Source organism: Panicum hallii, chromosome 7 (genome assembly GCF_002211085.1).
Source record: "Panicum hallii strain FIL2 chromosome 7, PHallii_v3.1, whole genome shotgun sequence".
In the NCBI taxonomy this organism is placed as follows: Eukaryota; Viridiplantae; Streptophyta; class Magnoliopsida; order Poales; family Poaceae; genus Panicum; species Panicum hallii.
The window spans coordinates 37,470,241-37,528,165 of record NC_038048.1 but is presented as its reverse complement, the minus strand read 5'-3'; the positions used below and the strand labels follow the sequence as shown (position 1 = coordinate 37,528,165).

The 57,925-nt window shown below is 48.2% G+C and overlaps 8 protein-coding genes and 1 pseudogene across 8 annotated transcripts; 5 read left to right on the top strand and 4 right to left on the bottom strand.

Moving 5' to 3' along the window:
• Positions 1-2,771: 2,771 nt before the first annotated feature.
• Positions 2,772-4,104, bottom strand: LOC112900738. The gene is made up of 2 exons (XM_025969550.1): positions 3,831-4,104; positions 2,772-3,787 (listed from the first exon to the last, which is right to left on the bottom strand). Exons 1-2 carry the CDS (start codon positions 4,102-4,104, stop codon positions 3,018-3,020), a joined length of 1,044 nt encoding a protein of 347 aa, XP_025825335.1. The 3' UTR covers positions 2,772-3,017.
• A 4,688-nt stretch (positions 4,105-8,792) lies between these two features.
• Positions 8,793-10,722, top strand: LOC112901466. The gene has a single exon (XM_025970392.1). The coding sequence runs from the start codon at positions 8,803-8,805 to the stop codon at positions 10,390-10,392; it is 1,590 nt and encodes a 529-aa protein (XP_025826177.1). The 5' UTR covers positions 8,793-8,802; the 3' UTR covers positions 10,393-10,722.
• A 94-nt stretch (positions 10,723-10,816) lies between these two features.
• On the bottom strand, positions 10,817-13,929 carry LOC112901464 (probably inactive leucine-rich repeat receptor-like protein kinase At5g06940). The gene is made up of 2 exons (XM_025970388.1): positions 11,558-13,929; positions 10,817-11,347 (listed from the first exon to the last, which is right to left on the bottom strand). Exons 1-2 carry the CDS (start codon positions 13,794-13,796, stop codon positions 10,983-10,985), a joined length of 2,604 nt encoding a protein of 867 aa, XP_025826173.1. The 5' UTR covers positions 13,797-13,929; the 3' UTR covers positions 10,817-10,982.
• A 1,512-nt stretch (positions 13,930-15,441) lies between these two features.
• LOC112901465 lies at positions 15,442-22,231 on the bottom strand. The gene is made up of 9 exons (XM_025970389.1): positions 21,864-22,231; positions 21,220-21,320; positions 20,722-21,121; positions 18,267-19,094; positions 17,709-17,760; positions 16,823-16,890; positions 16,636-16,742; positions 16,455-16,542; positions 15,442-16,111 (listed from the first exon to the last, which is right to left on the bottom strand). Exons 1-9 carry the CDS (start codon positions 21,990-21,992, stop codon positions 15,794-15,796), a joined length of 2,091 nt encoding a protein of 696 aa, XP_025826174.1. The 5' UTR covers positions 21,993-22,231; the 3' UTR covers positions 15,442-15,793.
• A 3,547-nt stretch (positions 22,232-25,778) lies between these two features.
• LOC112898943 lies at positions 25,779-26,254 on the top strand (annotated as a pseudogene).
• Positions 26,255-30,670: 4,416 nt separating this feature from the next.
• LOC112900999 (ricin B-like lectin R40C1) lies at positions 30,671-31,891 on the top strand. Its single transcript, XM_025969797.1, has 3 exons — positions 30,671-30,897; positions 31,058-31,195; positions 31,297-31,891. Exons 1-3 carry the CDS (start codon positions 30,790-30,792, stop codon positions 31,537-31,539), a joined length of 489 nt encoding a protein of 162 aa, XP_025825582.1. The 5' UTR covers positions 30,671-30,789; the 3' UTR covers positions 31,540-31,891.
• Positions 31,892-34,443: 2,552 nt separating this feature from the next.
• LOC112901321 (glycerophosphodiester phosphodiesterase GDPDL3-like) lies at positions 34,444-39,913 on the bottom strand. Its single transcript, XM_025970209.1, has 9 exons — positions 39,525-39,913; positions 38,696-38,989; positions 38,349-38,464; positions 37,760-38,258; positions 36,713-36,751; positions 36,339-36,626; positions 35,956-36,095; positions 35,241-35,724; positions 34,444-35,117 (listed from the first exon to the last, which is right to left on the bottom strand). The coding sequence occupies exons 1-9, from the start codon at positions 39,622-39,624 to the stop codon at positions 34,831-34,833; spliced, it is 2,247 nt and encodes a 748-aa protein (XP_025825994.1). The 5' UTR covers positions 39,625-39,913; the 3' UTR covers positions 34,444-34,830.
• A 6,029-nt stretch (positions 39,914-45,942) lies between these two features.
• LOC112899037 (fasciclin-like arabinogalactan protein 7) lies at positions 45,943-46,819 on the top strand. The gene has a single exon (XM_025967365.1). It carries the CDS (start codon positions 45,943-45,945, stop codon positions 46,711-46,713), a length of 771 nt encoding a protein of 256 aa, XP_025823150.1. The 3' UTR covers positions 46,714-46,819.
• A 209-nt stretch (positions 46,820-47,028) lies between these two features.
• On the top strand, positions 47,029-47,969 carry LOC112900736 (fasciclin-like arabinogalactan protein 7). Its single transcript, XM_025969549.1, has 2 exons — positions 47,029-47,352; positions 47,457-47,969. The coding sequence occupies exons 1-2, from the start codon at positions 47,029-47,031 to the stop codon at positions 47,967-47,969; spliced, it is 837 nt and encodes a 278-aa protein (XP_025825334.1).
• Positions 47,970-57,925: the final 9,956 nt, after the last annotated feature.

The following is a 57,925-nucleotide window of genomic DNA, read 5'->3' as shown; positions in this document are numbered from 1 at the left end:
TAGATATTGTTATATTTTTTTAATAAACTTGGTCCGAGTTAGAGGAATTTTAATTAGGTCAAAACTATTGTTTTGTGTTTTGAAGGAGACAAAACATTATTCAACCTTATGTTATATTGTTCGAGATGTAAAAAAATAGAGAAAATTGCACTAACCATGCAACAACTTGCATGGTTATACCACTTTGATCCAACAAATTGTAAAAAATGCAAATGGACTTATGAACCTGTTAAATGTGTGCGTGTGTAAAAAGTAGTGCCTAAAGCTAAAATAGTAATGTGAATACTCATGCTATATTTGAACAGATATGTGATGTTTAGGACAAAGTAGTTGTTAAAATAGAAGAAATATTTTATAGTGTTTTCGTCAAACCATTTGATCTTTGACCAATAGTCATTCCCTCTAATCCAAATTATTAGTTGTTTTATTTTTATCCTAAATCAATTTTTTTGTAACTTTGGCAAAGTTTATAGAAAATATATAAATTTTCTCAATACAAATTAAATGCAGTACCAGTACATAATTTATGGTGGATTTAATGAAACATTTGATGTTGTAGATGTTAGTACTTATTCATATAAACTTTGGTCAAAGTAATACTACTTAGAACAAAGCTAAAGTAACCAGTAATTTTTAATGGAGGGGGTAGTAATTTTTCATGTGATGCAAATTTTATGGTATTGTGATATTGTATATAAGAGTCAAAATGTGACAATAAATTATTCCATGTCAAAACGCGCATTATGAAAAAAAGAAAAGGAGCAAGTAGTAAATTGCATAATTCTTTTCACGGAGTGTTAATGGCATAAATTTTTACTGTCATTTGCATATGACTCATTAGAAAATATCTTTCATGATTGCTAAACTATAAATATGTGTACTCATTGCTTACAAGGTAAAGGCTCGGCTGGTATCAAATCCTGTACATCTCGAACGTTTGACAAAACATATTTAGTAGAGATTTTACATCAGATAATGTTGTTTTTGCTAGTTGTCGGTTAAAACTTAGTTTCCGTAGGCTCTTTTTTTAAGCAGACGCAGTGTAATTTATTGTGGCAGTGTGTAGCATTCCACCTTTTTTTTTCCTCTCACCAGGTCCAACTTCGGCACATAAGAACAAGATGTATGTGCAATCCCTAAACTCCCTAAATGAGGCCGTAAACCCTGTGCACATGCTGACTGAAAACACATCTGATTGAGCAAAGAGAAGAAAACTTATACAATATATGATTAGGAGTGGTCTGGAATCAGAAGCATAAAGACAGCATCGATCCTCCAACCCAGTGCCACTTTTTGACTACGCATCGCACTAACATTTTGTACATTATTTAATAATTACTAGTAGGATGTGGATCTTGCCTTTGAGGAAAGTTTACAAAACTACACCAAGATTCCAGGCAACGTCGGGTCACACAACTCACGATGAAGCCAAGAAGGGTAGTGACAGCAAAAGGTCAGGTCGACTGTTCCCATGGCAAGCCCCTTGCCCCCTTTAGTACTGTTCAAAGTCGCGATACGTGCATGCGATCAGGAGGCAGGACACAGAGTTGAACTCGGAATTGTGGAATTGGAATTAGGTCAGGCCAAATGTGGCTGTTGGGGCGCTCCTGGAATCAGAATGGAATTCAACCTCGTTTCCAGCAGCTGAATTGGGTTACACCTGGGAGGCTGGGAGATGGCCTCCACGATCCAGACCCACGGTCCTCTGACTTGGAACACACGATTCAACCTAGCCAGCTGAGAGTTCGTGAATCGTGACCAACGTCGGACTTTGCCGTCAACCGTCGCCGGTGCCGGACTCCAACGGCGAGGGTAGGAACGGCCGTGCTCAAGCAATTGCTGCTCCCTGCTAGCATTTTCACAGTCCCACATGGTCATGTCGCCTCCTGATGCTTCTCATTGTTGAATTTCCATTTCCTGAAGTTGGCAACCAAACAGTGCAAAGGAAAACGAGTTGACGTGATCTCATTTCCATTACCGCAATTCTTTTGTTAGCCAAACAAAATAATTGAATTAGAACGCATTTTCTGTTTCCATCTGAATCTGATTTGGTTCTTTTCCATTACCACTTATCCTTTTTCTCGAAGCTCTCTGAGTCTTCTTTCGATAACACATGGAAAAAAACGCAATAGCAAATTGCAAAAAACGATCGGAAAGCTCACACCTTGATCCAAACTCCCAAAGCTCCCCTGAGGAGTGGTCAAGCATCCTTGGTCAGTGAAACGAAAGTCCGGGGTCTCCATGAACGCGTAAACGAAGACCATAAATGCCTCTTGACTTCATGCTCTTCGACATTGAAGTTCTTGCTACATACTAAACCCACAACACGAGCAGCGCTATCTGGTCTGACACATAATTCAATGGTTGCAAATTTGTTCAGGAAGCTGACCTGCAAGCTGCAGCACAAAAAAAATGTGAAACTGTGTAAGATGCAACTGTAAACACATCATAAGATGCTACTAGCTCATAAATCTAGCCCAACACTTATCTGCTGGAAAATTCCTTCACTTTGAGTCACACACACCTCCGACTGATCATCATTGACAAAACCTAGGGAGTGGTTCTTCCCTGTCCCTGGAAGCAGTGCTAGCTTGCTTTGGCCGGGTTTGTGTGTGTTCGGATGGTTTGTGCTACTACCTATCATGTGAACGAGACGTGCATTGCGTGCATGAGTGCGGTGTGTGTTCAAAGTATGTGTCTTCAACGTACTTAAAAAAAGAGTGCGACAGAACAAACACGCAAAACAAACTTTCCTCCATTCACATGTATTTTGATATTATCAGCTGGTGGAAATGCTAGATTGACTCACTCTTAATAAAATACATGCTCAAGCACCGTTGCAAAAAAAATACTAGATTGAAGTTGCATAGGAACCAAAATATGCCGATAGACATTTAATTTGCTTAATTTATAAGCTCATCCTATGTCCCGGTTGCACGAAAAATGTCGAGTTCTTCGGTGGATGGCAGAATCAGAACAACTTAGTATTAGCACCATGATTTAAAGTACTAGTGCCCTCAATGGCTGATCTTGTCGTTCAAGAAGAACCAGCAGAGTGGTCGTCGTGCTGGACCCGGTGCTTCGGCGTCGAAGGGATGCGGCGTCGATGTTATGGTGGCCATGTCGAACACCATAGGCTGAAACCTCGACCGCTCGTCGATCCAGTACACGCAGTTGGGCCTCACCCCCGAGGCGTCCTCTGGTCGCAGCACCACGGGGTTGTTCTTGCCGACGAACACGGAGCGGCCTCCCAGATCGGCCAACGCGTCCCAGCATGGCCGGCGCTCGGGGTCGTACTTGAGGACGACGATCTCGTCCTTCGCCATGCTGAACCGGCCGCCTCCCGGCGTCATCGAAGAAAACGCGATGGTGGTGTTCCGCCACGCCTGGTGCAGGCTGCCGCCGGAGAGGAAGATGCTCTTGGCGCCTGTGAGCTTGGACGCGGTGTCGTAGGGCGGGGCGAAGAGGCCACCGGCGCGGTTGGCGTGTAAGGGCGCGACCCTGGGCCTCCGCCGCCGGCAGCCGGGGACGTGGAACACGTGCACGTCTCCGTGCGCGGTGACGCAGTAGACCTTGCCGCCGCCGGCGTCGTAGACCAGGTCGGCGAGCTTGTCGCGCTGCTCCGCCATGGCGACGTCCATGACCGTCCACCTCATGTCCCGCGTAGGCGAGCAGGCGCGGGGCGCAGATCGCCACGGCGGTGTAGTCGTCGGCCGTGGGTTCGGCGCGAACACGACCTTGAGCACCGGCTCATCGTCGTCGTTCCTCAGCGGGAAGAGATCGAACCCTGCCTTCCCCAGAGGTAGGGTTCAGGAGGAAGATCCCCGGACAGATGGGGTCGACGGCTATCCAGCCGTTGCTCGATCCGACGAATTCGCCGCCCGTGGGGAGCTCGGAGAGGTGGAACGAGCGGCCCGCCATGAGGAACGAGGCGGACACGAGCTGGCCGGGCTGGATCTGGCGATGGCGAGGAGCGTCGGGACCAGAAACGGTGAGGAGCAAAGGGGCTGCCGCCGGGAGGGCGGAGCGCCACGCGGTGCAGACGCCGCGGATGAACCGGAGGAGATCCGGGGGAACACCCACCCAAGGCCCGAGCGACGCCATGGCGGCGATAACCTTGGACTCGCGAGGAGGCGGGCATCTACGTGCTTTGAGCTTATCCCGATCATAACCCACCTCTCCCTCTCCCTTTCCCTTTCCCTTTCCCTTTCCCATAGTCAATGGGAAATAAGGTCCACATTTCCCTTTCCCATGAATCAAACGACAGATAAGATTTCCATATCTTCCCATTTCCCATTCCCGCTCTCCATATCCTACAAACCCAACGCCACCTGATAAATGCATAAAACTGGCACACATGGTTTAAGTTGCAGTAGCATATATACATCAGGCTTCGCAATTACTCCATAAAACTCCTCTAATACCACTCAGACTTTTTTAATGGTGATCAGATATGATATTCCCTCCGTACTTGAATGAACTTATGTTCTACTACCTGGCTCCGACTCTTCAAGCCTTGCCCACAATTATCCTCTCCACTTATGCGTCGTTTCCTTCCATTGTCCTCGACACTCGTGATCTTGTCATCCAAGAAGTACCAGCAGACTGGTCTGCATGAGGGACTCCCTCGGAGCGTCTGTTTCCGGTTCGAAAATGCTTGGCTGCTGAACCGTCAGTTCCCTCTGGTGGTGCAGGTGGCCCTCAACCAACCTGTGATCGATCACACTGCCAAATCCTTCATGCTGCGCTTGAAACATTGCCGGAGCGCATGCAGGTCTTGGTCTCGCTGTCAATTGCCACTGGATCAACGGGAAAAGGACACAAAAATCGTAATCAACGCCCTTGATCTCCTAGAAGAAACGCGACCTCTCCAGACAAATGAAGCGACGCTCCGCCGGCTAGCTTTGCAAGGGGTACAAGACATCCACTCTGCAAAACTTGAGTTTTGGCGCCAGCGTTTCAACATTCGCATTGCCCCGGAATGGGATGAAAACTCACGTTTTTTCCATGCTGCTGCCTCCGGCAGGAGATGAAAAAATGCCATTGCGTGCCTTGAAACGGATGGAGTAACTACCGCTGCTCATGATGCCAAAAGCACCATTCTGTATAACTTTTATTTGGCCTTGCTTGGTCGGGCACGTGAAACGGAATGGCGCTAAGATCTCCTTGATATCTACCCTCTGATGGATGTTGCCTCGCAGGCCCTCTCTGAACCTTTCTCTGCCACCAAAATCACAGAAGCTCTCTTTGCAATGGACACCCGTGCAAGTCCTGGCCCAGACGGATTTGGCCCTTCATTCTATAGAAAGTTTTGGCCTACCATGTGCGTGGAAGTGCAACAACTTTTTTGATGAATTTTATGCCGGAACGCTAGACTTGGATGGCCTGAATCGAGCTCTTCTTGTTCTCCTACCTAAAAAGGAAGGGGTCCGAACTGCCGACGGCTTCCGCCCAATCTCGCTACAGAACTTCCCTATGAAACTCTTTGCCAAAGTACTGGTAAACCGACTCAAACCATCCATCCCGCTGATTGTAGATGCAGATCAAACTGGCTTCGTTCATGGGAGGAGCATTGCCGAGAATTTCGTTTACGCAGCTGACCTCTTAAGTTGCTTCTACAAACATAAAGCACCAACTGCGGTTCTCAAGTTGGACTTCAAGAAAGCGTTCGACTCGGTCGAATGGTCCAGCCTGGACGCTATCCTCCGTGCATGAGGTTTTGATGGTCGATGGAGGGGATGGATCTCAAGCATCCTAACCAGCGGCAAAACTGCAGTAATGCTGAATGGAGTGCGCAGCCGATGGATCACGTGTCGCCGTGGGCTTCGTCAGGGAGACCCTCTCTCCCCGTACCTATTCATCATCGTCGCCGACGTGCTTCAACGGCTTCTTCAGCGGGCCTCTAGGAACGACGAGCTTTGTCATCCTGTGGATGCATCTTTCCCCTGTTCCGTGCTTCAGTACGCGGATGATACTTTGATCCTCACCAAAGGAGACGTTGCATTCATGCATGTTCTCAAGAACATTCTGGAGGATTTCTCCCTCGCAACCGAACTCACCATCAACTTCCACAAATCAACCTTTGTGCCGATGAACGTGGATGACGAAACCGCCTCTGCAATGGCCAACGTCCTTGGCTGTGCCCTCTCGGCCTTCCCGCAAACTTACCTCGGCCTCCCACTGTCACCTCCGAAATTGAAACCAACTGACTTCCAACTTCTCGTCACCTCCTTTGACGACAAGTACTTAGCTAGCTGGAAGGCACGCTTGATGAGATCAGGGGGCGGATCGTTCTCGTCAATGATGTCCTCGGGAGCACTACCAGTCTACTATATGTCCTCCGATCCACCTTGCTCCCGAAAGGAGTGCGCGAGCTGCTAGATGCCAAACGACGCGCTTTCCTCTGGACAGGTGAAGAGAAGTGTCATGGGCCAACTGCCTCATTGCTTGGGAACGTGTCTGTCAATGAGAACTTGGTGGGCTGGGTGTAAAGGACATGGAAAATATGAATCACTGCCTGCTCATGAAATTTGTTCATAAGCTCCATAAACCCGGCCGGTTCCCTTGGAAAACTTGGTTTCTGTCTCATGCGGGTCAAGCTTCTCCGGTACGCCCGGCTCGTACCTGAGCGCGCTGGTGAAAGAAGAATTCCCGCGTTACCGTTCCCTGACGACGGTTCAGATCGGCGATGGCGAAAGTGCGTCCTTTTGGCATGATCATTGGCTCCTTGATACTACTCTGGCTGAAACCTTTCCGGCGCTTTTCTCACATTGTGTGCAAGATACCAGCACCGTTCGCGCAGTATTGACAGCGGGTTTGCCGGAGTTTCTGCGGCCACGGCTCACGCGTGCGGCAAATGAGAAATTCCAGATGCTGTCTGACTATCTGACGCACATCGCTCTCCAAGGCGGCCCCGATGCTCGCCTCCTTGCGACGAGCAAGAGGGAGCCTTTCACGTCAAGTGGCGCATACCAGGCCCTCCAAGGATCAGCTCCGGCCTCTGATGTGACCCGGGTTTGGGCCATTAAGCTTCCCACCAAAATCAAATTCTTTGCATGGCTCCTCTATCATGGCAGGCTGAACACTTGTGCCCACCTTTATCACGGACATATCAAACCTCTGGACAGAGTCATGGTGCCTGCTGCCACAGGGTGCTAGAAACTGATGAGCATGTCTTCAATGGATGCAACACTGCCTTGGGAGCAAGGTTTTAAAAGGACAGCCGCTATAGCATTTAGCCCGCTAAAGCTGGCTATAGCCCGCTAAATACCGTAACAGCAGCCCTACCGCTAAACGGCTTAGCCGGCGATTTAAAACCATGCTCGGGAGTCTGGAGGTGCCTACACATCTGCATCCATGGTGACAGTTTCAGAAGGCCTTGGGAAATTGTTATGGCAACTGCTCTTCCGAAGGCTGTCCATGTTGATATGATTCTCCTGATTCTATGGCACATCTGGAAAGCCAGGACTGGTCTTATCTTTGAACACCAAGATCTCTCCCCAGTTGATGTCCTACGCAAGACTCTCAAAGATCTTGGAGCTGCCGCTACAAGAAGCTACGAGCGGAGGTGCAAGCCTGGCGTGAGTGGCTAGAAAACTGTATTTCCTGATTTCTTCCCTTTCTCTCTTTCTAAAACCTCCCATGTAATCTCTCACCCTCGGAATGCCAAGGAAATGCTTGTACCAAAAACCTGCAAGTTTCAGTTTCAATGAATAGTAGGTGGGGATCTTCCCCGATACCGTTCGAAAAAAAATAACTTGGAAGGAATGAGGCTGCATAAGCATGCTCTTTACTGATGCTGTAATGGCTAAGAGATCATACTACATCATATGAGTATAGTGTGCTAGACTGCTAGTGATATAATTGCAGTTACCTTAATTTTCGTCGTATGTTTGTGCAGGATACTCGTAGACATTGGCTTGTCTGTGGAGCCATATGAATGGTATTTGGACCTCCGCCGGTTTGGCTCTGCAAGGCACAGTGGATTTGGCCTGGGCTACGACAGGTTGGTCCTCTTTCGCCACCGGTCTTGAGAACATCAGGGACGTCATTCCGTTCCCAATATGCCCTGGGAGGGCTGATCTTTAACATGTCGATGTCTGTCTGAAACGGAAGTAGGACTGATCAGAAATCTGAAACCTTGAACACTTGCACTCGTTGGGGTTTCGCCTGAAGAGATTGGACACTATCCCTGCTTAGAACAGAGTGTCCTTCAATTAAGGAACCCGAGCAACTGCTACTAAGCGATGAAATCGTTAAGTTATTCCATTACAATTTTACTACACAATTTATAACAGTCATAATGCTTCCGATATGTACCTCCAAATTTTCGCAAAAAAGAAAACCCTCAACCCTCCAAAAGGCCGAAACCCACGCGGAAACGGCCCAAAAGCAGAGGAACAACTGGCACGCGGAGGGAAGCAGCAGGCCTAGGCCCGAGGCCGAGACAAATGTCGGAGCCCACCAGCCGGCAGCCCGCGCGACTGCGCGCGCGCGTGTCCGCCTTCTTGGTCTTGTCCAGCTTCGGCGTCATCGCGCGGAAAAGCCGCGAGTCCGGCGGGGCCGCGCTAGCCGTTTCCCACGCGTCGTCTGCAAACGTCACGCGACGCCCACCACACTGCGGCTGGCTGCCTCACGCAGTCACTCACACCGGGTGGCCTGCGCAGGCAGCCCGCAGCCCTGCTCACGCGGGCGGCGACGACGCCGGCCGCGGCATCGGCCCGGGGACGTGGACCGTTTCGGGAAGGCATCGTAATCCTGAGGGGCTCCCCCGTAAAATCAACCCCCTACCCGGAGAAGAGAATGGATCATAAAATTCCCCACCGGGGGGATCGCCCGCATCCGCCCCCCTCCTCCTCCTTCCCCCCAAACCCTAGCGGCCCGAATCCGGCCGTCGCCATGGCGCCGTTCCGGCGCTGGGCGGACCTGCCGCCGGATCTCCTCTGCCGCATCGGCGACCGCCTCGACCTTAAGTGGTACGCCAGCGCGCGGGGCGCCTGCACGGCCTGGCGCTGCGCGCTCGCCCCGCCGGCCCCCGCGCTCCTCGTCGTCGCCGACGACGCCCGCTGGTGCCCCCACGCCGCCTCTCTGCCCACGCGGAGGTCCTTCGAGCTCACCGCCATCGTCTCGGGCAGCCGCTGCGTCGGCTCCAGCAACGGCTGGCTCGCGCTCTCCGTCGCCCTCTTCACCGGCCAGACCGTCTTCGTGCTACTCAACCCCATCGCCGCCGTCGAGATCCTTCTCCCGCCCCTGATCTACGAGAGCCGCTGGGTCTCCAAGGTCGTCTTCACCCCGAGACCCGCCAAGGACGACTTCGCCGCAGCCGCCATCTGCGACATCGACAGGATCGCCTACGTCACCGCCGGGGCCAGGAGGTGGGCCGTCATGGAACCCGTCCGCCTCACCAGCGGCGACCAGCTCACCGACGTCGTCTACACCGACAAAGGTAAGGTCTACTGCCTCACCAAGTGCGGGGACGTACACGTGCTCCGCCTCCCCGAGCGCCGCCGCCGCAAGCCCGCCAACGCCGACGAGGCGGGCCCCTCCGAGCCGGAGTTCTCTGTGCTCCAACCGCCCGCCGAACGCACCATCAATTTCCGCCCCCTGCGGTGCCAACAGCAGCGCAACTTTCGCATGATGCGCTACGAACAGGGTCGAATATGCAATCAGCTGGAACCCATCCCACTGAGGCTGACGCTCTGTGCGCAGGCATTCATCCCGTATAAGAGAGTTCCACCTGAATCTCAAGGCCCGCACCTCAACGCGCCGGCCACAGTTGAGCCCCTCCTGTCCGAGGCCAACCTCCCGTTCAACCCTGCCACTGTCTTTGCACCGCCTTATGACACCGTGTCCGCGTTCACCAGTGCCAAGAACTTGGTGTTCTGTGAGGGTAATCTGTACCAAGTCTGGAGGAACGCGAGCTGCACTGTTACTCTGCAGCTTCCTGCAGGGGGTCAGCGCCGAGTCGCGGAAAATGAGATATTGGTTCTGAGGTACTATCCCCGGCGCCAGCCTTGCTGGGATGTGGTGAAGGACTTGGGAGGTTACTCACTCTTTGTGGGAAGGAACAATGCAGTTTCGATGTATGCAGAGGGTGTGCCAGGACTAAGGGGCAACTGTGTATACTGGATTGGTGGGCGTGGCAGGGATCAGGGCATGGTCTTTGACATGGAATCCGGGAGGTCCGCTCCATGCCGGGCTCCTCAGGTTGGCTTTTTACCTGGCCATCCTCATAGCACTATCTGCTGGTACTTCTTGAGCGATGTAGTGAGCAACAACAGCAGCTGCATCAGCAGTAGCAGTAGCAGCAGCACCTCCACCAATGGAGGAAGAAAGGTTTATCAGACCCGAGCAAGAGCCCGGGCAGATCTTGCACAAGACGTGGAAGATTGAAGCGTTGCCACACTGATTGGCAACATAGTGAGCACCACCAAGCACCTTGGTGGGAATCGAGTTTATTGCCGGGCTCTGCAAACCGCTTGCGGTCTTGAGAGGCAGAGCTCCATCTCAACGTGAAGCAAAATCTGGCAGAGAAGCGATGAGGACCAACATCGTGTGTAGCTGTTAGTACATTTTAATTCCTGTTTCCTATAATAATGTTCAGTTTGTTTGCTCTGTAGCCTCTGCGATATTTGTATGTTCATGTCATGTAACCGAATAATTATTGCCTTCTTTGTATGCATGATGTTATGTTGAAATAATTCAAAATGGGATTGTGTAGTATATCTGGGTGTTGGTAATGTTCTGAATTGTAGTATCAGTTTCCGTGATGCCTGTTTTTTCCTTCTGGTCTAAATCTGGGTTAGAGGCTACAGAATAAGCTTGGCGATCGCGCTGATCGCTTATTTCTCTTTATTCTGTTTGGCATGCTATATACAAATACCACGAGCAAGGGCTATGCAGTTATACATACTCTGAACTTTTGAGCTACCATGGGCAGAAGCAGAAGCAGGCGACCTCAAGCCCTCAACGTGCTTCTCCATTCAGGGCTCCAGAACGATTTCAGTGGGCTGCGGCGGCGTCTGCGGATGAACGCTGAAGCACAGCTGCTGGAGCGACCGGACGACCTCATCCATGGCCGGTCTCTGGTTGGGCATCACCGATGTGCAGCGCAGGGCGAGCTCGAGGGCAGCCTGCATCCCCTGCTGCGCCGTGCGGGAGATGCTGGGGTCGAGTATCTGCGATGCTCCGTCAGCCACGTTGATTCGCCGGCGCACCCACCTGACGATGTCGACGGAGTCGTCGGACGCCGGCTGCTCCGCCGGCTTCCCGGTGACCAGCTCCAGGAGGATGACCCCGAAGCTGTGCACGTCCATGAGGTGCGTCGGATTCTTGGCGCGGCTTTGCTCTGGTTTCAGAAACAACAAGAAGAACAGCGTCAGTGAAATCTATTTACCATTAGTTATCTTTGGTACTGATATTCAGACAAACGCAAAAGAATGAGATGAAACACACAAGAGAGAGAGATTATGCCTACTGCGCAGAATGCCTCTGATACCTGAACTGCAGATGCAAAGATTTGCAATCTGGGTGCATTCTGAACTGCAAAAATGCTTACCTGGCGCGACATAGCACTTGTAGTTCAGATCCGAAGCCATGGAAGTCTGGTATGCCATTTCCCCGACAACACGATCGACCCCAAATCCGGCAATCCTGGGCTCAAATTCGTCATCAAGTAGCACGTTGCTCGCCTTCAGATCTCTGTGCAGCACCTGGGGAGTATGGTCATGGTGAAGGTGCGCCAACCCCAGGGCCACACCCATGGCGATCCTCACCCGGTCCTTCCACGCCATGGTGAATTTCTGATGAGCGCAGATCAGATCCTGCATGCTTCCCATCTGCAGGTAGTCGTACATGATGCTGACCTCGCCGTCGGAGTAGCAGAAACCCAGCATCTTGGCGATGTTCTTGTGCCGGACCTTCGCCAGCGCCTTCATCTCATTCTTCACTGCTCTGAATGGTAGCTTGCCTGAATTCACCAGCCTCTTCACCGCAATGTTCTGCCCGTCTTGGAGCTCGATCAGGTAGACTTTCCCGAACGCACCCCTGCCGATGATGCTCTTGTCGTGAAATCCGGCGAGCAGCTCCTCTCCGGTGATCTTGACAGGGTGAAAGAGCACGAGCTTCCATGGGGAGGGCTCGCTGCCGTGTAGCCTCCTGCAAACTGCAAATGCTCCCACGGCGAGCAGCGCCACGCCGGTGAGGAACGATGCCACGGTCGCGGCCAGCGCTAGTGCCTGATGCTTCCTCAATGGCGCGTCGCAATCGTTCGGCAACCCGGGGCCGCATAGCCCGGGGTTCCCTTGGAGGAACACGGCTGGAAGCTCGGAGATCAGAGACGGCGGCACGCGGCCGGAGAGGTTGTTGTACGAGACGTTCAGCAGCGCTAGCTTCAGGTTCTGGAGCTCTGCCGGAACGCCGCCGGTGAGGTCGTTGCTGGACATGTCGATGTACGTCAGCACCGGCAAGTCCCCGAGGGACGCCGGTATCGGCCCGGTGAAGCCGTTGCCGGCCAGGTACAGCGACACCAGCCTCCTGCAGCTCCTGAACTCCGGGATCGTGCCGGAGAGCGAGTTGCGGGAGATGTTGATGATGCTCATCTCCGGGGAGTCGCAGATGTTCTCCGGCAAGCTGCCGTTGAGCTCGTTGAGGGAGGCAGAGAACCGGTACAGGGTGCGGACCTGGCCGATACTCTGAGGTATCCCGCCGGAGAAGCTGTTGTTGTCAAGCTGAACCTGCTCGAGCCGAGACTGGCCGCTGGGGAACTCGGGTAACCGGCCGGTGAACCTGTTGTTCTGGGCCCGGATCACGCGCAAGTCCGGCAGCGACCAGAGCCCGCCGGGGAGCTCCCCGGTGAAGGCGTTGTCGTGCACCTCGAACCTCTGGAGCATCGAACACTTACCAATCTCCTCCGGGAACGGCCCGGAGAGTCCGTTCTGCGACAAATCCAGGGCCATCAGCTTCTGAAGCTTGAGGCCGAACCCGGGAGGCACGGCTCCGGTCAGGCTGTTCATGGACAGATCAAGAACCTGCAGCTGCTCCAGCCCGAGGAAGGACTCAGGGATCGCGCCGGTGAACCCTGACCCCTGCAGGTACAGCCACCTGAGGCTGCTCATCCTGCCGATCTCCGGTGGCAGCTCGGACTCCAGGAACTGGTTCCCGGACAGGTCCAGCAGGTGCAGGCTGGTGAGGTTGCGGAACAGCGCCGGGTGGAGCACGCCGGAGAGGCGGTTGCCCCCAAGGTCGAGCACCTCGAGGCTCCCCAGCGCGGCGAGCTCGGCGGGCACCTGCCCCTCGAAGCTGTTGCCGCTGAGGTCGAGCGACACGAGCGCGGGGAGCGCGGCGAGCTGCTCTGGGAGCGGGCCCCAGAAGGCGCCGGCGCTGAGGTTGAGGGACGCGAGCGAGGCGCACCGCGCGAGGTCCAGCGGGATAGTCTGGTTGAACCCGTTGGACGCGAGGCTGAGCGCGACGAGGCCGGGGACGCGGCAGAGCGAGGCGGCCGAGAGCTCGCCGGAGAGGCCCAGGCCCTGGAGCGAGAGCGAGACGGAGACCGCGGCGTTGGCGGCGGCGGCGGCGCTGGTGCAGGCGACGTGCGGCCAGTTGCAGTAGGGCGCGGAGCGCGACCAGCCGGAGAGCGCGCCCGACGGGTCCCGCAGGGACGCCTTGAAGTCGAGCAGGAGCTCTTGCGGCGCCTGCGCCTCCGCCGCCGAAGACGGCGAGGCTGAGGCGGCGATCAACGTTGAGACGAGGAGGAGGAAGAGAGGGAGGCTAGTGCCTACTGCGGCGGCGGATGCCATGGACGACGGAGCTGGTGAGTGGTGGCGCACGGAGAGCCGGAGTTGGGACTAGACTAGTGGAGTGTCAACTACCGAGTGCGCGCGGCTGCTGCAGGACTGATCGTGTCATTGGCCAGGGCGTGACTAGTCTGTGCCCTGTCATCGATCATTCGTTCACTAATCGCCAGCGGCTCGTCTGGTCTAATCCTCTCCAAAAAGGATAGCTCGTCTGGTCATTACTGTACGAGTAGGCTGTGCTATCTACTCCTAGGTGATTAGGTAGTGGTGCAGTAACATATCGCCTGCAGGATGGCAGTACATTCTGCCGGCCGAGCCATGCCGGGCGCCCTCGCCTTTTGCATTGTTTCGTTTGGACTCTGGGATGGTGACGCACTGGCACTGGCACTGGCACTTTTGGACTTGGAGTGGCGCCTTTGTTCTGCGCGACGGACGCGATGTGACGTTCAGAGAGTACTGGTGCTGGCCACCGTGGCAATGGCATGGGCTCAGCTCATCCAGAGCTCTGCGATCGGCAGAAGGCGACACTACCCAGCAGTAGTGTTTTTAAGCCTTGATGGCTTGGTAGGTAGAGAGCGATCGGATCGTTGTCCCTCCTTCCTTGCTATCATCTGATGATCTAAAGATTAAAGGTTGTATGGATTGAGGTGACTAAATTTTAGCCCCATCAAATATAGACTAATTAGAAAATCATAATTTACAAAATAAATCTATTAAGCCTAATTAATCCATTATTAGCATATGTTTACTGTAGCACAACATTATCGACTCAATGGATTCATCTTGTAAATTAGCCTCCATATATACAATTAGTTTTATAATTAGTCTATATTTAATACTGTATATGATAGGGACTAAAATTTAAAGTTTAGTTGGGATGATCCAACCAGCCCCTAAGAATCCTAACTCCACCGCAACCTATGCCGTTAAGGTGAAAATAACCTGATTGTAATGGGAAAATCGGGTAACTTTTAATCTCGAGTAGCTGTCAGTTAAATAAAACAGGTCGCCTTCAATCATGGATTCGGATTAGTGGAAAGTGCAAGAACAACCAGTGAAACAACTGCTCTGATATTTTATTCCTTGGCAGCGCACGTCACGGGCGTTGCACCACCTACAAATCCAAACAAAACTATAGTAGTAGAGAAATACTCGAGGCAGCAGCTTGAGGGAGACAGTAATTTTTCTTTGAAAGGAGGGAGACAGTAATTAGAGGGTCACGACAAAGGTAGTTGTCCCATCCAACCTGACTTTCATGATTCGGTGGTCAATACGAACAGACCTTGGATTCAGCTACCCGTGAGTTTCGCTGATACCAAGATAAAATGCACTCTTCACTGACGAAACATGTACAGCAGACGCCCAGATTTTAGTCATGCTGCAGACTGACTGACAGAGCTACTATGTGCAAAAATACTGATAGACTAGGAAAGGAAAGACAATGGAGTTGAAATACGTATGAACATGTACAGTTGGCAACCAGATCTCATAGGCACCCCATGGATTAAGATGAAAAGATGAAGGTTTACTGAAACTATACGTATATGTATTTACAAAAACTGACACAAGAAAGCTGAAAAGAAAACATATCATCCTGTAGAAATAAGATGGACATTTACTGAACCTACAGGTTTGGACATGATCAACATTCGACATGGAAACCATGGAGGCTTAATAATCTAGCAATAGTAACAATTCGTTCCAGCGTTCCTGTCACATTCGTCTTTTCCTTTTAACAAATTTTTATATAGATTTTACTCCCCACAAACTCCACAGCCAGCCAGCACAACGTGTGCCGATGGGAAAAAATCATGGAACGCCGCTCACAGAATATGGCTCAAAGTTTTGACGTGCACAAAAAAAAACAGCCTGCTACAAACTAAGATCTGCAGCTACTTAAATATGTACCAAAAGTGGCTGAATGAACTACAAAACAGCCATCAATCAAGAGCTCTTTCTGCGAGGTTCATCAGGGACAGTGGCATGCTGCGTCTTGCCAGTCATGCCATCGCACCGTCATTTGGTTTCGGCTCAGTGCGCGTGTAGGTGAAGCTTCGTGTGGTTGGGGTGACCAACTGATTCCCAGGAGCTGCAGGAGTAGTTTGACTATGTTTCCCGGCATCGACGGAATCAGATGCACCACGCTTCCACTGCAAACTCCGGGCACCACCTCTGAGTGGCAGTCGCCCGCGGGTGGCACCAGGGAAGGTCGGCCTTGGGTACGCAGTTCTAATGAGCCTTGAAGCAAAGGGGGATCCCCGAGAGGCACGGGGTAGGCCAGGCAATTGGGTTGCTTCAGTGGAGGACTTTCGAACAACCTGCAGCGCAATATGATTTGAGTTACTTCTAAGACCTTGATGCTGGGAATAGTTTCGCAAGAATGCTCAAAGCATAATATCAACTGCAACAGCTGGAGTATAACTTCTCGTCATAAATTACCAATATAGAAAACGCTAATAAAGCTACTGACAAAAGTTATGGCATATATTGTGCTACCCTTGCATGGATAATGAAAAATACAACCTGAAACTAAATGTATATGCACAAGGAGAATTACACTAGCAAATCTTACTAAAGCAGCTAGAGGTCATGTAGCAATCCATATAGTCACTAGAAAAACTTACTGTACAAGTAAACATGGAGTTAGGTCGAGGTTTTTACCTTCAAAATGCGTGACATAAAAGATGTGCCATTCAGGGTTAATGCCTGCTCTGCCGATTCTTTATGCAAAAACTCAATATACGCTGAGCTGATAAGTCAAAAGGAGAAAAAGAAAACGACTAAGGATACTGCCTAACAAAACTGATTTTTCAGAATTACATATAAGACTTAGAATTCATACCCAGTTGGCTGACCAGTGATGCCATCAGTCACCATAAGGGTCTTTAGGACAGCCCCAAACTTATTGAAGTGTCGAGTAAGAGCATCTTTCGATGCACCAAAATGTACCTAAAAAGAAACAAAACAACTAGTAATGAGTGCAAGTCTTCAGCTACATGAACATAGGGAAAAAGCAGTGTAATACTTACATTGTTAACAAAGACAGTTCTAGAATCAGGGCCACCTTCAGGTTGACCTGTAGTATTTGACCCAACAGCTGAAGGGGGGAAGAACAGAAACTTTAAGTCACCAAGGCAAGGGGAATTGGAAAAACAAAGAAATAACATGAAAAATGTACTGCCTACAATCACCAATATAAGCAGTTTTAGGACCTGGACACGGTCTACAAAGTGACGTTGACTATCAATTTCAATAAAAATATATTGTTTCAAAAAGAAAAGGTTTTATCTTATGAAATTACTGTTCATGATTAATCTAATAGCCTCAAGCTTATATTGCGAAACTATTTGGATTTTTAACTATTGATTGTTAAAGTTGAAAAAGAGTTAGACTTAGGACAAACCTCAAACTACTTATATTTGCGATCAGAGGGAGTAGTAATTTAACAGGGTTAAAAAAGATCAATGGGCAAACAGAAGTTAATATTAAGTGATGGTACAATCAAGGTCTTTTTAAGAAAAAGTTAAATCGGTGCTCGTATCAAAGCTTAATACACCACAAAAGTAAGCAGATGTCAAATCCATGCAAATTTTGTTTTAATCTAGTATTAAAAAAAGATTGTTTATGAAAAAGCAGCTCCCTATTCAAATCAATTGCAGGTTAGTTTGGACTTCAGAGATAAGAACAATAAGTCAAGTCAATAGCAGTCCTAGTGATATCATAACTCGTAACTAACCTTTCCAAATCCCTAATCGAACAGTTCTTTGTTTACTTGATATCAATCACAACAGGAAATGCCAATTAAAGCATAGCTCCAATAGGATTAAAAGAATGCTTTTCACAGAAACATCTCCCTAAAGTTACCAATTAAAGCACTGCAGTTGTCGCTTAAAAAAAGCGAGCAGCTGTACATACCAGGTGATGAAGCCTTCTGCGCCTCCAGCATAGAACCCGAATGTACAAAATCCTGGAATATATTTTAAGAAATTAGAATAGAATGAGGCATCACAAATGATCCAGAAAATACAATGTGTCATGAATCGTCACAAAATGAACATGTAGGCAGGAAATATGAAAGAAAACAAATGAGAAACAGATAAACAATAGTTGAAAATCTACTGTATTCCTTGCCACATGTATGGGTATTGCACTTAACGAACTTATGAGAATTGCTGGCCTCAACATATTTTTTAAACAGACTTATCGAGCTACATGAGTTTTATTTGGACTCTCTCTTCACTGAGTACACTCCAAGGTCTTTTGATGATTTTTGTGTCAAATAGCATGGCATGGTTTGCCTTAAGGATATGCGGAAGCATCCTGCTCTGAATGCTTTGACTTGAAACATTAAATTTAGAGAAGATTATACCTCTAAACCTCAAAGCACCAACATGCGAGGAACTCAAATGTTGGTTAACTTTATGGTAAATCACATATATAATTTAAGGGGAAAAAAGACAGACAAAAACTTACTTTGGACTTATCAGTCATGGCCGTATCATTAACATGTGCAATTTTCACATTTGACTTCCTTGCATCAGCAACCTTCTTCTCCATTGGCACTTGAGGGTCAAATACAACAGCATCCCTGGTTTCATGAGATGGAAGCTTCCGCATACTAGTGTTAGGAGAAATATTTAAGTTCTTTTCAGATGGCCTTGGTCCTGAACGAGCATGTGTGCCCTGAGCTATCAATCTTCTGCTTCTTACTTCAGCAGCTCCCCTTACATACCCTAATACTAATGACTCTTTGCCACCACTAGAAGGGAAAGTACTTCGGCGAGAACCCAATCCATTATACCTATCATACTCATCAATATTAGGAGCAGAACCTGTAGCTTCCTCTGATTCCTGGTCATGCATGTAAGCATCACTGCCACCATACTGATTTCTTTCATAAACTTCAACTTGATTTTCTGCTCTTATGTTATCTATATTCTCATATTCTTCACCTTCTGGATCCTGATCTCTAAGAGTTTCGGTATGATTTATTGTGGGCATCCTCCCCAATCTATTAAAAACACTCCCCGCAAAGCTACCCTTGATAGCATCCTCAGCCGCCTCAGCTGCAGCCCTTAGTGCTGCTGTGGCACCTGGTATTCTCACATCTGAATTTGTTCTCTGTAACCTAATATGAGTAATATCAAGTGTGGAATCTGATGCCAATGTAGACACCACAGAGCGAAGTCGCTTGGAAGCTGATTCTGATCTAGGAGTCACTGGCTGCACAGTTCTGACAGCATCACGAACAGCAAACTGAAGAAGTCGGCGTGGTGCACCAATAACTGGGTGGGATGCCCTCTGGAAAGATGTTAAAAGTATTATCACAAACAACAAATTGCGGGGGATGGGGTAGTTTACAGCAGTTCATAAATCATATTAGTATTGGTATAATAAACAAGAAAACAAGATAAAGCACACAAACATATTATGAGCACTCCAGGGCATCAATTCAAGTTGGGCACTATAGGTTCTTTTGTAGATCTATTTTATCTTTGCTCCTACCAAAACAGGAAAATATTTACATTGTCCATATTATACTCACATCCTATGAACACCTCACCCCCACATGACTGCGTACCAACATGGAATAAGTTTTCAAAATGAGGTTATGTGACTACAAATCTAGAATACCATTTGTGTAACCATCAGGGTTGCCATTAATCCAGATTCAAACGTCTACATCAGCTTGCATAGTTTACAGGGTTCCAAAATACACGCCATAAAATAGAGCTGAGGATATACACTTCTGGTCGCTGCAATTAAGACAAGATAATAACCAGAGGTTCCCACAATGCAAATCCTATAACAGGATTAAACATGGGCAGGGTTATACACTACTTATACAACTGTAAAGAAAACAGTTTGCCCATCCTGATGCCCTATTAAAGGAGGGAAAAAGTCTATATAACCCCTTGAAGTATTGGGGTTCGTCTACTTAACCCCCTAAATTATAAAACCGAGTATTGAGCACCTTAAACTATTCAAAACCGTCTAAATAGCCCCCTAAGCGGTTTTGAAGGGTGGTTTTGATGAAGTGGCGCCTTACATGGACGCTGACATGGCAGTGACTTGATGAATGACATGTGGGTCATCCACATCAGACAAAGAGAGTCTTTGAAAGTAGAAGGCACAAATATTTAGCTTCAAAGTATTTTGTTATGCCATGTAGACAAATTTATGCATGTCGGTATGCCACGTATGCAAGTTTATCCATATCAACATGCCACCTAAGCAAAACCACCTTTCAAAACAGCCTAGGGGGTTATTTAGACGGTTTCGAATAGTTTAGGGTGTTCAATATCCAGTTTAATAGTTTAGGGGGTTAAGCAGATGAACCCCAATACTTCAGGGGGTTATGTAGACTTTTTCCATTAAAGGAGGTACACAATCAGATTTCAATGTTCAAATTACAAGCCTAGGCCCAACAAAAAAGAAGTCATGTTTTGTAGAATTTTATACAGAGCAACAAAACAAACCAGGGGAACATTCAAATTATCATGGGACCGACACAGAAAAGGGGAAGTGCAGATAGTGCTACCTTCAATTAACAAAATGCAAATGACTTACCTAGTTTGCCCCAGGGTTTACTTATGCTTTCACCAGGGGTCCAAGACAATAGTGATGTTCTAGTTATAAAAATTGAAACTGACTACATGTAGTGTAAACTGGGAAAGGCACTCTGTTCTACCATCTAGGCAGTAATACCAAGAAAGAAAATAAAACACTGCTATACTATTAGCACTTTCATTTAGCAGATTTTGAAGACTATAAGAAGCATATACCTAACATATTCATCTATTTCATATGAGACTATCTGTTATGACATCATAAATTAGCAAAATCGTATGAAAAAAGAAATATAAGATGTTGTCAATGTTGCTAAGCTTTGCAAAACAACAAGCATAAATTGAAGAGGATTAGAAACCTTGGTAGATCGTGCATCTGCATCTCTGCTCCTCTTTCTGTGGTTATGCATGTCAGGAGAACGGGTTCGTCTTCCAGCATGTGATTTATGAAAATCCCTTTCATCTGCATGTGATTCATGAAAATCGTTTTCTTCTGCATGAGAAACATTGGCTACAACACTTCGAAGAGGAACTGCTTCTGACTGTTCTCGAATAATTCTTCCCCAATCTCTTCTCTGATGAGTTCTCGTTGTCTTCGGGGTTTCAGCTTTGGGTTCACAGTTAATTTGTACGCTGCTAGTCAAACTGTGAACAGGCAATCCTTTACCAGCACTGCGAGTGCTTTTAGGTTCATCACTAGAAGTGGCACCTTTAGGTTGAACATAGAGGTGTAAATTTGAGGAGAGATGATCCCATAACCTGCACAATCATAGACAGATTCCATGGTGTTGTCAGAGGAAATGCATGGTAAATGAAAAGAAAATGAATTAAGAAAGTTTCGGGTGAAAGAAGATAACCAGGATACAAATGCATCATTGTCATCGCCCAAAAAAACCTGCAGCTCCTTTGCAGCCTCATCCTTGCGCCTCCCATTCCTTAGTAATACTACAACATACTCCTGAGCAACAATGAGAAGAAATTGATTGATCAGCAATCTTAATGGATTATGGATTTGCTTCTTTGAGAGAAGCACACACTTAATATCAATCATATAAATTGTCCACTACATAATGTTCAGCAACAAAACTGAAAGAGCTCAGCCATGCGCTTTAACCTCCTCCACTCCACCAGACACGCTGGAGTTTGTTCTTCAAAACATAATGTATAACTGAATGACTGATTCCATATTCAGCTAAATGTCATGTATTCCACAACAAAATCCTTTCTAAAACGCGGGGAGGTAATCGTACGCTACCAATCCTCAAAAGCACACGAACCACACTAAAACCCAAATGCGGGTAACTAAAACGCCAAAGCGCACGGCCCTACTTAGGGAACCAATCAGATAGCCGCGATTCCGCGAAATCCAAACAGCCGCGCGCCGCCCGCTACGGAGCCGCACTCCGCAGAACGGCACGCGCAACGCTAGGGTTTAAGCAGCGGATCGGGGGATCGCGCCGCGGCGCGGCGCTGGAGGGAAGTGGGGGTAAGGGCCGCTCACCGCGAGAGTGTCGTCGGAGTAGTCGCCCATGAGCTCCCTGAGCTTCTCCTTGACGCGGTCCTGTAGCATCTTCACCCCCTCGCCGGTGAAGTTCGCCTTGAACGTCCGGCCCTCCTCGCGGCCGTCCATGGAGGGGAACCCTAGCCGGCTCGGTGCCGCCGCCCCTCCCGCCCCGGCCGCTGCCCCCCCCCCCCCGGAAGTTCGGGCGGCCTACGCAGCCGCGTCCTACGGTATGGCACAAGGTGGGGTACGGTGGCGAAGGCGGCGGGGATGGGGCGGCACCCGAACGCGAGCGGCGTCGGGGTTGGAGTCTGGACCGTCGCGGGGGACGGACGCTTTGCGTGCGGGGCGTGGAGGACCAGGAGGCGAGAGGTGGGGTAGGGTAGGTTGCTTTCCTTGGGGGTTCTCGCGTGTTTTGGGCCCAAGGACGAACTGCCTGCAGGTTGCGCACGCGCGCGTTACACGAGCTGGTGCGGTCGGATTGGGTTGGGTCGGGTCGCGTGGGCCAGAAGGGCATCACCGGTGGTTTTTGCGTTGGGCTGTAGCAAACGAGATTCTCCGGCCCAGTTTAGCGGTTCCGGAGTTGGGTTTTGCTTAGCTTAGTGGGCCGTTAAGAAAACGGTTGACAAGGCCACGAGCAGTTTGGTTGGGTTTGCTTCCAGAAACTGCTCCGGAACTGTTTTCTTTGATTTTTCAAAAAAATTATTTTCTCTGTAACATAACGTCCAAATATTCCATGAAAATTCGCATGGTTAGCACATAACATGAGAAAGATACTGTGAAAGCTTCGACACCAACATCGCATGCCCTTTGTTGAGAGCAGCAATTCACAGAAGGAATAACCACGACTCTAGAAGCACCGACAGCATCCCAACCTATCTACAGTGCCTTTCGAGCCCTGCTTGTCTGCGCTGCCATCTATCCACCTTTATTTCGAGCCACAGTCCGTGCATGCCACCGCGGGATGGCCCGGCCTCTCCGGTGGTCCGGTCAAGTGCCGCCCTACTAGTACTACCTGGTGGCAGCACCTCTCAGAATCCATCCACACGTACCAACAGTTCACCAGCGCCCACAGATTTTGGAACCCACTCTCCAAAAGCGCGCGGCCGTGAGCCCCCCGGCCCTAGCTCCCAGATCGCATGAATCGATCCTGCAGGACCGCAGCAGCAATGCACGGTTCGTTGGTCGGTACGCCGTGTGCCCGTGTCCATACACGCAAAAAGGCGCCGGCCTTTCCACGAGCCTTTATTTTGCCAAACGTTGCCACCGGCAGGCACGCAATCTCGGAACTGTGATGGAAGGTGTGCTCGTCCATCCAATCATTTGAACGTACCCAGCTAGCAGGTGGCCCGCGCAGCGCCGGTAGCTAGTTTTTTTTCATACTAATATTTAAGTTATGTTGTATTTGAAATTAAATTATTCAAGTGATTTTATTTTGTTGATTCGTTGTCATTGTTTTGTCCAAGCAAATAGCCCAGTACTTGACAAAAGGGAATATCTTACGTAGAAATGTAGTTCTTTGTGTTCAGTGAGAGTGATATAGGATTTTGTTTTGCAATAAGAACTTCTGCTAGTGAGTAAGTTAGTGAAAAATTATTTTTATGTTTCAAAAATATGAGTTAGTAGGTTTTTATGCAGTCCAGAAGCCGGTGAATGCAGCATAGATTCACTTAGCCCAAGTACTTAAACTGGGCTAGTTATTTCACTTTTCTGTTCAATCTTATATTGGCGGATGCATTCATTAGTGAGCTGACCAAGGTGTATCCTGGCAGCGCGGAATTGCATCTTCACATTTTGCATAGATGGTATGGTGTCGAGAGGTTGACCTTGTTCAATTTTCTCCACTCAGCTCTATTGGCTACCTTTTTCAAATGTAGTTTTCATCTTCATCTACTTTCTGTAGCCTATATTCCATACCAGTTCTTACTAATTTCTCTTTTCAGATGGCTCTTTCAAAACATACTCTTCTCTAACAGGGTTTTTGGTGCAACCTGTCCGGCTGGTCTTGCTAATACTTAAAATTTCTGTTACCAAACAGTGTGGTAAGATTCATACAAATCTCTCTTTCCGTTGCCCGTGCCTCTTGCTTTTTCCCATATTATATTCAATACATACTCCTCTTTTATTTCAGTATTTAGGAGATCCTATATGAGTCATTTGTGTAGGTCTTTCTCTTCCTTATTCTTCGTATACTAATTTGTTTAGCTTCTTTACTAAAAGCTTAGGTATTTATTGATATTTATTTGACATGCGCTCTTATTTGGAGTCAAAACTATATGAAAATCAGATGCTAATTTTATTTATTATATAATTTGAATTAATTTGACAATGTTTATTAGGCTAGTACGATGGTTTCTTTTAGCAAAAGATCCCCTTTTATTTCTATACCTAATTAAATTTGCTTTATCCTACTCAAAATATTTGATAACCTCGTCTAGAATTTGAGTGGCCCATGCAATTCGTGATTCTCACCCTCACCTCATGATCATTGTAATTTTTTTGAGAAGGGGAGTAAAAATAATGTTTCATGTCGTGTTAAATAGTTTGTTTTCTTTATGTTTAGGTACGCTAGTATTGTGCATGGCATTCTCCTAATCTTATTTATAGTTTATAGATTATTTGAAGAAACGGCGTGTTTGAATGGATTAAAACTAAAATTTAGCCGTGGTTAAAGTTTAGACGTTTAAACTTTAACCGGCTAAATTTAGCACTATCCTCTTTGATATCTGGGCTAAACTTTCAACGTATTACCGAGTAAAAATCACTTATACCCTTGTGCTATGCGCGCAGCAATATTTAGAGGGGGATATTTTTAGTATTTTAATATCTGGTACCAGAATTTAACCCTCATTAGCTGGGTTTAGAGGGCTAATGGACTAAACTTTAGTTGGAAGGTTGGCTAATTTTTACCCCACGTTTACCCCTCCCGTTTAGATCATCTACAACTAATTTTTAGCTAACTAAAAATTAGCCTTGTAATCCAAATATGCCCTTAGTAGCTCCAATATGTAGGCAGTACTGCTAGTTTTTGCCATACAGTTTATTGCCACCTTCTTGGAAGCCCTGATCCATTCAAATTCGAACAAAAGAATCTATCCTTACTCGCAAAAATTGTACTATTGGATCCATCTGGTTTGCACCAACGCGGCTAATTAGCATGCCAGCACATCTACCTTGAACATCAGCATTTTTACCCAGCTAAACTAATTGATGTATCCTTCTATGGTTTCCATGAATCCCCTTTCCTCTCTAAATTACATAAATCTCTCTATTAACTGCATCTTCGCCAGAGATAAGAAGAGTCTTCTCTGTTCTCTCCTATGCACCAGCCATCGCCATCGTAAGCACATTGTTTCCTCGATCATCTCCATGCTCACAGTCACACCAGCGTTGTCTGTGTTTTAACACTCACCGCTGCACAGCTGTGCAAAGGGAGCAAATGCGTGGGAGCTTAGATGTCGCACTTGATCTTAAGCACCGCGTGGCCACCCTAACAATCAATTTCCTGGTTGACGGATTGATTTTTTTTTCTTTCTCCTTTGAATAGTTATCCTTACAGTATTGAGCCGCTCCACACCCAAATCATATGATCCTCCTCGGATTGAGTTTCACCCCCCATACAAATCGGTTTCCTCGTTGCCATATTGACCTGACCCTGCTGAAATCATGCATCCTGTCGACGCTTGATCTTCTCCTTACCCGCCCAATACTGGCGATTTCATCTCATTGCATTGAGCTCACACTCATCCAAATCAAGGTGGACATTAGCACGTGCACGTGGTGGATGTTCACGGCAAGCTGCGCCGCACGCAGCAGGCGACATCAAGTAGTAGTTCAGTTCTCCCGTCCTGGATAGCTTTCCAAGGACACCGACGATCTGTAGTAGTTCAGTTCTCCCGTCCTGGGTCCCGAGCTATGTGGGGCGGCGTGCTGTCGCTCGTGCGGCAGGGCCTGCAGCGCCGGCCGAGGCGGCGGACCGCGCGGGTGGCGGACGAGAGCGCCGCCGCGGGCGCGACGACGACGTGGCCGCCCCGCGCGGAGCACCCGCGGCGGCGCCGGTCGGCGCCCTGCTGGCGGCCAGGGCGGTCCTGGCGGCGGCGCGCGGGCCGTCGGCCTGGGCGACGGCGAGGGGGCCGGCGCGGAGGAGGCGTGGGCGGCGGCGAGCGGGTGGCGCCCCGCGCGCGCGGCCGACGAGGTCGAGCACCTTATGGTGCGCGAGAGCCTGCGCTACGTCATTTACGCCTGACGCCCGCGCGCCGTGCGCATGTGTATGCGCAGCCTGTGCAGGAGCAGAAGATGGATACAGGTAACCATTGCTTGATCGTGCCGTGACTACCCGTATCTTAACCAATCGAGATCGCATACATGTATGCTCCTGTCCTGTAATCTACAGACAGTAGATAGCCGTATGTTAAGCTGTTCTTGCTCGAGAATCAGCTACTAGTTCTTTCGTGCTTGGATGCCGCGTGGCACGATGACCGAACTGATCAAAAGTGTACTGTACTGGAGACTTGGAGAGAGCAGCGGTTTCCAATCGTCAGACAGGACCGTACCCAAGGCCCCTTCCCTTTGTGCCCCTTCCCCTTACCGTGAACGTTGGTAATGGTTATGGCAAAGCGATCTTGCCAAGCCAGCAGGCGATCACACACCGGAATATCTATTCATAGCACGTGCGATTAGCCGCCGTATTATCTTCAGCGTATGATCTGTTCTTTTTTCTTTAACTCACTCACAGCCCCGTTGTTCAACAAACAGCCCAACCAAACGCTAGCTAGCTAGCTACAGCCTTTTGACTCAAACGCAGCAGCTCGATCATTTCACGTCCTGGATGCTGCAATGGCCAAGGGGGGAAAGATAGTAGAAGTTGAACGAAGAATCGAAGACCGTGCAGGCGTCGCCGTCCGTCGTCGGCAGAAGCAAACAAGTTGGGTTAGGAAATGGAAACCAATCAATTCAAGGCCATGTCTGAACTGAACGCCGGCCGGCTGTGACGCGCGCGGCTGACCAGGATGGCCCGGCTGATCGTCTGTGCAGACTGCGCCGATGCTGGGCGCCGGCAGGGCGGCATCGCTGGAACGACGTGCATGCCCACGGGCGTCCCTCTCTTACCCGACGACCACGTCGTGCTCGCCATCGCCTGCCCCTCTGATCTGCATGCGACTTCGCCTTCCGTGACCAGCTGAGAGGCAGCTTGAGACGGCTTGTGGATTCGGGACGATGATGAAGTGATGGACGGCGACTAGTCGATCTGTGTGCGTTTCGTCTCTGCTGCCAACGGCCAATTATACCATGTGGCATGAATGCCGCGCTGTGCCCGCCTGCGATCAACAACGGCACCCCGCCTGTCTCTCACGCCCCACGCCACATCAGCAGTACTGAGAAATGACACATGCAGCGGCAACGTGTGATCGGTCAACTATAGGGCTACTAGGATGGCGAGAGGGGGATAAGCTGATGACAGGACACTGCTCGCGGCCGAACCATACAATATAGAAGTTTGTGGTCATACACAACATCATCATACATATATAGAATCATATCATCTATAATACTGAAAAAGGAAATATTATTAAACATAGTAGTTTTGACTTGTTTGTGTGGTTAAAAGGTCCTGGTAATGAATTTCTTTTCTAACCAGCACCTCCAACCGGCTACTCATTTTCTTTGGAAGGGAATACTCATATTTTTTTCACCCCTCCCTATTTTACACCGTTCTCCCCTCAAAATTGATAGGAGGTTGGATGGGGCTCGTTTAGAGTTTGCTCATCAATCTGGCATCGCTCTAGACCCTGCGGTAGCTATTTGGATCCAAGTATGTAGCCACACTGAAAAATCAGCTACGCTAAAACCTGTGTGCGCGCTAAAAACTTTGGGGAAGAATGATTCACGGCCTCAAGAGACTCACCACTCATTAACGCTAAAAAATTATAAGTAATTCATTTTAAAAAATATGAAATAGGTATAAAATTATTTCTAAAAATATAACCTATCCATTCGCACTATATTTGTTAGTTATTGCGATCCAAATTTTACATATTCATAGTATTTGGTTGCTTGTAGTTATGCCTATTAATTTTGAATAACTAAGATTCAAGTAGAGCAATAGTACATATGTTACATTTTTAGAATTTTTTTTGGTACTAGTTTCATATTTTTATAATTTAAAATAAATTAATTTTGATTTTGTAGATCTAATTAGAATTTTTATTTTAAAAAAATACAAAGCCACCTTTGAAACTACCCTAAGAGACAAATTTGCCTGATGGATGGCCTCTGTTATCCGTGTTTGCAGTTGAAGGTTGAGAATCGGACTTTTACGATAGTTCGAGGGTGTAAACTAGATTTTTCCGTAAAATAAAACATGTAGAGCTAGGATCTAAATGTAATATTCCCACGTGGAGCCATGATTTGTGGTGAGTAAAATGCACAGACAGCCCTCGAACTTGATTTGGGGTGTCATCCATCCCGATCCCTACACTTTCAAATACACATTCAGATTCTTATACTTGCTAATCATATCATGTAAAGTTTAAATTATAATTTTTTAAGTTATAAAGTGAAAGTGTTTCGACTTATGTGGAGCTTATACGTGGGTCCAATTTTTTTTTGAAATTTTCTAATCAGCTCTTGTATTTTTCTTATTTTTCTCCAAAATTTGTTTCAAAACTATATGCCGAATATTTTTTCAATAATTCCTTCAAAATTTATCATTTTTATTTTCTAATTCTTTTAAAAAATATTTTTTCATACGTGTTTCTTTTTCTTTAATTTTTTATACATATCTTTTGTATTTGAATATATTTGTACAAGTAAATTGGTATAAATTATTTTTATGTGTATACATTTTATAGATATTTTTTGTTTGAAAAAATTATATAACTTTCGATTTACTTAAGCAACTGTGATTTGGACCTCAAGTAATATGATTAGAAAATTTGGAGATTGGGATGACACCCCGAGCGAAATTTAAGGATGAACGGTGCATTTTACTCATTTGCGGCCTATATCCAAACAATAACTGATATTTACATGGCTTGCATCTTCGTCTTAGTCTCCCAGGATCCAGTATGAACGATGAACTACATATTCTATCCATTGATAGTGTACGCCTCCAATCAACACACCACCCAACGCGCATTTGTCCAGTTTTTTTTCTTTAACTCACTCGTTTACAGCCCCATTGTTCATCAAACAGCCCAACCAAATGCGTCTAAAATACGGTCGAGCCTTCCGCTTCAAGCTTATCCCTACAGATACATAATCAAACGCTACAGCCTTTGACTCGAACGCAGCAGCTCGATCATTTCACGTCCTGGGTGCTGCAACGGCCAAGGGAAAAAAGATAGAAATTGAACGAAGAATCGAAGACCCTGCATGCAGGCGTCATCGTCGGCAGAAGCTAACAAGATGGGTTAGGAAATGGAATCAATCAAATCAAATTTCAAGGCTATCTCTGAACGCCGGCTGTGACTCGGCTTCGACGACTAGTCATCATACTCGCCATCTCGCCTGGTCTCTGCGATCATCACCTTCCATGATCAACTTTTAGACAGCTTGAGAAGGCCTGTGGATTTGAGAAGATGAAGCGAAGGACGGCGTCGATCCGTGTGCCTTTCGTCTCTGCCAACGGCCAATTACTATGCCACCATGCCGGCGCCTGTGCCAGTGTGCCACTGTTTGTGGTCAACGGTGGCGCCACCCTCCCATCTCTCATGACCAACCTGTTTTGCATGCATCTAGTTGTGGTACGGTAATGGATCCTGGCTCTTATTCCTCCTACACAATTCAACTCGATCTTTGATTATTTTTTGCTCAAAATTATACAAAATATAAGCACAGCCTTTAAATTATTTAGATTAAAATTTTAGAATCTTTCCACCCCTACGTACCGGCACCCCACGTGAACAAAAGAAATTAAGAAATGACACATGCAGACGTCAATACGAGCAGTCAGCAGTCAACGCTAGGGCTATGATAGCGAGAGGTGGATAAGTTGACAAGACCCTGCTCACGGCCGAACCATAGAATAGTGAAGCTTGTGGTGGTACACAACATTATCATGCGTATAGAAACATTTATAATTTCGAAACAATGTTGTTAGGTTTAATTAGTGTGTGTGGTTAAAATTTTATGGTAATGAGTTGCTTTTCTAACCGGCATCTCCAACCGACTACTCATATTCGATCCTCCTTTTTTCCTCAAGTAGGGGTTTTCTCATTCAAATTCCACCCCCCCTTCTCGACATGCTCAATCGGATACTGTATGTTATTTCTTTTCCACACGTTTTTTGTGGGGTCCTACCTACTGGAAAAAATATGATTCAAGACCGGAAGGCACGCATCACTCATTAGCAAAATCAGTGAGCTACGAATGAGTTTTCATGCATCGTATTTCATCTTAATTTCCCTTACTAATGTCATTTAGTGTAAATGGAATAATTTGGCAGCTCTTCATAATTTTTTTTTCTACAAGTTCCATTATTATCATGATTTTCTACAATTGTACACTCCTATTTTGATAAGCTTGATTTTTAGAATATAATCGTAAATTACTAATGTACCTGATATGTGCTGCATGTACGTGTCTTTTCTCTACAGTTGGTGCTTCCAGTGTTTTTTTTTGTATGAACTACGTTCACGTCACTGGAGCCTCGAGGAAAAAGTAATGACTTGACGAACACACATGGTCAGTCGTAATTAATCTTATCTCTCTCTGTGTTTACGACGGAAAATCACGTTGGCCGCATATGCGTGAGGGCCACGCGCAGCGAGTATAAAAGGTAGCCTTGGGAGGCCTCAAATCACAACAGAGCGACAAGTTCACTTGGTCCAAGTCGTGGGGAAACACAGCTAGCTTTCTTGCTGGTAGCGCTGCGCCGTCTTTGTTTGTTCCCTTCCCTAGTCAGGAAGCTAGCAACAGTTGAGCCATGCCGCAGCACATCAGGATTTTCTGCAGGGAGGACATCAACCTGAGCGTGGCCGTCCGTGGCAGCACGGTGGTCCTCGCTCGTACCAACCCCGCCGACGAATCGCAGGCAAGGCCAGCCGCCCGATCATCAATTCATCATTGCATTACGTATCCTAACATACCATAAGATTATTGTTAGTTAATTAGTTTACCCTTCAATAATATATATATATATATAATAAAATCCGTCATGTACTCCTACACGGAAATGTGTACATGCACAACAGCACTGGGTCCAAGAGTTCAGCGGCTCCGGGATGGTGACCGACGACGAGGGCCAGCGGGCGTTCGCGCTGGTGAACAAGGCCACGGGGCTAGCCCTGGTGAACAAGAACCTGATCACCCCGTCAGATAATGTAGTGCATGTAAGTGATGAGGAAGCTGCATCTCCTTCCGGCCACCCTGCTTCTCCAACGACGATCCCTCCATCGTCAGACTGACTCACGTGCCCATGCCTGACGTGCAGGTGCAGCTGGCCCCCTACTTCGGCGACGTGCGCGTGGACCTGTCGATGCTGTGGACGCTGGGCGCCGCCGACCTCGGAGGCGGCTTCCGCGAGGTGAGGGTGCTCCGGGACACCACCCAGACCCTCAACGGTCTGGGGGGCAACGTCAGGGACGGCACGGTGGTCGGGATCTTCCCTTCCCATCAGCAGAGTCCCAACGCGGTGTGGAACCTCGCTCCCGTCCACGTCTCCGACGCGGAATGAGATCGATTATTCATTCCGGCGAGCCGGCGCGACGGATGATGGATCGGACCGCGCCCGCGCGCGCGTCCGTCCGCCATCTGGAGCCGCCGCGCCGTGGAGGTGTGTGGAACCAGCCGTTCGTCTCCGTCTCCGTCCGTCGGTCGGCCTTCGCCGCCGCCGCCGCCGTTGCCGCTCTGTACTGTTCTGTTCGTGATCGATGTGTGTTTCGTGTTCCACAATAAAGCAAGCCTGCACGGTCGTCGTAGCCAGCCGGCCGAGGAGCTTGCGGTGTGCATCTTTTTTCATGGGCATGCGGCACGCCTTCTGTTTGTTGTTCACTATTAAATAAAACTGGTTCCAATCTGCATGATTCTGATCGTGACCCCTTCTGCTTGCTCGGTTGTTGGATGCTCAAACTACTCTGCTATTCTAGCGGATGTGCCGCAAACTGCACCGGCCGTTGTTTGATCTGGCGCTGCCACATCCGAACCTGTCAGGAGACGGTACGCAGAGCCTGTCCCGGTTCAAATTCTCTAGCTTTCTAGCTGCTAGCCGCACCTGTACTGTAGGGTTGGCTATCTAACCCCGCCGGCCGGCAAAACGAGCGCATGGGAGGTAGGAGATCAGGAGAAGCCTGAAATCCTGCGCTAGCTAATTCCTGGCCGGTGCGGAGCAGTTGTTTTCGGCGTGACCGACCGTCCCTCCACTAACCTCGCAACCTTTCCAGCTTTAGCCAGTGCTCGTCCCTCTCCCAGTAGCCCCGGCCGCCGCCACGCCCGGTCCTTGTGCCTTCATCACCAAGCAAGACTTGGTCAAACAGTCCCTGTAACCTGAGTGATCCTGGGAGCAGAGAACCAAAAGGGGAAGTCTGTTTTGACGTTCTTGGAAGTCCGTCCGTCCGTCAGCGAGTTTGTCGCTGATCCGATCTTCCTCTGGCTACGCGGCCCGTGCTGTGTCGCTTGTGCGGCGTGGCCTGCGGCGGCGGCGGGTGGTCGACGAGAGCGCGCTCGGCAGCGGCGGCCCGGACGCGATAGCCGACGGCGGCTTAGTGGCGCCGCGCGAAGTCCCCGCGGCGGCGCCTGGCGCCCTCCGCCTCGACGGTGAGGATGCCGGCGCCCGGCGCGCGCGGCCGAGGAGGGGCCGGCTGCGGCATTACCCAAGAAGAAGGTTCATTCGTAAATTTTAGGAGGACAATTTTCAATATACCCCTTGATTTGGATCGCGATTAATAGTCGCGATCCAAAAGAGGGGTATATTTATAAAATGCGATCCGAAGTTTTGCAGGATACCCCTAATTTGGATCGCCATTACTGATCGCAATCCAAAATAGTGGTGCTTTTGTAAAATACATATCTGGAATTTGCACTATAACCCCCAATACCGCATTTCGGATCGCGGCCGCTGCTGCCGGAGACCCCATCGCCACGCCACCACCCTCCATCAATCGCCGCATCGGCGTCTGGATCACAAGCCTCGCTTCTTCCGGAACCCCCCAACCGCCGACACCCACCGCCTTCAACTGGTGGGGAACCGCTCTGGCGGCGAGCCAGACGCCACCGGAGGAGGCGAAGACGGCAAGCGGCCATGGGAGGCGAGCGGTGTGCCTGCCTGCGGAGTTCTAGCATCATCACCATGGCGTGATGGTCTATATCCTCCATCCTCGATCTGCGACATAAACAGCCTGACTGAAGCTCCGAGTGAAGGGGAAAATCAGACGATGAGGCAACATGTTTGATTGAAATTGGTGTCAGAGCTTCACCGTTTTCGATTCAAATTTTGTGTTATCACCTTTTGCGTCCCACTTGATCATTGCAATTCCAGCTTGATCAGGTCAGCTCGTCATGCTTAATTTCGCACCAATTTACTGACACAACATCTGATGATTTCAGTGCGTACTAGCTTGGATATAAAATTTTCTGTTGGAGGGCAATTTGGGATCTGCTTGACACTGGAAAGTAACTGGGCGGCCAATGTGATTCGGTTCCTTTGGAGGCAGCAGCAGGATAGGACATGGATGGGAGACGCACCTGTCCAGCTGTCCTACACTCGTACTACTGATTATTACTGTAGTAAAGTTCAGGCAAGGATCCCTTGAAAGTGAGTTCTTTTTATTTTCTCGATTCTTTTTTTGTTTTGATAATGGATTCTTAGCACTAGTAAACTCCTTCGACATGATCGTACATGTACGTCAGTGGGCTACGTGTCTACGTGGGTTTTCAACCGTCAGATCACACGGCAGAGGTAAAGAAGATGACAGAGTTTACACAAGATAGGTCAGATTTCCCCCTCAAGAAAGACGGATCAGGCACATAGCTGCATGTCATGTTCTGTTTGACCATCAGACGTGAACGGAACATTTCCTTACCATGTGCACGCGGCTGTCCATCGCAGTGCTTATCATGAACAGGGCTGGCTGGCGACGAGATAAGAACCGGATTTGCAGGTCGTTATCGGCATCTCGCATCAGATATGGCGCTGAGGTGCCATCCGTCCACCCACCCCGCCTGTTCGTGCTTGCGCGGTCATCTTCTTGGATGGATCATGAATGGACTAGTTGCCGATCGAGGCCCTAGGCCTAGGCCATTCGGTATCCAGGAATGGCCTTTGGTTTCTGATTTGTTTGTGGCACCGGGTAAACGAGCTGGATGAGGGCATGCTGTCATTTCAGGGCTTCAGACTTCAGAGAAAAGAACGGTAACATGGCCTCCGAACGAGGAAGCAGACTCTGAGATTGCAAGGGTAAAAATCACAAGAACTCTACACTGTATGCCAACGACAAAAGCCGCCAGGCCAGGGAAACAGGCAATCAACGCAAAAACTAGCACCTGCATACGAGTGCGGTACGATGCAAAATTCAACGTGCACAGGGCACAAGAGTATGAAAGAACATACCTATTGTGACTGGATCAGAGAACACACAGGTCATCCGGAAACACATCCATCTCAATATCTCATGTGCAACGCCATCATAATTCAGGGATGGTTGTCGCAACTTTCATATTTTTCAGCCTTTCAGTACAGATCAGTCATGGGGGTTCATAGGCTCAGAGTGTAGAGAACTATGCCATATTGCCATCTGAGTTGCTAACACTAGACCATAGCCCTTACTTTGCCTAGAGCCTTGAGAAGAAGTGATAATATATTACCCATCACACATATATGTACTGAAACGTCAGCATGGACCATGGATAACTCAGAGAAGTGTCATATGCATTCCGAACCTAATCTGCTACAGGTGGTGAAGAATATTTGATTAGTACTAGATTGGTGCGGTGTCCAGTTTGAACGACGAACATGACTTGCATCGCAAGCTCAGACCAGGGAACACCAAGCAAAAAGCATTGGCAGTATGACAAGGACCAGAATATGAGTAGCATGAGCATGCATCCTGGTTGCGCCCGAGTGTGTTGGCGACGTACTGCTGTTTGATCTGGCAGGAGGCAGGGGTGGCTCTGCCACGTCCGAGTCTGTCAGGAGCGGCATGGGAGCCAATGCTGGTGGCTGCGCAGTTTTCATCATGATGGTTTGCATGAGATCGCCAGCACGAGCAGGGTCCATGAAAACCGGTGTGCTGTTCCCCATGTTCATGCAATTGTTCGCTGCAAAATAGAACGCATTGTATGAGTGCAGTAGATTCACAGCTGCAGGTATTTTGGATGCTCTGTGAACTGAACATGCCGCTATCTAGATGCAAGAAAGACAAGAAGGCTAACTGAGCTTACACTTGTATCTTCTTGCTGTGGCAGGGAACTCGGTGATCAGGCCATCCACTCCTGCGGCTGTAACATACCAATTGATTTGCACCGTGGCATCTGAGAAGAAATCGTATGCTTGAGACGCAAACTCATTCATGAGCGTGTAAACATAGACTGAGAGACCCGCATTCTGCAGTGTCTGGACAAGATTGGTCTTGTACATTGTGAAATGGTGGGATTCAGGGAAAACAGAGCCAGTATCAACGGAGACGGCACTAGCAAACTTTTTTATGTCCGTGAGGGAGGAAGGTGCAGCGTCCCTGACTTCTTCGTTGATCATGTACACAAGATCATACTTCATTTGCTGCTTGAACTTCTCCAGAACTGAACTATTCGTCGACTGAATCATAACTTTCTGGGCAGTTTGATTGTTGTAACCAGCATCACCAAGGGCTTTGATAACTGTTTCTACCATGTCAAATCCAAGTTCCTCTGCCACAAAAGCGGCATACTGCAAAATATGACCAGCAAGTTAATTGAGGGCAAAATCTATAACTGGAAGTCTTTACATTTTTACGGGTTTTGTCTTCATCGATATGACAAACCCTAGTACTAAAATATGACGACAGAACAACCTAATGAATCAACAGAAGTAATAGTGGCAGCCAATATCATAACAGTAAATAAATGAATGTGGTTCTTTTCATGCACTTAAAAACTCAGTATTAGTATAAATTCTCACCTCTATACTGATCATGATTCCTGATAAATCCTTGTCTTTTGTGAAGTCCAAAAAGTCTGATAGTCTCATGAAATTTCCTGCATTCCTGTATCTCGGATTTCTATCAAGTCTGTAGGTGGTAAATGGGGTAGATATTTTGGCTGTAAGGATGGAGAAAAGTTAATGTCAGAATGCAGGCTTGATGCCAATGAAGCAAACAATAGCAGAGCAATAAAGCTATCTAGATGGTCAATAAAATATATAAGTAGTCAATAAAAGCTGATCCGGATCAGATAGCAGGTGACTTAGGGTCTAGCAAAATAGTTTCTCCTGATTTACATAACAAGTAAAATATAAAATTTTGCACTTTGTTTCAATAGCAGAAACATTTCAATTCAACTTACGTCTCAGATTCTTTACAATGTCATCCCACGTGAGGTTGAACGTGAAGACTCCTCGCACACTCTGAATATCTTTTATCACTGCCGTCTGAGAGGCAAATTGCGATCTTGCTACAGTAGTATCATCCATTAGGTTAACAGAACTCATGCATACTAGCACCCCGTCTTTGGTCACTTGAACAGGACAGTCAATGACATCTGCGCCATCATCAACTGCTTTTTGATAAGCTAGATCAGTGCACCCAGGGTAGTCCCCACTAGCACCATTGTGGGAAATAATAAGAGGCTTTCCTACATTCCAAAAGTGAGGAACTGGTTACCAGCAATAGATAAACATGAAGGAAGAAAGAAACAATGAACAAAGGATCTAGACATACCATGATCTGTGTTACTTTTGTTTAAATTGGCAAAACAGCCTGCACAAATAAGATATGAAACACTGTGGATGAGAAGCTATAACACATCTGAATAGTCAGGTAAGTTGTATGAACACAGACTATAGAAACAACAACAAAATAAAACGGGTTCAAAATATGGTGTAAAAGCTGAAAAACGCACTGGATATTTGTGGCAAATGCTCTTTGATTTCTACGGAAACGAAACAACAATGTCACAGGAGATTTAGATATTGATTCTCTCTCAATTTGTTAGTTTTCCTGGATATCAAGTTAGAGATAAGATCGTATAGTTACCTGCCTGTATTTATCCTAATGATTCGTCTTACTTGTCAGGATAACGTGAAATATGTTTAGAGGTAATATTCATTAGGGCTACATATTAATCTCTTTCAATTTGTTAGTTTTCCTGGATATCAAGTTAGCAATACGATTTTATAGTTACCTGCTGTATCTATCCTAATGTTTTGTTTAATTTGCTTGCGTATCAAGTTACAGATGTTTAGATATAAGATTTATTAGGGCAATCAAGCTAGATCTGTTGAGAACCTCTTGGCTTCAGCTGGAGGAAATCCAGCGAAAAGACAATTTCGCAGCCATCCAAACCTCTGAAACCAGTATAAAGGTACATGCCGCAAAGCAGAAAACGTGGAATATTTGAAAAGATCCACTATACCACATATTTTGAAGAGTGATTGAAGCAAGCATGAAAACAAAGGAGAATATCAAGATTATTCCATGCTGTGTGCTAAGAAAACAGCAAAATTATGCAGCTTGTAGATTTGGTTGGTGAGTTACTTCCTTCAGGAACAGAGAACCGCTTTCTCAAATAAAAAATAGAGTTCTAAATAGCTATAAAACCTATTAGATAAAACCAAGTTCATGTCAAAACTTTTGTGGTTTAACCCAAATTATTGACTTAGAAGCCTGACCCACTGCTTTCTTTCCTCATAAAAGAAAATGGTAGAAAATTCGAAGAACAAAATTGTGTTGAGACAAAATAAAAATGTAGAAAGAATTAGGACTCACCAATTGCTTCTGATGGTGTAACAGGGAAATCAGACAGTACACCATCAACAGAGAACACACCATTATCAATGAATGACAGATATTCTGCTAAGGGATCGTAGCTATGGTTGTAACTGAGCATAAAGTCATTTGCAAAATCAGCAGCATAAATTTCTAACCCAGCTTTATGAGCGTCATCGACAACTGAAGTATACGGTTGTAGATAATTATCTGATGAAGTAAGCCAAATATAGCTCTTTGGGACCAGTATCCCGGATGCAAATGTCTTGACAAATGTAAGGTTCTTCAAGACGGAACCATACGTCTTGTTCATAGATGGTTCGAGAGTGCTCTCATCAAGAAAGCGGAACACAAGCTTCGTCTTGTTGCTAACTCTTCCATGTACGCTGGTGAGGAAGGTCACTTCAGGTGACGAGATATAATTGACAACAACACGCTTAGATACAGAAATGATATAGTTCCTCATACTTAGATTGAAATGGCTGTAGAACCTGTCATGCTGCAAATGGCATTAATACGAGGTTACAGCATGACAGCAGAAAACAGTCCAAACGTGATCTACTATATAGAATGGTATTCTCAGTTGTACCTGAACATTAAGCCAAATTCCAGGAGGTTTGAATTTGGACTGCACGTCTTCAACAGCAAGTATTGGATAGGAATTTGAATCAAATCTGGGTGTTCGAGAACTGATTGACCGCACGACTGCTTGACATATACATCACGATGAGTTAGATAAGTAAACAAATCATGTTGCTCAAATCATGGAAAGTTCACAGCAAGACTGCAAGAGGCATTTCCCCTGTGCCTAGGCACGTTTTTCATTAAGAGGGGAAGAGGCATTTCCCGTTTCTTCGTCTAATACTAACATGGCTACTGGCATAAACAACATACAATATTTAATGAGATAACTTAGGACAGTGTCATAGCACTTACGAGTGACTTGTCCAAGCTCAGTGATATTGTAGTCGACAGAGAACCATCCTGAGGTAGGCACACCATTGACAAGGTAGCTCTTCTGACCCTGTGCATAGATATCTGCAATATTTGTGCAGTTGTCCATCTTTATGTCCGGCAAGCAAATGCCAAACTCATCCTTGGTCAGCCGCACATCGCAGTATAGTATTGTATCCGGCGAGCTAGCATACTGCACAAATCTATAAGCATCTTCGCTTGAATCAGGGAACAACCCTGAAAATCCACCCTTTGCTACAATTGCTGGCGCCTTGCCTGAAAAAACAGGCGTATCTGTTAGCCTACAGTATGCATGACATGGGTGGATCCTAACTCTGATCCGAAATGCATCCAGGAAGCAGGATGTCTTGTGCAAAATGGGATATGCAGGTATGATAAAACCTCAAGGAGACCACGCTCTATGTCTCTGTAACAATAAGAAACGTAAAGTATACAGAGATACTAGCAGCCCACAGTCATGTACCAAAACTTCATCTCAAAAGCTGCAGCCAGGTCCTAAATAAGTACGCAATAACTTGACCATCAGCTGAACGCCTGAGAGACTAAGCTACCAGTGGGGAAAGAAGACATCTTGCTTGGTCCAAAAACATCCCCTGACCCAAAATCTAAAATCCGTAGCTAATTGCAGGAATTTCCGGCGATGCTAGAATGGATGAAAATAGAACAAGGCTAAAAGCAAAACAGATGTGCGCAAAAGAGGGTTTTTTGAGCGAACATGAACTGGCGGCGTCCCAGAGTCAAAGGCTCGGCCCTGGAAGAAAAGAAGAGGACCATGGGGGGACGCGCGTACCGCTCAATGTCTTCCAAGAGGAGGCCTCCTGCGCGGCGGCGATGCCCAGCCACAGCAGCACGAGCGAAGCAAGAACGGAGCAGACATGGCTGGCCCTCATCGCCTCCGGCGTAGAGCGCCACCCGGCCCTCGGCGCAAGGACACAGCTCCGTGAACGGCGGTCTGGACCGAAAATGCCGCCCCCCAGGAGGCCGAGAAGGCAGCAAGAACCAAGAAATCCCCTTGACCTTGAGCCGCCGCAATGGCTTTGCTGGATTTTGAGAATTTGAGACCCGGGAGAGGAAGACAGAGGAGTGAAGACGAGGTGAAGTAGTGCCGAGCTGCGTCGGGGGAGGCGAGGGGCGAGCAGGAAGGAGAGTACTGGCAGCAGGGAAAGGTGGTGGGGTACACGGAGTCGGAGGGAGTAGTAGTGGTGGTCAAATAATGAGACACCTGCCTCCAGCCTCCATTTGATCCCCCGAGGATCAGCGCTGCGGCTCGATCGTTTGGGGGTTTCTGCAGGATCAAATCAAGGACTGCTCAACAGATTTGGGGTTGTGTTTACAGCTAGGTACAGCTGTAGTATCTGAAAATAAATGTACGTGTATACAGGCGTCTCTACACACGCATCTAGAACTCACAGACGGCACACAGATTGGCAGCCGTGTCTCTAGACCGCTAGCGGGAATGATGGGACCACCTAAGACTCGGCTGGCAATGGATACATTGTTGTCCTATTGTACCTTCACGTGTGACAATTGTATCCCTATTGATAATGATAGAACCAACTAAGATGGTGTTTGGCTGGACTTTATCCGACTCCAACCCCCGTACTATAGACCACTGTTGTTGTGGAGTCAGGAGAAGCTTCAACAACCCAGCTCCGCCGGCTCCTTATGTCCCTCTACGCAAAAAATAGTGGAGCCGGAGCTATTTTTCTTGCCGCTACAGGGTGAAACAGTGCAGCACAGTACGAAAGAGCTGGAGCCGGTGGCGGAGGAGTCCTGCCAAAGAGGCTCTAAGACACACTAGACATCCCTCAAAAAAACTAAGACTCACTAGACACCCCTCAAAAAAAAAAACTAAGACTCACTAGGAATACATCACCATTCTACCATGGCTTCAAGCGACATTTGCATCAACCAAGTTGAAATGACCTTCCTAGGTATTTCGTGCTCTCTCGTTAGTACCGCAATTTCCTCGTCATTTAGTCATCAAAGTACGATCTCGGTCTCTAGTACTCCAATCGGCACCGTTGGGTAGTTACCTTTTCCAGTAATGCTGGTGTTCATATGCTAGCAGAAAGGAACACGAGTAATGACGCGGAGGGTAGAGTTGTTTGGGTGGTTAAAGAAATCATGGCCGAACCAATCTGGTACAGGTACTGAGAAACCGTAGCTTATCACTTGTGTTTGTACAGTAAACGGCACTGTAAGCTTGCTCCTGAGAGGCTGAGACTTCCTTCGGTTGCATCTGTTTGAGCCTGATGAGATGGCGTAGGAGTAAGCAGCAACAGTGAAAGGACCTGGAGTCCTGGACCCACAGCTCCCTGACAGGATGGCTGACGCACGCAGGGTCCCCGCGGAATAAACGCCTGGGTGCAGTGCAGTGCAGGTGGACCAGGCCCACACGCGCCCGTCGCAGGTCGCACCCAGCGGACTGGCAGGCAGGCTGGCCGGTGGCAATGGCATCCCGATCGATGCGCCGCGCGGCCGCGTGCTCAACGCCGAGTCGCCTGGAGCCCTTGGCTGGAGCCTGGTCCTGGAGGGACTCCGGGGTGAGACGGGCTCCGCCGGCTGGCGTTTTCCGGCGGAAAAGGACACGGGCTCCATGCGGCCACGCGGGGAAAGTCGCGAGACTGGCCCAGGGAACTGGCTGGCACCGGCGCGGGTCGTCGTCGTCGGCAGCCCGCGGCGTACCTGACGGTGACACTGACATGAGCAGCGTCCACCGCGGCGACCCTCGGGCCGGATGCCCGGATCGCGTCGCGACGCGGCAGGGACTCATCTGGTTCGCGGGGAGGACGAGGCGAGGGTGCGATCGATCGGTGCGGTTCGTCGGCGGCACGTCAACGGATCGCGAGGCACGGGGCCCGAGCAGCCGCGGTGCTCGCTGTGCCCCCTCGCGGCCGCTGCCGCGAATCAGGCGCCGCGGCGCGCGCAGGTGGGCAGGAACCCCATGACGAACAGCGCAGACTCCCAACGGTTACCCTACCCGAGTTCCAGGAGGACAGCGACGCCAGCTGGATTCAGATTTTCCCGGTCCGGTCCTGGCTCCTGCTTAACTCTGTACCGTACTGCATCACTCTGTACCGTACTGCATCAAATGTTCCTCTTTCTTCCATGAGAAGAAAAAAAAATATTCTCATGGAGAGCGCCAGCCAGCCAGGCGACCGGCGACCCTGCCTGATCCATCTGAAACGCACAACGGAGCGCCGGTCCCCAGCACGTAACGTCTTATCGCACACGCACGTCGCTGCCGGCCTGAGCAGCAGATGAGATGCGTTGCAGCGCGCACCGAGAGCGACTCGAGCTCGCCCCCCTACTCCACTCATGGCGCGCAGCACCGCCGGGTCGTCCCCGTCCGGCAGCTCTGATCCAAGACTGATGAGAGCGTTCTCATCAGTCTTGATACGGAGTCCAAAGTTTTCTTGTCCAATCTGCCAGTATACAGACGAAGCTGCGTCCGGCCCTCACGAGTGCGTGCTCTGCTCTCCATCGATCTCCGGAGGTGTGGTGTCAACTGATGGCCACAACTGCTACAATAGTACTTGCTTGGTCGTCGTCGCCACCGCGCACTCGTGAGGGCCATGCGTTATTTCTATTGCTTGTGTCGTGGCTGGTACGGTGGCCGTCTCCGCTGCACAGAGACCATCGGGTTGGAGATACTCCCTCGATCTCAAGAAGGGTGCAATTCTAATTATTTTTAGATAGGTTAGTGGTGATGTGAAAAGACTCAAACACCCTTATTTATTTGCCACACATGCAAATCAAATTGAGCACTTAATTAGGTAGGTAGTTGAGATTCAATATCTAAAATTGCACTCTTTGTATGATTTTTTTCAAACACAAGATTTTACTTTTTATGGAAGAGAGGGAGTACGTGGCAGTGGCGAATCCAGAGCTAGATGTCCTAAAAGAACTATTTTTTTTTTCAAAGCAGTCTTTGTGGACCGTGGGAGGTGCGGGCTGAATATATGAGATGAAAATATAGGTGGTGAAGTTCTTTGGGCCGGATCTTAGGGTGGGCCGCGCCCATGGTACATGGTGTTTCACCCTGAATGCTTTGGATACAGTTGCTTTTTTTCTATTAAGTTCTAGCACCACTGATGATCAAAAGTACAACAAACTGTATTTGCTATAGAATTTGTCTATATGACTGAAAATATATATTTAAATATATATGAAAAATCTATTATGCACGTGCTTATAGCTACACATGTGAGTAGGGCATATGTAACCCAATAAAAGATACGTACGAGGTGTATGTGATGGTATATACGTTGGGTATGTGACCATACATAGAGTATGTGAACATATTCAATTTTATATACTAGTACTAAGGTATAATAATATATATTTAAAAAATAAGGATGCTTCTAAAATTTTTCGTATATATTCCTTTGAAGTATCTTAGAATAAGTATATAAATATACTCGAAGTGATAAATAAGTATGTGAACATACACACAATGGTACTCTCACCATCAGTATACCACTGTGTTTATGTTCGCATACTCATCTATCACCTTAAGTATGTTCATATACTAATTCTAAAGGATATATAATAAAATTTTAAATGCACCCCTATTTACTAAATATATTATAATTATACCTTAGTATGTTCACACACTGTATGTATGGTCATGTACCCAACGTATATACCATCATAAATGTTCCAGTATGATCACATCATGTACGTCACGTACATGCTCTTCGTTGGGTCAGATACGTCCTATGTCATGGGATACACATGTGGGAGTAGCTACAAGTGCGTGTAGAATGAATTTTTTTTATATATATATATATAATATGATAAGTTTTATCTACACTCGTTTGTAGCTACTCTCATTATCAGTATACCACCATGCGTATATTCACGTACTTATTTATCACTTTGAATATGTTCGTATACTAATTCTAAGATACTTCAAAGGGATATGTACGAAAAATTTTAAAAGCATCCCTATTTTTTAAATATATCATGATTATATATTAGTACTAGTATATAAAAATAAATATATCCATATACTCCATGTATGGTCACATATTTAAAGTATATACCTTCACAGATGGTCTTGTATGATTACATATACCTTGTAATTCCTACATCATGAGATATATATATGTAGGAATAGCTACAAGCACGTGTAGAATATTATATATATATATATATATATTATTGCATGCATATATCTTGCTCTATAAAGACTAGATGCTGATCCATTTTTCTCTCTTATTCTCACATATTTTCAAAATAATTTTCAAGTTACCTTCAATCCCACGAGTTAAGCTTTTTACGTTTATACGTAAGCTTGACAGATTTGAGTTGGCAGTCAACGTCACCACCGGCCAGGTCATTGCAATTCGCATGGCATCGTCAGTTGTGGTCATCTCATGAACCCTTTTCCCTCGTATGCTCATCATCAACGGTGCCAAACATGTACATATTGAAACCATGTGCTGCTACGTTTTCGGATAGGATTTGAACTCTTCATTCGTCTTATCTATATCGACTGAATTATTGATTTGGTTTCAGATCTTTCTCTTTTTTTGTCTAATCAATCACCACTGTTATAATGTGGATCCATGATAACTAAAACATAATCTCTTTCTTTATTTTTTTTGTCCCGGTAATCATGGTAGTACTCTGTAGCACTTACAAAAGTAAATATCTGGGAGCTTCTTTTTTCCCAATTGCTATGCTTCTAGTATCAAAAAGGATTGAACCCCAAAGTTCACTTAAAATTTCTAGGACTATTTTTAAAGGTCTTCTTTTGAGAAAAATAAAAGTTGGGCCTCGAGTTTTCTTACATTTAGTCATGATTTTCACTTTTCAGGCAACCCTCCCGTGATCATAGCCGAGCGTGGCTTTTCATGGTTATTCCCTGATTCAAGCCAGTTCCCTTATAATTTTGCAGTGACTGAGAGCTCACAAGGTTATAACGTCCTCTACTGCAAGTTCAGCTAATCAAGGATAGAGTTGGTATCTGCGTACCCAACATTGATATGAAAAATGGCACTACTAATTCTGATATTTTTCCATAAGAAAAGAAAAACTACCTCATTAATGGGGTACCCTCGTGGGGATGAGGGGCGGATCCAAGGATTCAACTTGGGGGGGAGGGGGGGCCGGATCCGCCCCCGGTGGGGATGGTTCTCCATCGACTATACTTTCTCCTAGTTTAAACCTATTTATCGTAAGCATTATATCACACTTTTCTTAGTTTTTCAAGATATTTCCTAATACTAGATATTTAATTAATATCCATGCATTAATTTAGTACTATTAAATGGGCTAATGTTTTTGTAACCTTTCCATGATGATCTGTAACTAAGAGTAAATGCGCAGGCACACAAGCTATTGCATCTCTATAAGTATAACGAACGATCATAATTTGATCCCTCTAAATAATTGTTGTGTAGTTTTTTTTGTTTCTCTCGATTATGAGAATTTCTACAACTTGACACATCTTTCAATTTATAAATTATAGTAAGTTGAATATAAGTTTCTCTGGACAGATCAGTATGTTCATATTTACACACAAAAATGAACTGCATGCGTACATCGGAGCAAGGGCTGGCCAAAATTTGGTTGTGAGTAAATATGAACATTTGTGTGTAAATATGGTTCTTTGTGTTAGGGCCGACAGAACCTGTAGCCAGGCTGATTTGCGGCGCGCACGTCCGCCATCTCCGGCGGCACCCCCCGCCCTGCGCCTGGAGAAGAACTCCCTCCCGTCTCATTGTGCTCCGTCAACGGCAATTTTGATTTGTTCTCTCAGTATCGGCTTCCATTTCCCTGCGCTTCAAAAGCAGCTAGCGCTTCTGTCGGTGCATGTGGATATATAAATTACTTCGGCCTGTCAAGTCTTAACGATCCGCATACGTGCTTCGAACCCGCGAGTTCGCGATAGCTGAAAACCCCAGATCAGAAGAAACGTGGAGCACCACCACCGTCAGGGAAAGGAAAAACATTCCCCAAATCGAATGGTCCTGACCAATTTCTTCGGTTCTGACCACTTAACAATGACAGCATAATACCGCCTACCGACACACTGACAGCAAAATGCCAGCCCCTGCACTTCCACCATTTCTTATGGGCTCACCGTCCGCTACAAATCCTCCTCCGATCAGTTCACAGCCTCGTCCCGGCCTGAGCTTCATCTTCCTCGCACTCCTCGCGGTGAAGGCTTGCCGCCGCTGCAGTTTTCGGCAGAAATGGAGCTCAAACCAGCCTTCCTTGCCATCGCGGTGCTGTGCCTCGGGCTGCCACCGGCGGCATTGTCCCAGAGGGCACCACCGCCGGTCGCCGAAACGCCGGCGCCAGCCCCGGCGCCGCGCCACGTCAACCTCACGGACCTGCTCTCCCTGGCCGGCCCCTACGGCACGTTCCTCGACTACCTCGTCCGGACCGACGTGATCCGGACGCTCCAGAGCCAGGCCGACGCCCCGGGCGGCCAGGGCGTGACCGTGTTCGCGCCCGAGGACTCGGCGTTCGCGGCCGTCGGCGGCGCCGCGCTGCCCGGCCTCGCCGCGGACCAGCTCCGCGCGCTCATGCTGTGCCACGCGGCGCCGCGGTACCACCCGCTCTCCTCCTTCGCGGCGCTGGCCGCCGCGCCGGGCCCCGTGCTGCCCACGCTCGCCGGCGGGGAGCAGTGCATGGTGAACATCACTTACGCCGCAGGCAGGATCCGCGTCGCGTCGGGCTGGACCAGGGCGGCCAGGCTCGTCAGCAGCGTGTACTCGACGCCGCCGGTCGCCGTGTACGCGCTGGACAGGGTGCTGCTGCCCCGGGAGCTGTTCCCGAACGAGCCCGCCGTGGCGCCCGTGCCCGCGCCCGCGCCGCCGGCGCGCGGGGGCGATGCGGCCGACGGCGCCCCGGCCGGCACCGGGCATGGTTTCAGCAGGAGCCCGTCGTGCCGGGTCGGTGCTGGTCGCGTTCTTGTTGGCCACCTGACCCTCCTGGCTTCCGTGTTTCTGATGATGTAGACGCCGATTTCTCTGTGCCGCACGGTGAAACTTTGTTGCTGTAAGAGGAGTGAGGTTTCTGTTGCACGTTGCCCGTGTGTTATTATTGCAGACGTGTCGATTTGTTCTGTTGGTGCCGTGACAATTTCCAGAGCTGCATGTCTCAACTCTCAAGACGATCGTTTGGCAGTTGACACAGTCCTGCAGTGTCCTCTGAGCCGCTGGAAAAATAGGAAACGAGAGCTCGCAGCTGGCACGAAGATCGCATCTCGGCGTCTCCCTGTCTGTGCAGTCGCAAATAGCCGGCACTGCGAGATCGTGTTCGACGCTTGCGACATGAGGTGCGCCGCCGCCTTCGCGCTGCTCGCGACCGTGATGTCCGTGTCCGTCGTCCTGCACGCCGGGGCGCACCGGCCGCTCGTCAAGCTGCCGCGGGCGGCGGCGCTGCAGAAGACCGACACGTGGCCACCGACGCCGCAGGCCACGGGCGGCGCCAACCTCACCGCGATCCTCACCCTCGACGGGCCATTCCGGACCTTCCTCGGGTACCTGCAGCAGACCAACCTCGTGGAGGTGTTCCAGAACCAGGCGAGCCTGACCGACCAGGGCATCACCATCTTCGTCCCCGTCGACAAGGCCTTCGCCGCCGTCAAGCCGTCGGTAAGGTCGAGAACCTCCTCGGAGTATTTGCACGGTGGAATTACAGAGCGACGGTAGGTAGGTTGATTCAGGATCGATTTCCGTGTTGACGAACGATAACGCAGGTGCTGTCGGGTCTTTCCAGCCTTCAGCTCAAGAACCTGATGTTGTGCCACTCGCTGGCCAAGCACTACGAGCTCGCGGACTTCGAGGGGCTGAGCCGGATCGGGCCGGTGACGACGTTCGCCGGCGGGCTGTACACGGTGAACGTGACGTACGACGCGGGCACCGTCCACGTGCGCTCCAGGTGGGCCGACGCCAAGATCGTCGGGAGCGTGTCCGTGGACGCGCCCATGGCGATCTACGAGCTCGACCGGGTGCTGCTCCCGGCCACGCTCTTCCGCGCCCAGCCGCCCGTCGCGGCGTTCCCGGACGACGACGTGCCCGCGCCGCCGCCGCCTCCGGGGGACGACGACGGTGCCGGGGCGCCCGCGACGGAGCCAGACCCCGTCGCGCCGAGGCAGTATGACTCGGCGGGAGTCGCGGACGCCCCGATCTCGGCGTGCGGAGCCGGCGATCGGTTCGCTCGGCGTGCGGCCACCGCGGCTCTCGGTGCAATGGCGCTGATCGCATTGTGATCGAGGTTGTGGTGCTTTGCTGCGGCGAAAATAGAATGGGGTAGTTTTTAAATGTTTGCTAGTGATGAACAGGGTTTGAATTGAATATGTTTACATCGGTGTACGGTAGAGATGTAATAGATAATCTGGTACTCTCATGTTATAATATGGAGGATAGAGAGGTGAGAGAACGGGAGACTTGAGGGTGATGTTTGACGAACAACTGTCTCATCAGCTAAATTTTAGAAGAGACTCAATAAATCTAATAAGAGATAGAAAATCCGACAAACTCAAAATTACCGTAGACGACAGTGATCCATCCGGCAAAGTTAATTGTGTACCACTTAACTTAGAAATCAGATTGTTTAACAACTGTTGATAAACAATCTAAAGTGAAAGTCCACGTCAAGGTTGCCAAACTCATAAAAAAAAATCCAAACATACTTTTACAAGATTGGAGTTCTTCAAAAATCAAAACTCATTTTTTAGTGGAAATCAAAACTCCTTTTTCAATGAACCAAATATCATATGTGGCTAATTTTTTCCATCAATTGGAGCACTATCCCTAAACGCCTGTTATAGCATGAACCCATTTAGATGCGCACTCAATTAATCGATACCAACCCATGCACTAAGATGGAAAATCATGCCATTAATCCCTGCCTATTGGTGCTACCTATCTGCAGAGCTATCTTCCTACTTAAAAGCCCACTAGCTCTTCGCTTGTTCTTCTCCATTCCTGGATAGTCGTCACTTGGTCGCCACAAATCTCAGCTCGTCTGCCATGAGGACTGGGACCTTCACCCACCTTGTCATGTTTGCCGTTGCTGCCATGGCAACCTCGGATGATGGATGGAATCTCATCCCCAATGGCTCGGCCAGTGTGCGATGGGTGAGTACGCCGATCAATCGGGCGACCGTGCTGAATTTGTTGGTGTGGTGCGCGCCAGTCGGCGAGGAGAGATGACTTATAAGCTCGTTGTACATGCAAAGGAACGTGGGGTGGAGCCAAGATGCTTCAAGTTTGAGGTGGTCAACTTCGATCCAGATTTGCCTCGGCACTGCAGGCTTCTCTCCTACCAGGAATGTAACTGAATTTTTTTTCCATGTAATAAATGGGTAATTTATTTATGCATGATGTTACCCAAACTTCAGTGGTTCAAAAAGGAAAACCATGTGTTTTACCTAGACTTGGGTGATCTAGAAGGAAAAAATTATGTATTTTAAATGGCTCGTGTATGAAGGTCATCGACTTATAGTTACCAGCACGAGCTATTCAGATCCTAAAATAGTTGCGAACTCGAAGGGGATGCCAGTTTTTTTCCCTTACTGCAAGAGTAACACATACGCACGCCCCATACTTACATGTACCCACGAGTGTATATATTATACTCCTATAAGCACTATAACGTGTGCAATTTATGGACACAAAGATTTGAACCCCATTGGTGGAATTGTGCCATCACGCCTGTAAGGTGGTTTCCAATAAGGGTGCCTAAAACCGAGGCAAATAACGAAAATATACATTTGTGATTTGTTCCTAGGTCTTGAGAAAAGAGAAGAAACCTTGCGTAATATTGGACGACTAAGATTAAAAAAAGTGATGCTGATGTTCCTTTACTACGTTAGAGAATCCTTGTGAAACTTTGTGGTTGAGATTCAAGATTTCTGTTTGGTAGCCAACCAAATTTTTTCTTTTCTGAGCAGTGCTATGTGTCACAATTCTGTTCTTATCGACTGAAGCAGAAGACAAAATTACTCAAGTAACATATACTTTATATTTTTTTGAGCAGTGACTAGTCTTTTTTTCCCCTTACAGCCTCACAGTCTCAGACACCGCCTCCTTTTCTGTTCTAACAACCGCGCCCACACCGATCCGGACCATTTGGCGATTCTTTCTGGGTCCAACTTGCCAAGCAACTACTCCTATATGGCCCACAGCCACCACAGCCCACCTATCAGTACAGCTTTAGGCCCAACGGTCCAATATACCACACCCACGAAAAAAATGGAAAAAGTCGTTTTTTACCTCCCTGCACTTTGGGACGAATTCGCGTTTTCTCCTTAGACAATAAAACCGTCCGCCTGAACTTCTCGGACTTGCGATACCGGACACATCACCTCCCTAACCGGTTTCTCTCAGTGGTTTTCCTTTTTTTTTCTTTTCTATTTATTTTGACTGGATATTTGCAAAATTATAGTAAATCATAAAATAGAAACGCATTCATCGAGTGTATTTCGTTCAAAAGAAATATTTCATTCTATATGTCCAAACCCCTTATGTGAATCCTTCCACTACGCTCACCCTCGCCGGTCTCCACCACCACCCATAGTCAGCAGCGACCTAATGCCAGCCTCTCCGTCCACCAGAGTCAGAGTGTCACCATAGGAGGAGGATGAGTTCCAAATTGGGAGGGCTCTCAAGCTAAGCTGATTTGGATTTTTACCTCTCCAGAAAGGGGTTGGAGTAGAGATCGGGATGGAAATATTAGATGTAGTTTTTTTTACACAGTACGACTTAGATACTCACAACGCACGCACACTCACATCTATAAATACGTGTACATAAATCCTACCTTTATGAGCAATTGAGTATATTCGAAGATGGAACCGGCAAATCCTCGAGATTGATTAAGTCATCACAAACGCCTCGCTGTCGACGGAAACGTCGCATACCACTAAAAGCACAACGCCGTTAAATTTAAAAAATTCACTTTTACGGGGAGTTGAACTCAAGACCCAAGATGCTACTGAGGCTCTCTTGTAATCACTGGGCTATAAGCCCTTTCGCAGATACTGGATCCAGTTGACCCAAACATTTTACCAGGAGAGGATGAGTGAAAGGCCCAGCACCCGTCTGAGGGAAAACGAGAGGCCCAGCCCTGACCCAAACGGACTCGCGGCGTTGATCGGTCGGGCAGGAGTACAGACCGCCACCGTTCCAGACCTCAGATTCGGTGCGTGATGCGGTGGAGAACTGAAATTGGGCTCGGACAGTGTGCGATTCTTGAGTACGACCAACAAGCAGGCGACCATGCTGGATTCGTTGGTGTGGTGCGCGCCAGTCGGCGAGGACCGAGGAGGGAGAGCTTATAAGCTTGCTGTATATGCAAAAGAACGTGAGGCGGAGCCAAGATGCTTCAATTTTGTGGTGTTCAACTTTGATCCAGATTTATCTCAATACTGCAGGCTTCTCTACTGCCAGGTTGTTTTGCATGTAATAAACAGGTAATTTCCTTATACATGCATGATGTTGCCCAAACTTCAGTAGTTCAAAAAGGAAAAGCCATGTATTTTGCACAGACTTCGGTGGTCTAAAAGGGCAAAAAACCCATGTATTTTAAGTGGCCCGTACATGAAGGTCATCGCGCCCACGCCGCTGCGGACCATTTGGCGATTTTTTCTTGGCCCAACTTGCGAGTCAACTATACAGTCCACAGCCACCACAGCCCACCTGACAGTGACTTTAGGCCCAACGGTCCAATATACCACAGAAAAAAAAAATGCTACGGCTCCTTCAAGCTCAACACAACTAAGAAAAAGGGTTACAGGACCAACACAGCTGGAATCCATAGCTTACGTGGCCTAGGTTTTCCATTGTTCTTTTATACTTTTGCAATTTTTACCTCGACATTATTTTTGTATTTACTGTACTAAATTTTCTAGTCTTCATTCAAATGTGTTCGTATTCCATTCTACACGACGCAGCTAATCGTTGGGTCATTGTTCCAGACCCCAGATTTGGCGGCTGATGCTGTGCTGAACTGAAATTGGACCCCCTCCTCCTCCTCCTCCTCCTTCTTCTTCTTCTTCTTCAGAGTTCCGATTGGGTATGCCCGTCTGAGGGAAGTGGTGTGATCTGCCCCCGTCTGCGGCACCTGGCAAGGCCACACAGACTCGCCAGATATGAGATATCGCCGTGACCTCCGCGGAGATCACTCGCAGTCGCTGCGGCGTGCAGGGAGCGAGCGCAGGGCTGGACCAGTGCGGCGCCGGGCACGTCCTCAGTCCAGAATCTCCAGACCGCAGCAAGCGCAGGGCCGACGCCCGCCAGTGCAGTCAGGCGATTTTCAGCAGGTCCCCCCGGCACCCGCCACTCGCCGCCGTCCCTCCCCGTCCCCGTCTCCCACCGTCGTCTCGGCTCTGCTCGGCATGTGAGATTCTCACTGACGGGCCGGCCGAACGGACGGGCGGGCGGGCGGGCGGATTGGATTCCTGCCGTCGTGCCAAAAGGCATGATGCGTAGCATTGACGGACAGAGGCTGGGTCTGGAGCATTTTTCTCCAGTACACACACAACCGGCTACTGGGCCTACCGCTGCTAGTCCAGCCTTTTTTTTACTGCCATTGCGTAGTCTTGGTCTGAAGGCTCGACAGGAGATTCGCGTGCGCGCGCGTGTACGTGCGATACGGGCGTGTGGTTGGAGGGAGTCGTTGGCCTGGTCCCGTTTTAAAGAGGAGAGGCCAGTACGCGCGTCGTACCCCCCCCCCCCCCCCCCCTCCTGCATTTGGAGCATGCAGTTTCAATGCAACTCGGGGGCCGGGGAACACGGAGCGGATCCCAGACGCTCGCTCGTTCGCATCCAATGGCCCTTCCCTGCAGGCCACCAATCAACGCTTGCTTGCATGCTGATGCTGTACCACCATTGCTGCCTCCTACTGGTTCCGTCCCACGGGTTGCACGGCCTTTCGCCTGCACTTGGCAACTGGCTAGATGAAGATGAAGCTTCGTTTTCAAATTTTGAAAAGAGGGGGGGGGGGGAGGTTCTGAACGAGCTCTCGGCGAGAGAGGTGGCTGCGGCGCGTGCGGCCCAGGGCGCGCAGGCGATCGTCCATCGATGGGCCGGCGCACGTACGGGGGACGGGAGCCTGTTGATTTATGACCGGCATGATCGTACGCCCATGGCGGCCCGTACTCCTCGGGGGCAGGCAACAACATCAATCCATGTCTGCAATTCTGCATGGCACACCGACTCCATAGTTTACTCCAGACGCCGCCTGCCGGCCAACCTTCGTACAACTTTCGGCGAAATGACTAATCTCTTACGGTTTTACGGTCACCGTGCCTCAGGACTCAGGAGTAACTCTGATGCATAAGCACCGTGCGTGGGCCAACGGTTGGCTGCGCATAGACCTGCATAGACCTCAGCGTAAATTACCCGTATACCATTAAAAATTTAGCTCGTCCATTCTGTACCATCAAAATTTAGACAGCCATTAAAAACTTAACTCCATACCTTTTATGCCATTACTGTCATAGTTCAGTTATATCTCTGTCAGATGAAGGTGGAAAAGACAATACTACCCTTAAAAATAAGAGATAAAATATTTTTCTTACTACTCCTGTACTATTGCAGTTAACAACGATAATATGTGTATACACAGAGCAGGCAACCCGCACTGATTTCTTCTCTCCTTAATCAACTTCCCCCAACCAAGAAATGCGGCCACCCACCGTGCGAGCGGGGCGGAGCGCCGCCGTCGCAAGCAGAACAGAAGGTGCAACTTTGCTAAAGCCTGTTGGAACTTCATTGGTGTTCATTTTACCTTCACCAGAACATTAAATCAGATCCTCAGCAGAATCAGACGATCTATAGATGTCCCCTTTGATAATCATTCTAATGTTCTGGTCTATATGGACAACTCGTAATGATTGGGTCTTCAATAACATCCCTCCAACGGTTCAGGCATGAAAGGTGAAATTCTGCAAGGAATTCAGGCTCATTTTATTGAAAGCCAAGCAAAGCAGAATTAAAGAGATGGAAGCCTGACTAGCTGCTCTTTAGACCTGACCTGTTTCTTTTGTAGCAGTAGTGATTCTTGTCCTAGTTCAATCAGTCTTGTTTTTTTCCCTCTTTCTCCGTTTTTTCTCCCTCGCTAGAATGTACTTCTGTTTGGTAAACTTTCCCTTTCTTTAAAATGTTTTAACCAGTAGGAGCTTGCCCCTCCTGTTTCCATAAAAAATGAGGTCATTGCGTTTGCATACGACATTTGCAGTCGCGGAACTCGTTGTCGCTCAAGTCGGTGAAGATGTTCAGACCAGGAGCCGCCTCGCCTGCGTCTTGACGCAACGCGGTGCAATGTCACCTTGAACGTGGCGAAGCGGCGAAGCTTCTCCACGGGGTCACGTAGCGTGTGCCCCACCTCTCGTAAAGCTCCCACAGCAAGCGACGCCTCGGAGTCGAGGTTGAGGTCGTCGGTGGTGAACTTGATGCCGCCGGCAACCTGGCTCCGGCAGCAGAGCCAGCAGCGCCAGCGCCACCACGCCTGCTAGCGCGGCGAGCTGCTGTTGCTTCATGATCACCATGGACTGCCCAGTGAAAATCCAGTCAACATATGAAGAGGGGACTCATCTCCATTCTCTTCTTTCTCTCCCTTCTTTATCATTCTTTCTTCCAAAAATATAAAAAAGTTTAGATATGTATCTATTGATCTTGAGGAGGTAGGGGGGCTTAAGCCCGTAGCCCCCTTTAGATCCGCCGTCCATGGTCAGGTTGTCTCGTTGGAGCTAGCGATCGGTCTGCTGCTAGCACTACTACTCTCTATTTGATCTCTGGTTTATTTGGCGATAGATGCTCTTCAGTCGGCGGTTAGCCCGTGAGGCGATGGAGTTGGGTGGCAGACGCGCCGTGGTGAATATCTTGAGTAGTCGCGCAAAAGCACTTCCCAAAAATCTTATTCGTTCTCTCCCGATGCCGGATCCCAAAAACGAAGAGTTTCGGAGACCTGCTCTCCCGTTTGCCGGTGCACACCGGCACTCGGGATGGAGAAGGCTACGGTGGTGGCGCAGCAATGAGAAGAGGCAAAAACCCTAGGTTTTGGCGTGTCTTTAAGGAGACCGATGAGTCATATACATATGGAAGTCAAACCGACCTCACATCATGATCGGGAACTAAACCGATTAGAATTAGGGTTTAGACTTCCATATCTCGTAGAGTTAGGGATCAAATAATCAAAAATTAAAATTGTAAAAGGAAGCCGCGCCCCCGCAAGATGAGGGGCCGGATTTCGGCGGACCATTCACGCAAGTGCCGCGCGCCCGGCGAGGCGTGACGTACGTGTGCATGTGGTGTTTATCTTCCCGCCCCCCATCACATAGCTTGGAGGAGTAGAGATAATCTCCATATTTATGTTGGTTATCCCACTTCTCTACTAGCGAGGTGGGACTAAACTGGAACCACTTCATCTTGCACACATGGGCTTTTGAGATTTATTAGAATTTCTGAATTTGTTAATGGGCCAAGCCCACTAAAATTCTAGCAATCCCCTGTCATCAGATCTCAAATGCCCATTTAGAGTTTTGCCTATTTTTACCACTAGTTGATATACTAGTGTTTCAGTAGACACTGTTCAGTTGAACTTCCGCCTAAAGTTTTAAAGTTATACTTATTCACAACTTGACAATGGACTATGCCTTTAATTGCTTATTTTATGTGAACAAGTTTCACTCAAAATCATAACCAACCTGCCTTACAGCATTTGAGATGCATCTTCACCTAGAGAGGATTAAAAAAATTATTCTCCTCGATTAACCAATAGCTTGTTCTTCACGGGATCTCCGATTATATGGATTGGATACTATCATTGTTTGATTTTTACCGTTTTATAAGGATAGTCGGCACGCACTCCGAAGTTTCTCAACTTTCTTTCTAAGTGACTTGAGTTGTATGTTGACCTTAACTATCACCGTTTGATTTTCACGGCTCATAAGCATATCGCACCAACTCCAGGAAAAACACATACCCACTCGTTCTAAAGCAGTAAGTTTCATGATATCGCACCACCTCCAAGAGTAAACATATACCCACTCATGGAATAAAGCTCTCCCTCTGGCACGGCGGCGTGTGGTGTTTATCTTCCCTCCCCCATCATATAGTTTGGAGGAGTGGAGACAATCTCCATATTTATGTTGATCATCCTACTCATCCATAGGAAGGTGGAACTAAATTTGAACCATTTTTTCTTACACACAAGAATTTAAGAATTTATTAAAATTTCTAAATTTATTAATAGGCCAAGCCCACTAAAATTACAGCAGCTCTGCGAGCGAGCTAGCTACGTACGTACGTGCTGCCTGCCTCCTTTCATAGACGGTGAGCGAGCGAGCCAGCCAGCAGTGCGCCGCGCGAGTTGAACTCGAAGATGCATGGTGCGCTGTGGCAAGCCAGGGACGAGCTAGCTGCTTGTTTGCATTCGAGGCGTTTGGGTGGCCAATTGAACAGTCGATGGTTGGGCTAGCTGCTACTTCGGTCAGTTGCATTGGGTCTACGCTGGCCAACTCACTCCCGGGCCAGCTCGCAGCGCCGCTCATGCATGCCCGGCCGGCCTGCTACTGCACGAACCGAACCCGCAAGTTATTGGTTTCCGTACGTGTTGTCTCAAGATATATAAGATGGGCGGCCGGGATTAACACGGATCGAATTGAAGCCTCGATCTAGATGGCCGATCAGCTAGCCCCTGATCAGCTGGCCCCTGCTTGCGCGGTGCGCCCAACCGCAAAACCTATCTAGCTTCCGGAAGCCTATTTCTTATGAGCCTTCCAGTGTTTGAGATTCGTGCGGCCCCTGTGAGCCGCATGATCTCTTCTCCCTCCGCTCGCCCGAACTGGCGCTGCTGCCCGTGCGCCGCCTGGTGAAGGATGGGAGGTGGGGATTGGGAGAGCAGCCGCCGACGAGGGGTGAGAGGTGGGGGGAGCGGCTAGCGGCGAGAGCACCGCCGGCTGGGGTGGTGGTCGAGGCGGCTGTTAGGTTAGAGTTTTAGGTTTCCGTAGATGGGGGCTTCCATAGCCGGCGGCAGTAGAGGGGAAGGTCGGGGGTGGCGACGGTGGAGGCGAGGCGTCGTGGGAGCGTCGGTGGTCGGCCAGGGCTGGACCCTCGGTGGGCGGTCACCGGCAATGGCAAGAAGAAGGCCGGGATCGAAGGCCGGCGGCGGGATGGTTGGCGGGTGGCGCGGCGGCGAGGTAGCCGTCGGCCGGGGCGGGGGTGGAGGAAGAAGAAGGAGCCGGTGGTGGGCCTCAAAGCCACCACTCCTATCTAGCTTCTACAAGCCATATAGGAGCCCCCACGCCTAGACCCATCATTCGATAGATCCGCGACTTGAGGGCGCGCACCGCGTCGGGGAGGAATATTCGCCCGCCGCTTATGATCCAATGAGTATAAGATTTTTACTACAGCTCAAGAATGCTCAAGAATATAATGCTTAGCCCACCATAGAAGTTTCACCATAATTGGACCACGAAAACTGTAGCTATAAATTAATTATAGAAAAGTATATATTTAAAAGTACAACACACTTTTTTACTAAATTATATCATATAATATGTTCACTGCATAGATCTACTCATGTGGAGTCCAACAAAATTGGATTTTCCATTTTATGATTTTTTTATTTACTATAATTTTTTCAAAGATTCATCCAAAATGAACATAAAAGAAAAAGAGAAAAACCACCGATAGAAAACAGTCAAGGAGGTCATATGCGGTATCGCAAGTCCAAGGAGTCCAGACGGACGGTTTTATTGTCTAGAGAGGAAACGCATATTCATCCCAAAATCTGAGGTAAAAAAGTTTTTTCCCTTGATTTATGGCGGGCATGGTCTTACGCCCTTGGTGGCCCATACTCGTCGGAGCAAGCAACATCATCAATCGATATCTGCAATTCTGCATCACCCACCGACACCATATTTTACTCGACCTCTAGCTGGCCAATCTTAATTTAACTTTCGGCGAAATGAAGAAATCTCTTAGGGGCCGTTTGGATTCTCTTATTTTGGAGAAATTGAAGTCTACTTAATAAAATAGGCTATTTAGCTTAGAATTTGACATCTCACTACTTTTCAAGTTTAGATATAAGTATATTCTAAATTCATAGAGTGGAGATGGAAATTGATTATATACACCACCAAGCATTATTTCTGTTTTCGTAATTTATAGCATATTTTTGTCTCACTTCTCTATATTAGTAATATAGTACATAAAT

Excerpts from the sequence above, each read along its gene's own strand:
- LOC112900738 (XM_025969550.1), bottom strand. The coding sequence starts at position 4,104 with ATGGCGTCGCTCGGGCCTTGGGTGGGTGTTCCCCCGGATCTCCTCCGG. Across the intron at positions 3,788-3,830 it reads GATAGCCGTCGACCCCATCT|GGTTCGATCTCTTCCCGCTG; the intron begins GTCCGGGGATCT and ends TGGGGAAGGCAG.
- LOC112901466 (XM_025970392.1), top strand. The coding sequence starts at position 8,803 with ATGGATCATAAAATTCCCCACCGGGGGGATCGCCCGCATCCGCCCCCC.
- LOC112901464 (XM_025970388.1), bottom strand. The coding sequence starts at position 13,796 with ATGGCATCCGCCGCCGCAGTAGGCACTAGCCTCCCTCTCTTCCTCCTC. Across the intron at positions 11,348-11,557 it reads CAAGTGCTATGTCGCGCCAG|AGCAAAGCCGCGCCAAGAAT; the intron begins GTAAGCATTTTT and ends TTCTGAAACCAG.
- LOC112901465 (XM_025970389.1), bottom strand. The coding sequence starts at position 21,992 with ATGGACGGCCGCGAGGAGGGCCGGACGTTCAAGGCGAACTTCACCGGC. Across the intron at positions 19,095-20,721 it reads CAGATGCACGATCTACCAAG|AGGGCATCCCACCCAGTTAT; the intron begins GTTTCTAATCCT and ends ACATCTTTCCAG. Across the intron at positions 16,112-16,454 it reads TTATGTCACGCATTTTGAAG|GTTGTTCGAAAGTCCTCCAC; the intron begins GTAAAAACCTCG and ends ATTGCGCTGCAG.
- LOC112900999 (XM_025969797.1), top strand. The coding sequence starts at position 30,790 with ATGCCGCAGCACATCAGGATTTTCTGCAGGGAGGACATCAACCTGAGC. Across the intron at positions 30,898-31,057 it reads ACCCCGCCGACGAATCGCAG|CACTGGGTCCAAGAGTTCAG; the intron begins GCAAGGCCAGCC and ends CATGCACAACAG. Across the intron at positions 31,196-31,296 it reads CGTCAGATAATGTAGTGCAT|GTGCAGCTGGCCCCCTACTT; the intron begins GTAAGTGATGAG and ends CCTGACGTGCAG.
- LOC112901321 (XM_025970209.1), bottom strand. The coding sequence starts at position 39,624 with ATGAGGGCCAGCCATGTCTGCTCCGTTCTTGCTTCGCTCGTGCTGCTG. Across the intron at positions 36,752-37,759 it reads TACACCATCAGAAGCAATTG|GCTGTTTTGCCAATTTAAAC; the intron begins GTGAGTCCTAAT and ends TTATTTGTGCAG. Across the intron at positions 35,118-35,240 it reads CACAGCAAGAAGATACAAGT|CGAACAATTGCATGAACATG; the intron begins GTAAGCTCAGTT and ends TCTATTTTGCAG.
- LOC112899037 (XM_025967365.1), top strand. The coding sequence starts at position 45,943 with ATGGAGCTCAAACCAGCCTTCCTTGCCATCGCGGTGCTGTGCCTCGGG.
- LOC112900736 (XM_025969549.1), top strand. The coding sequence starts at position 47,029 with ATGAGGTGCGCCGCCGCCTTCGCGCTGCTCGCGACCGTGATGTCCGTG. Across the intron at positions 47,353-47,456 it reads TCGCCGCCGTCAAGCCGTCG|GTGCTGTCGGGTCTTTCCAG; the intron begins GTAAGGTCGAGA and ends ACGATAACGCAG.